At 45.9% G+C, this 62,082-nt stretch overlaps 1 protein-coding gene across 1 annotated transcript; it reads left to right on the plus strand.

The window, feature by feature from the left end:
* The first annotated feature begins 15,235 nt into the window (after positions 1-15,235).
* On the plus strand, positions 15,236-52,680 carry Ttc9 (tetratricopeptide repeat domain 9). The gene is made up of 3 exons (XM_059279363.1): positions 15,236-15,638; positions 45,912-46,094; positions 48,871-52,680. Exons 1-3 carry the CDS (start codon positions 15,236-15,238, stop codon positions 48,948-48,950), a joined length of 666 nt encoding a protein of 221 aa, XP_059135346.1. The 3' UTR covers positions 48,951-52,680.
* Positions 52,681-62,082: the final 9,402 nt, after the last annotated feature.

Below are 62,082 nucleotides of genomic sequence, written 5' to 3' on the forward strand. Positions count from 1 at the left end.
TGTATTGAGTATTTACTATGCCCCAGAAATTCAATAAATAAAATTCACTAGCTTTTTCTTTTTCTTTTCTTTTCTTTTTTTTTTTTTTTTTTGAGACAGGGTTTCTCTTGTGTAGCTTTGGAGCCTTTCCTGGAACTCACTCTGTAGCCCAGGCTGGCCTCGAATTCACAGAGATCCACCTGCTTCTGCCTCCCGAGTGCTGGGTTTAAAGGCGTGTGCCACTGCCCAGCTTACCAGGGTTTTTCTTTGGGCCACCAGCCAGCTCCCAAATCATGACACAGAAACTTCTTATTAGTTATGAGTTCTCTGCCTTAGCTTAGGCTCATTTCTTGCTAGCTCTTATAACTTAATCTGTTTCTCTTCGTCTACATTTGGCCTAGGGGCTGTTTATCTTTTCTTTCTGCATGGCCTGCTTTCCCTGCTTCTTTTGTGTCTGGCTGCCTGGCTGCTATCCCCGGGCATGTCCCTCTCCTCCTCCCTCATTCTCTTCTTCTTCTTCTTTTTCTCTCTCAAGCCTAGATTTCTCCTCCTATTTATTCTCTCTCCCTGCCAGTCTCAGCTATCCCTCTTCTGCCTAACTATTGGCCGTTCAGCTCTTTATTAGACCAATCAGGTGCCTTAGGCAGGCAAGGTGAAACAGCAACACGTAAAGAAAAGCAGCAGAAACAAATGTAACAATCTTTACATAGTTAATATAATATTCCATAACATAACAGTTTTATGGATTAATTACTATTGGCTTGTGTGTGTACATGTGTGTGAGTGTGTGTGTGTGCGTGTGTGTGTATGCATGCAGGTGGGTGTGATGTGTACATGTATGGGTTTGGGAGTGGAGGTGAGAAGTTGGCACTGGGTACCTTAGTCACTCTCTACCTTATTTTTTGAGACAGGGTCCCTCACTGAACCTGAGGCTGACTGGTTTGGTAGTGAGCTGGCCAGTGAGTTCCCATGATTCACCTGTCTCCATGCCATACGCCCTTGAATACTGGGTTACACCTAGGCTTTTGTGAATCCTGAGGGTCCTGCCTCAGGGTCATCACGTTTGCACAGCAAGCACTGTACCTACTTGAGCCATCTCATCACCCCCTGCTCCCCCCTCCCCGCCTCCCCCGCTCACTTTTAGCACGGGAAACTGAATCATAGAGATAGGTGCGCACAGGTGATTAGTGGTGCGCCCGGCATTGAACATGAGAAACTCCACTTGTAGAGACCTCAGCATTCATCTCTAAGCTTCACTTGATGACCTCTGGAGGACTTCTTCCAACCCTGTGACTCATTCAAAGATTCATCCATTGTACCTGTTCCATGGACTTACCACATTTCACTACTTATAAACTATTAAAATTGTGGGGCTGGGAGATAGTTGGGGAAGTGTAGAGTGCTTGCCATGTACCAGACAAGTATGAGGACCATTGTTCAGATCCCTAGACCCCATGCAAATGCTGTTGTGTGTGTGGTGACCCCTGTGTAATCCCAGTCATCTGGAGATGGAGACAGGATCCTGGTTGGTGAAACTAGTAGAATCATTGAGTCCCAGAATCAGTGAGAGACCCTTCCTCAATAAGCAAGGTGGAGGAGGGTGATTGAACAAGACACCTGGCATCAACCTCTGACCTCCATAAGCATGCACACATGCACATACATCTTTACACACACACAGACACACACACCCACACCATATATATATGTATATAGTTTCAAATGCTTATGCTGCATATTTGTCATTAGGATATTTAATCTTGGAAACTTCTATTATCTACCAAGTTTCTTGTCTAGGTGCAACATTGTAAGCAGGTGGAAAGAGGAGACAAACACAAGCAGCTGCAAGCTGGGGCCAAGCTCCCACTGCATAAGCTAGAGACTCCCTGAGTAGCAGAAGATGCTTTTCTCAGGGGCTTTGGATGCATCAGGCAATATCTTATTTGTTCCTTTTTTGGGCTCTCAGAAACATGATGATAACTGGACCTTCATCTTAGGGCTCAGGAGGTGTTGTAGAATATTATTTTAAGATGTGTTACTTTTGTTTATGCTGTGGAACATTTGCTTTAATGATGCAAAGATGTGTTGCATTCTTTTATGTTGCATTTGTTTAACCCTGTGAAGCTGTGTTACTGTGCTTGTCTAAAACACCAGATGGTCTAATATAGAGCTGAAAGGCCAATAGTGAGGCAGGAGAAAAGACAGACTGGGCTGGCAGACAGAGAGAATAAATAGAAAGAGAAATCTGAGAGAAAGAAGAAAGAGAAAGAGAACAAGGAGAGGAGAGATCAATTAATGAGAGAAGAAGGAGGATGGTATCAGGGGCCAGCCACACAGCCACACAGCCACACAGCCAGCCATGGAGTAAGAGTGAAAGTAAGACATACAGAAGCAAGAAAAGGAAAAAGTCCAGAGGCAAAAGGTAGACGAGATAATTCAAGTTAAGAAAAGCTGGCTAGAAACAAGCCAAGCTAAGGCCGGGCATTTATAATTTTTAAAAAAGCCTCTGTGATTTATTTAGGAGCTGGATGGTGCCCACCCCCCAAAAAAGAGTAAAAAAACAAACAACAACAAAAAGGAACTTAAGATTTAGCAGGACAAAACTCAAAATGGTTCACCCTCCCTTGGTTGGATCACAAAGGAGACAACCATGGTAAAATAATAAGATGAAGACACTTCAATAAATCCTAAACACACTGCCTACCCAGTGAGTCTCCTCACTAGCAGGCAAGAGACTCAGAGAATAACACACTTGCTTTTCTTTTTTAATTTGTCCCTTTCTCGTAGGCCACAATAACTTTGAGCTTAGGACCTATCCATTCATTCAGAGTCTGAACTCTACTCTGGGCCTCCCCGCTGTTCTCCACACTAAGCTGGGCCTATTAATGTGGTACTTTAAATAACAGCCAGCTCAAAACAAGGCAGGACCTTGACTTCCCAGCATAGATGGTATTTGGTGAAGACAGAGCAAATCTATCAACTCCAGTGTGAATTACTTACTGGGAAATGGAAAGCAAAGAAAGATCGGAAGGAAAGAGCAAGGACAGATGTGAAGAAAGAAGGGAAATCACTGGTAAATTCTTCTTAGGGCTCCAGGTTATGAAAACGTGTGGCAAGAGACCGTGTGGTAGAATGCACACTTCCATGCATTTCTTTTTTAATATTAGCCATAGGAGCCTGATCAGAGAGCCTTGAAGGCTGCTTTATTGGAGAAGTTTAGAGAACCCTAGAGTTCGGTCTTGACAAGTCAAGTATTTTACATCCCCAATGTAAAGTTGTCTGGTCCATGTGCATTCATTCCCAAGTCCTTGTCCCTGTCCTTTTACCCTCAGACCCCACCATCTCTCTCTCAGATGTACTCTGCAGTGCTGGGTTTATAGACAGAACCTCAGCAGCCTAGATAGGGGTGGGCCCTGGTTGAATATAAGGGAAGGAAATGAATAATGGATGATGGACTTGGCCAGGGGCTGTGCAGCAGCAGCAGCAGCAGCAGCAGCAGCATCTGCAGTAGTCCAGATGTGCCCTTGCAACTCTGAAGAGATATTTGATTCAAGAGGCAAATAAAATCTGCCCTTCTCCGGGAGCACCAGGATTAGGAGCTCACACACTGTTGTCATCTCAGGACAACCAAAATGATCCACGTGATCCAAACATTTGTGGTCAGAGCATGATTTGAGGCAGAGTCTCTCTCACCGAGGCCAAAATGCTGCATTGGGGCCTTGGCTTGCCAGTTCCAATTTCATGCCACCAAAGGAAGCATGCTGTACCTGCCAGGCACTCAAATCCAAAGGGATTGACTATTAAAACTTAGAAACTACTAGGATTTAGGATTGACTGTTGGTGATATCAGCAATGATACATTGGTAAACTGTCTTCCTTTCTTCACAGATGCACTGAGGTGACAGTCCATGAGGCAGAATAATACCACAGTGAGAATATTAGAGGCAGACTGAGAAGCTACACACACACACACACACACACACACACACACACACACACACACACCACACCACATCACACACACACACACACACACACCCTAGTCATCATAAAACCAAGAAGAGATTCCAGCAAAAACTGTGGCAGTTTGGCACATTCATCCTGCCTGCCCTTCCCTCTCTATGGTACAGTGCTAAGCAGATGGGAAGAAACCCGCACTCCAAGGCTCTTCACCATGGAAACAAGAAGACAACCCATGCATTCAGTGTCCTACTTTATCTGGAGGCTATCCACGAGCCTGGTCGCTGTCACATCTGCCTCCAAGTGCTGCAATGACCACCAGGGAACCTAGTCAGTGAACCGAAGGTGAGTCGCAGATCAAAGCTGCAGTTCTCCTAATCGACACCAGGGGGAGCAAAAGAACAGAAAAGGTTTAAGAAGTCCTTGAACCTCCAGGGCTATCTGAAGGTCTTCTGGTGCATAAAACCAAAGACTGGAACACATTGCTGCTCTTCAAATGTCCAAATATAGACCCAAAACTTATAAGGCATACAAAGATATATGGAAATAAGGCTCAGTCAAAAGATAAAAAGAAAACTCCAGAAACCAATTCCACAAAAATATTTGAGTTGACTGGTAAAGTAAAATATCTGACATAAAGATGTCCAATGAACTAAAAGAGTGTAATCTCAGTGCTCTGATGGTGATGCAGGCAGACTTCAAGTTCAAGGACATCTTGGACTTTGTGATGAATTAAAGACCTATCTGAGCTACATGGCAAGACCCTATCTAAAAAACAAACAAACAACAACAACAACCAAAAAAACCTGCCACACGTACCCTCCCACCACACTCCCACTGCCACATGTGCCCTCTCATCACAGACTCACGGTCAGTGCAGTGAAGGACCATGGACCGAAAGCTCAGAAACCGTGAGCCAAATAAATCCTGTGTTATATCGTTTGTATCAGTGTGACACACATGCCGCAGATGTGAAAAAGCTTTTAATGCTGTCAAAAATTATATGTTGACAAATTACATGACCAGAGAAACTGGTAAGTCCCTGGAAACAAGCACTGTACTAACCCTAAATCTCCAATCAATAAAAACAGAAAGACCAATAACGAAAAAGAAAGGATCAAGACCAGATGATGTCCCTAAAGACCCCCAATGTACATGTAAAGAATGACCGGTCTTCTGAAAGTTAGGGAAGACTCAAGATCACTCTATGAGGTTAGCATTACCCTGTCACTTACTAGAAGACTACAGCCTGATATCAAGGGCAAAGAGACATGCCAAATTTCTCAATGAAATGGTAGCAATGTGAATCCCACAGCACATTTAAAAGATCATATACCACAACCAAGTAGGATTTAATCCTGGAACAGGACAGCTCAACCTATCAGAAATAAAGCCAGTATAGAGCCCAGTGTGATAGCTCATGGTTGTAATCCTAGCACTGGAGGAGCAGAGCTGGAGCCATGTGAGTTCCAGGCTAGCCTAGGTCACAGTGACATAATGGACTACAAACTGGAATTGTGAGACAACATATATATATGTACTTTTAAGTTATTTTTGTTGGGACACTGTGGTGATTTGAAAATGGTCCCCAGGGCTGGAGAGATGGCTCAGAGGTTAAGAGCACTGACTGCTCTCCCAGAGGTCCTAAGTTCAATTCCCAGCAACCACATGGTGGCTCACAACCATCTGTAATGAGATCTGGTGCCCTCTTCTGGCCTGCAGTCATATATGCTGTATATATAATAAATAAATAAATCTTTAAAAAATAAAATAAATAAATTAAAAAAAAAAAAGAAAATGGTCCCCATAGGCTCAGAGAAAGTGAAAATATTAGGAGGTATAGCCTTGTTGGAATAGGTGTAGCCTTGTTGGAGGGTGTGTATCATTGGGGGTGGGCTTTGAAGTTTCAAATGCTCAAGCCATACCCAGTGTCTCACTCTCTTCCTGCTGCTTGCCAATCCAGATGTAGAACTTTCATCTCCTCTCCAACACCATGTCTGCATGCACACCTCCATGCTTCCTGCCATGATGATAATGGACTACACCTCTGAACCTGTAAGCCATCCCAATTAAATCTTTTCCTTCGTAAGAGTTGCCACGGTCCTAGTGTCTCTTCATAGCAATAGAAATCCTAACTAAGACACTTCGTCATAGAACAGGAAAAGAAACCAAGACACCCAAGAACCCATGGTGAGGCACCAATATGTTAAATCAACAGCCAGTAGGAAACAGAGATCTGCTGCTAATGATGGAGTGGTGGGGGGATTAGGCCAGAATCTCTTCCATCAGAGCCTTGAGATAACTTCAGTCCCAGACAGAAGGTCCCTTGTAGCTCCTTACAAGCACCTTAGGGCTGGGGATGCAGTTCAGTGGAAGAACACTTGTCTAGCATGTGTGAGACCTCAGATTCACTCTCTTACACGGCAAAACACAAAACAGAAAAAAAAAAAGTTTAACCAGAATTATCTAAATAAAAATCTCCTACAGAAACTGTGGGGTTGCTTCAAAATAATAAATGATAATTTTAAGCCTAATTTGGGGGCAATGTGTTATATGGCTACAAACAACGGCTCTAGCCTTCTGTAGGGAAATGAAGTGTGTGTGTGTGTGTGTGTGTGTGTGTGTGTGTGTGTGTGTGTGTGTGTGTTGTATATTTGTGCTGTGCATGTGGTTCAGAAAAGGCTATAAAATGTTAAATGTCTACTAGTGGGACATTTCACTAAAATGTTTTACATAATTTTGTGAAAAATGAGTTTCACATAAAATTGTGAAAAATGAAACGACAAAGACATCTATGCATGAGCTGATGTGCAAACAGCACAGAAGGCCACATGAGGTGCTGCCAGGTATAGGATTTGAGACTTAAAAAGTCCCAATTAGCAATACTTTAGTCTGACATCTACCTTTACAGACTAATTCCATCTGACCATGTAGCATCAAGTCATCAAAAATCTCCTGGAAGGCACAATATCTTAAAATAGTTTTCTTTTTTTGTTTTGTTTTGTTTTTGTTTTTGTTTTTTCAAGACAGGGTTTCTCCATGTAGTTTTGCTGCCTGTCCTAGATCTCGCTCTGTAGACCAGGCTGGCTCTGAACTCATAGAGATCCGCCTGTCTCTGCCTCCCGAGTGCTGGGATTCAAGGTGTGCGCCACCACCGCCCGGCATTGAAAATGGTTTTCATAGCAGGGTCATCATTGAGGAAAATCTAACTGTAGGAGTCCAGTTGAGCAGGTGTGTAGTCAAGAGACTGACTATAGGCGTGTGGCCACAGAAGAGCCCAGGAAGAAGCACCCAGAGACTAGTGAGAGGAAGAAGATGCTGGGGAGAACGAATAATTTCTGAGCCCCTGAGACATACATCCAAAGATTGGGGGGGGGGCTCCCGATCTTAACTATAATAGAGATGAAGCATTGCACAAATAATTGGGCCAAAGCAGGAAGGGCATGGGAGAATTTGTCAATCCCTCTCATCCCTACCCTCCAAGCTCATATTAATGCCTCCTCTTTGCTAAAGTCCACCATCAGCCAAGAGGGAAAGGGGTCCTGTGGAGCAGGGGTCAGGGCAGACACTGGAGGATGGAGGGTACCATGGTGCTTTGTGATGGCCAGTACTGACTGTCAGCTTGATGGGGCAAACCCCTGGGCATGCCTGGGAGGGAGTTTCGATATTGGGTTAACTGAGATGAGAAGGTCTACCGTTCCACGGGCTAGCGTCCTAGATTAAAAAACAAGAAAGGCAGCTGAGGGCCAGCCTTCATCACTGTTGGCTCCCTGATTGAGGCTGCAATGTGAGCAGCTATCTTAATCTCTGGCCTCCCTACCTTCCCTGCCACATCGGCTGGTACCCTCCCCCAAACTGTGAAACAAGATAAGGTCTTTCTTTCTTCCTCCGCCAAGTCGCTTTCTTCACATATTCGTCACAGCAGCAGGACAAGTGTCTGATCCAGGGCTGGAGTATGTTCAAAGCGGAAGAGATCTTGCTTGACCCACATCCAGGACAGTCCACCAAGCAGCATTTCGGTGTTGGAAGTGACGACTCAAACTAGCTTAAGTATAAATTCACTGGTTTGCTTACCTGAGAAGCCCATGCTTACACAGCACTTCAAACAGTGGGATTTTAGCACTCAACTGGTATCCCATGAGCTCTGCCTCTCGCCCACCTCTCCTTTGCCTCTTCGTTTTTCAGGCCACGAGGCAAGATGAGAGTGAGTAGTCCTCAGCCCCATACAATATTCCAAGTGGAAAATGAACTTCCTCTCAGCACCTAAGGCTTGGGAACTAACTTATCTCTGCTCGGTCGGTCTGTGTGCCCTCCCTGAACTACAGGAAGATGAAGTCACCAGTTACTCGCTCTACCTAGAGTAGGTGCCAGCAATGAGGAGGAGGCAGGTGCAGGGAGTGAGAAGGTACCAGTGATTGACAGTTCTCCCAGACGTACAGCAGAGGGGAAGGAAGAGTCCTCTAAAGACAGTTGTTAGCAGGTCTAAATAATGAATATCATGGCCCCTAGGCGGGGGTATAATTGACACTGGAGACAAGGAGGCTGGAGAGTGGGTTGTGCGGTAAGAGAGACACAGGACAGAGGGCAGAGAGAGCTTACTTGTCAAAATATAGCTTGGTGAAGGAACTATGAAGTTATAGAGAGATATGTTACTAGTTTGGGAAGGGGAGAAGATAACATGAGTTAAAATATGAAACACACAGTAACTCCATGTAGACACGAAATAATGTTAAATATTCACATTTTCTATGGAAGAATATTTGAAGAGTATTGGGAGAAACAATGACCCTCGCTTCAGAATAAGAGTCCTGGGAACTCAGAGCAGTGAAAAGGAGACAGATTTATTTTCAGTTCTTCAGATGCTGGGCATCAGCCTGGATAAAAGGCAAAAATATCTGGTGCGTCCATTTGGCTTAAAGTGTTGTTTTTCCATTCCTAATCGCATTTCTCTGCCCCTCCCCCCCGAATTCCTCATTGATGAAGCTCTTCATAGAGGTACAGTCTTCTTTGCATGGCTCCCTCTCCAAACTCCCCATCCTATTGGTTCAGGAGGCAAGGCCTTATCTAATGTATAACATCCTGGGGCTCGAGATTTCCTCCTTTTCTAATACATGGGCTGAGTCACATGGCAGACTGTCTGTCACTTTTCAACCCCGGGATGAACTGACAGTACAGGTGCCAACTGGGGAAGACAGGGGCCCAGTGCCCCCTGCTTCTCTGTGATTCTCTGATGATCTCTAAATGTACCTCATATGGAAAATGGAACATAATGGTTTATTTCTTACATATGGATGAAAACAGATGATGGAAACGCTATAATTCTTCTCAGGTAAATTGTGAAGTTCAGTGCAATTAGCAAAACATCCTCAAATAGCTTTGGTTTGGTTAGCATGTGACCAAACCCTGAAAAGATTTGATTTGAGTGAACGAGATTCAAATATATGTCTCGTGTCTGCTCAAGAGGCAGAGCTAAAGGAAGGGGCCACAGGGCAGTAGCCATCTCCTTAGGAGGTATGCAAGCTCCAGAATGAGTCTGCAGAAAGAGGGGGCTTTGAAGATCAGTGGACAGCAAAAGCATCAGAGACCCCAAGGAGCAGAATCAATTTTGAGGCCCGGAGAAGATACAGGGCTGAAACTCATATGGAGCAGGAGCACCACGCTACCACAGTTCTTTGCTTCCAAGTACTTTACCTCCCATGCCTGCCTCGGCAGTAATGAGTTATGTCCCGAGCGGTATGGCCACCCGTAGGATTCTGAGGGGTGTGCTCACGGCCAAACCGTCATGGATGAAAGGTGAAGTTCTGATACTGGTGGATCAAAGGTCCATGATCACTGGAAACCTATTATGCCTCAGCCATCCTTCTCTGTAAGGTTCCTGAAGAAGCAGTATACTCAAGGACCACTGGTGGAGGAGAAAACAAAATGCCACTTTACATGCATCTGAGTAAATGCCGAATTTGTTAGTTCAGGATTCTCTTTCTAGGGCCAGCCGCCTATACCAATGGCTTCCAAGGGACTTTCCCTCTTGAACGAGGCACCAAAATCACCTCATGTTTGGTGAGAAATGCAAGCAATAAAAAGTATGTGTGGATTGTGTACTTGAGGAGGTACAAGGTAGCCAGATCCCAAAAGGAGGTCCTGACTCAGTTTACCTGTGCCAGCCAAACGAAGTAGAAGAAAGAGCTAAACTAAGTGGGGGCTGGTGCCTCTGCTCTTATTAAATATGGACCAATTCATTTCCTGGAATCTGACCAACTTCTCCCCCACCCCCAGGAAAGGTAAAGCTAGGCTTCTCCCCCACCCCCAGGAAAGGTAAAGCTAGGCTTCCCCTTCCTCCAACACCCACCTTCTCTAGGGTACGCCATGGACAAGCAGAACTAGCACACCTGAGAACTTACCAGAAACGTGGACTTTGACCCCACCCTAAATGAACAGAATCGGAGAGGCTCATTCATGAGCTCATCGGGCAATTCAAACATGTGTCAAAGTCTGAGAAACATTGAATTCCCAGCTCCTAAATTCACTCTCTGCTCATTTCCTAAAATAATGCTCGGCATATGGTCAATAATTAATGAAAGAATATTTGAGAAATTCTCCCTGGCACTTCTTTAATTCCATCTGAGGGGAAGCAAGCGTTTCTGGGAAGCTAGAACACACTACAAATGGGTGGCTTAGCCAGACAGAAGCGTACTGAAAACAAGCAAATAAAATAATTCCAGGCACCCACATTCAGCACTGCCAACTGGGACAGATGGGCATAGTAACTCCTTCCTTACTCCCTCCCTCATGGTCTTCTCCCTCTTCCTCTCTGGTGCTCCCCTTCACTCCTAGGAGTACTAAGGTCCTGTGTTAAGTTCTGCATCAGAGGCAAGGAAATGTCACATGGGTTATCTACTTCTTAAAGCTCTGTCCTTAAGTCCAAAATTAAAGACAAGACATAGTGGGAAAAACCAAAAACAACAACAACAACAAAAAAAAAAAACCCACTTTGTCACGTCGTTATTCTGACCTTTAATTTAATTATTGTATTTTCTGTGTGTGTGTTTATGGGTATACATGTGTAGTGTGTGCAGGCATGTGCACACATATATGTGGAAGACTGACGCCAACATGGATCACTCTCCACCTTATTTCTTGAGACAGGGTCTCTCACTGAACTCGAGTTCACTGATTGGACTAGACTGGCTAGCCAGTGAGCTCCAGGGATCCTCCCGCCTTCCCTCCTCTGCACTGGGGTTATACAGGCTTGCTTGCAAAACCAACACTTTGCTGTCTGAGCCACATCCCCAGCCCTAACTTTACCTTTAAGTGAGTGATGTGACCTAAAGTATGTCTTTTTGTTGAGACATTACCAAATCCAAGGATCTTTATGCAATATTTGTCATCGACCGCTCTTTCTACCTTTTCATAGGGCGAACAGTAGCATCTCAGAGCACCCACTGCCAGCCTCTTCCTTCTGTTCAACCTGACATACCGCTGGAAAATCAAAAGGGCCAGGAGTTGGCAGATAATTATGAATTATTGGAGTTCTGCCACAACATTATTATGGAATCCAGCCACAGTAGGTTTTAAGGCATAATACAGTTGCCATCTGCCAAGCACTTATACTGTGCTTCCCAACAAGCCGATGGGGTCATACCCCCACCCTCACGTAATGAGTGAGGAAATCTGAGGTTGTCCAGAGTTGAATAACTCGCCCAGGAAACAGCCAGGATAGAATTCCAGCCCACAGTGGCCTGAGTTCAAAGCTTCTTAGCCACTGAGCAAACAGAGTCCCTCACTTGAGGGGAAACTGTAGACAAGTTGTGTAAGCAAAGGCTCTTTACCCTCTGTGGTGCTAGTGTTAGGCTCTCGCGGGGTTAAAGATAATAGAGCACTTAGGAAAGGAACATTCTATAAAATACAAGGTATAATTTAGTCTACCCGACTTCAGATTCAGTTAAAAGGCTTCAGTTCTGTACAAATGGTAACTACACATGTGAAAACAACTCATCCTTAGCATGAAATATATCCCAGTTAAGTTAATGTACGTTTTTCATTCACCAAGTTCAAAAATATTTACACAAATTTTACTCTTGTTAGTAAGGATGATGTTTAATGATGATATTTGTGCTGGGAGCACAGGTTTGTCCCATCTTTTAAATTAGAATTTTATATATATATATAAATTAGATTATATATATTATATATAATTAGAATTAGAATTAAATTAGAATTATATATTTTTTTTTAAAGACGAGGTCTCCCTCTGTAGCCCAGGCTGGCCTGAAACGAACTGGGTGCTGGGGAGAGGCTTTAGTGATTAAAGTACTGTAAACACCAGGTTGGCTTGGAGGGGGGCCACCTTTAGTGCCAGCCGCCGCCATTGGAAGGCGGAGACAGGGGATCCCCAGAGCAAGCTGGCTAGTCAGACCAACTGCTTCCTAAGCCCTGGGTGCAACTGAGAAACCTGCCTCAATGAGAAAGGGAGCAAGCAATCAATGAAGACTCCCCACATCAAACTTAGGCCTCCACATGCATGAGCACCTGCATCCCACATCCATGTTCACACACACACACACAAACACACACACACACACACACACACACACACACGGACACTCACGTATACTCATGTATACCCCACGTGTGGGAGGAAAAGCAAATTGACAGTCTGTTTCGAGACTTTCTCGAGCTGGGTGTGTAGTTCAGTGGTAGAATGTTTGCCTAGCACAAAGGGGCCCTGGATTTGACCCCAAGCACTTTAAAATTATCGTAATTTTGTAGATAGGAAAAAAATAAATAAGAACAAAAGAATGAGTGAGTAAATGTAAAGAATGATGCAAGAGATTTTGGATCAGGATTGTATGGGTTCAAATACCAGATTTTTGGCTGAACGTGGTGGCCCACGCCTTTTAATCCCAGCACTCGGGAGGCAGAGGCAGGCGGGTCTCTGTGAGTTCAAGACCAGCTTGGTCCACAAAGTGAGTTCCAGAGAAACCCTGTCTCGACAAACCACACACACACACATACACAACAACAACAACAACAACAACAAACAAATAAAAACAGATTTGCTGCTTACTGGGAGTAGAATTTCTACAAGTCTCTGTGGCATGATGTTCAAAATTTGTAGAACAGCACTTATTTCACTAGATTGGTATAAAGGTTAAGTGATTTATATATAAAGTGCTTAATCCAGTGTCTGGCATAATGTACAGTAAAAAAGCTCTCTGGCTACAAAAACAATTGGTTCCATACCCTATGCTACAGACATACAATAAACTATTATATAGCCATGAATATAAGGCATAGGGGCCCAGCTTAGTGGTAGGGCACTTGTTAGAATGCATGAAGCCCCAGGTTCAACCCCCAGAACTGCAAGAGGGAAGCAGTAAAAGAATATTCAATCACATAAAACAAAGTTGTTTTTTTTAAAGGAAACAAATTGTAAATATTGTCCCATACCACTTATATTTGTTAAACAGAAATACAAGCTTTACCTAGAGTCTCAGGGTAACAGTAGAAGCTTGTGGGGGGGGGGTTGGGGAGTTGTCGACAGTTTTCTGTACATTCCTAAACTTCTAGTGCAGAGTAGCAGGTCAGTCGGGTAGCCATACATATATCACTGCCAATCTTGTTAAAGTGCACCTTTTGGGTCAGTGGGTTGAGAATCGTGCACACCCAGCACTTCCCACAGGCTCGTGAGTGATGCTGATACTGCCGGTCTAAGGCCTGAACTTTTGAGTAGGAAGCGTTCACAGCAGCGCCTTTCACAGCAATGTCTCTGAGCCAGTCTTGGAGCTTCAAAAGCACGGGTTGCTGGACCCAAGGCTGAGGTTCTGTTTTAGAAGGCCTGGACTCGGACCTTAGAATTTGCATATAATAGTTTCCCAGGAGATGCTGATGCTGCAGACCTGGGAAGCACAGACTTTGACAATCACATCAGAGCATCTTTTTTCTCTCTTTGCATCATAAATGGCATGAAGACCCTAAAAACGAAACTATCTTCTTCACTGCCTATAAATCAAACCCAAACGCTTCATCCAGAAACCCCTGGAATTCTTCCTGGATATTTCTTACTCCCACTGCCACAAATCAAATCATTATGCCCCGAATACACCTGAGATGTCAAAAATCACAGCTCTATGAGCTTCCCCAGCTTTGGTTGATATGTTACTATCTCCTCATGCCTCAATCCTGCCCATCCTTCAGGGTCCTCAAATGCTATTATCCCCATAAGGCCTCCTCAGAGCTCCACAGCACTTTCTGTTCCTCCCCAGTGACATTTTCCAATCGATGCCTAGTCCAGTGATTGCTAGTGGGGAGTGTGTCCTCCTGCAGTAAACCGGGCACTTCTTAGGTGCAGGGGGCGGGGAGTAACTTGCCTGTTTTCACCTGCCTGTGGGCCTCAGCCAGTCTCCAGCTGAGTGAAAGAATGAAGGAAAGAAGCCTCCCCGGGAAGGGCGCGGGACTGTCTAGTAATGGAAACTGGAACCCTGTGCCCGCCAAGCCTGATGACCAACAGTAACAGGTGTTTCCATCTCCAGTTCTGTGATTCATTCTGCATAGCTGCGCACGCACATAGCGTAAGCACACACAGGCTCCTGGAATACACAACGCCCGGCACGCCAATGTGCACCCTGGGCGCCGGGGAGACACACCTCAGCGACAACCTGGATCCACAGAGGGAGCCACCTAAGATAGTAATGTCTTGCTGCAAACAAAACAAGCCATGGCTCCTGCCTATTTTTCATTGCTCCGCGTCGCACCTTTCTCTTTAGTTCTAAAGACAGCTATTGGGATGACCCTACCCCCCGTCCCCCCACCCTCGACCGTCCCCCCACCCCGACACACACACGCACCCCTCCCCCACTGCCTCTTTCGGCCGCGGCGCGCCTCGGATGGCTGGATGAATGAGAACCAGGGGGCCCTCTTTGTCGTTAATCCTCCCCTCCGTTGAGCAAGCCCAGCTTCTTCCGGGTCAGCGACAATCACCACCACCCCAGTCAGGCCCGCTGTCCCCTGCACCACGGCCAGGCGCGCACAGGGTCCGGTAGCCAGCGGCGGCAGGTTGCGGGAGCAGAGAAGGGCGGGGACGAGGGCGGGCGCCGCGGGAGCGGGGGAGGGAACTGGGAGGGGGAGCGATCGCAGGAGGAGGGAGCAGCCTCGGGCGGCTGGCGACGAGGATGGGAGTGCGGGGCAAGCGCGCGGCGCCCAGGGTCACCGCCGCGGCGGAGTCTGCGGGGCGCGAAGCCAGCGCCCGGCGCTTTTAAAGCCAGGATCGCGGCGCGCTCCAGGCGCGGGCGGCGGCCGGATGGAGAGGAAGGGCTTGGCGGCCCGAGCCTTGGGGAACCCTAGCCCGCCCGTGCTGGGCGAGGGGCCGCGGGCCGCGCCACCACCGTGCGTCCCGGGCGGCGGAGGGGCCCCGGAGCGGGGCCAAGCTGGGTCAGCGGCCGAGCCCGCGGAGCTCATCCGGCGCGCGCACGAGTTCAAGAGCCAAGGGGCGCAGTGCTACAAGGACAAGAAATTCCGCGAAGCCATCGGAAAATACCACCGGGCGTTGCTGGAGCTGAAGGGGCTGCTGCCGCCTCCAGGGGAGCGGGAGCGGGACGCGCGGCCAGCTTCCCCGGCCGGGGTCCCCAAATCCAACCGTCTCTCCGAGGAACAGAGCAAGACGGTTGAAGCCATCGAGATCGACTGCTACAACAGCCTGGCAGGTGAGCCGCGCCCCGCCGCGCCCCCCGCCCCTCCTTTCCCCGGCCTCTAGGGGCCCCGCCCGACCACGCGTCCCCTGTTCCCCCGACCTAGTCCCTCTGGGTCCCAGAGCGCCGGTGAGGCACACCGCGGCGCTGACTCCCTCCTGTGACAGCGGTGCTCTAGGGAGGAGACCTGGAAGGGAGGCGCTTGAGAAAAAAGTGTGACTTTCAAGATGATGCCTTCCAAAGGCCATAGTCATCTCGAGTCTCTTCCCTTACATAGTAAAGCTTAACTTTAAATGGCTGGACAGACAGGGGGCAACCCAGCGGGTCTGGCAGCGAAAGCTACTGCTCACCGGTGAACCTGGGTTCAAAATATAGAGGCAGCACTCAGGTGTGCCCCACAAGCCATGGGTTCCAAGTGCCCCACTCAGGTATCACAGGCTCCAAACTTGGCCTCTGCCTTCCCTTAGGTATGCATCTCGGTGGGAAGCGGCCTTCCCCTAAGTTCTTTTTGCCCCAGTAGCAAAGGGGATTTTTCCAGGATGCCTTCAACATCCTGAGCAAAATGGATTCCGAAAATGCCACTTTCTTCTCTCTGGGTATTGCTGGTTACTCCAGCGATCTCAAAAGCCCCGGGTTCATGGTAGGTAGGTCTCTAGCCCTGCTGAATTCTTGGTCTTCTACATGAGGCTCTTCCGTTGAGCTAAAGGTACACATTCCCACAGTGCACTTTAGGGATGAGGTTAATTTATATACGGTGCCAAATATTTAAAGTCAGTAAAAAAAAAAAAAAAAGGAAAACTCTGGGTCTTTCAAAGGACTTCCTGTGAAATGTGGGAAACAGTGGTATAAGCCACTGCCTTACAATGGCAAACCCACTCTCCTCTTCCCTCTTCTCCAAGCCAGTGTGCTGGGACTTGGGCATGGTCAAGCCTCTCTGGTAGAATAAAAGGGCACCTCTTCGTTTCCAACCTTGGAAGTTGCCTGAACTAACTGTGGCCTGTTCCAGCAAGGGGGGGAGGCGACGGTGGATGTGTCTGCTAGAGAAATACTACAACTGTGCTCTTTTTCAAACCCTTTGAGCTTTGAGCACCAGCCTTCTGTCTTCCCATTATGCCATGCTTGAGGACATCTTTCGGCAAGCGCTCTACCACTGTGCTACCAGGCAGGCCCCCATCAAGGATCCTCTTTACTAGGGTGAAACCTAGCCCGGGGAGACACTTTATACGTTGTGAAGCAGCTTACAAGCATAACGAATTTTATACTAAGGGGACTAGTAGCTCAGTAGTAGACTAGTAGTAGACTAGTAGTAGAGATGGTGATATCGGCCCCAGGATTGCAAATAATGGCACCAGAGAAAATAACGGTGCCGAAAGATGGAATATGTGAATCCATAAAAGGACACTTGATTCCTCTGATTTCCTGTAAGTATCTGGCATACTGGCCGCTGCCCCGATGAATAGTTAAAGGGCAAAGCAGCTGTGGGTGGAGGCGGAGGCACTCTGGATGGCTAATGCAGTGATTCTGGAGTGGTAATGGAGCCTGCCTCCAGTATTATCCACAGGCCTTCTAGAACCACATTCACCCCACGCTGCTGGCTGCTGGCCAGTGAGGAGCTAACACTGCCTGCCCTCCACCCCACAAGTGGCTACATTTCCATGGTGAAACCCAAGATGTGTGTCCTTGGTCAGGCCAGCCCAGTCAGGGCAGGGCTGAGGTCTGGACAGCCCCTCCACTTCTGTCCCCGACACCCAAACACTTTGGATGGAAGGAGACCCTCGCAGACTTCCCCTGCTGCTGCCTTCTCTGGGGTCCAGCACTTATTAATGATTTATCCTGTATAGTACTAGGTATCTACATGGGTTTTTTTGTTTGTTTGTTTGTTTGTTTGTTTGTTTGTTTTTTGTTTTTTTTTTTTTGAGACAGGGTTCACTATGTACCCCTGGCTGGCCTGGAACTATGTAGATCAGGCTGGCCTAGAATTCAGAGGTCCTCTTGCCTCAGAGGGTTGAGATTACAGGCATGCAGCAACACACACACACACACACACACACACACACACACACACACACACGTGCTACTGAAAGAAATATGGCCGTCCGCCTTGCAGAGGGGTATCCCAAGGCTCCAGAGCCATCCATCCCCAAATACAATGCCCTTACCATCACAGTTTGATGCAGAAAGTCAGCATCTTCCGGACTTCCCCTGCTACTTGGTACCCAGACTCAGGTGGGCTCTCAAAGCACACATTTCAAAGTTCTTTGGGGGAGTCCTCAGTCCTGGTAATCAGGAAAGAAAAATAGACAGTACATTGATTCAAGGCTCTGAGAGGACCACTTGATGTCTTCAGATCTCACATAATGATGTGAGTGATGACAAGATGAACAGTTTTGTCAAAGTCTACGCCCTGTGTGGAAAATTCATCACCTAGCAGGAAGGCTCTGCACAGAAATCACTTTGATGAGAAGCTTGACGTTGCTCTCCTTTGCGATGGTACATTAAATCAGTTCCCAGTCTCTCAGAAGTCCCAACTGAAAGCAAATAATCCTTTGTCACGGGATTATCAAAGTAGTAGATACCTATATAGACGATTTCTTCTAGAAAACAGCAAAACATTTAAAGAAATGAAGAATCACCTCTAACTCTACCACCTAAAAGAAATCAGTGTTTAGTCAGGCAGTGGTGGCGCACACCTTTAATCCCAGCACTTGGGAGGCAGAGGCAGGTGGATCTCTGTGAGTTCGAGGCCAGCCTGGTCTACAGAGTGAGTTCCAGGACAGCCAGGGCTACACAGAGAAACCATATCTCAAACAAACAAACAAACAAACAAAAAACAACAACAAAAAATCTGTGTTGAATGTGTGTGTGTTTCCAAAGCAAGGCCCCTTGTCCTCTTGTGTACACAGTCACACATCCTGCTCTTGACCCCACTTACTACTGCGTCAGAAGCATTTATACACTTCATTAAAAATAGTTTCATGAAGATTATTTTAAACACAAAATAAAAAATTTAAGTGTATTTTCAGTTATCTTTGGATAGAAAGAAAAGAAGAAAGGCTTGTGTTATTTTAGCTACAGCTAGCACAGTGCAGCCTGGCCCAGGAGACAGCCTTTACCCTGAGTCCTGGCTAACAGGAAGGAGGTGGGCAAGAGCAGGTTCATCCCAGCAGAAAAGCAGCTAACCCTTTCCACCCGGGTTTTGGTGGGTAGCCTGGTGATGTGATTCTTAAGGTGCTGCCCTTCACATATGTAGAGATAGAGGGTTGGCATTGGGAAGGAGCTTAGAATAGCCTAGAAATACCCAGAGAATTAGGCTGTGTTGCTAAGGGCTGCTCTCTCCAAACAAGAGGCTGGGGTGAGGCTTCTGGAGCAAACTTAAGCTCACGAAGCCCTTGTGCTCTGTCTATAGAACCCTCAAGAATAGCAAGAGAGGGCTGGAGAGATGGCTCAGTGGTTAAGAGCACCGACTGCTCTTCCAGAGGACCCAGGTTCAATTCCCAGCACCCACATGGCAGCTCACACCTGTCTGTAACTCTAGTTCCAGGGCTTTGGACACCTTCACACAGACATACACACAGGCAAAAACACCAATGAACATAAAATAAAAATAAATTAAAAAAAAAGAATAGCAAGAGAGATGCGAGGATGCAATAAGAGGTGTTAGTCTAACACCCACTTGAATGTCCCTGGGGGCTCAAGAAGGGTGTGCAGGCAGTCTGCAAGGCCCCATATTGCCAGTTCTGACTCAGATTTCATTTTTGGTGGGAGGACTCTGGCTAGCTGTGCATGTCTAATAGATGGGGTTTTGCATGCCTTGTTCTCTGGGAAACTCAAGGGTATAGTATTTTCTTCTTTCAGAATTTCAATAGACAAGCTAATCTAACCCGCCCAGGAAGACTGAGGAATCTGAGCCTTACTGAGGCCACAGAGCAAGCATGCATTTGACAGCTGACTGAGTCTTGTTGACCTGAACAAGATACATGATTCTCCTGGGGCCTTGGAAACTCATGAAGGGTAGAGCATTTCCTCCTGGGGCTCTGGAGGCTGTGTCTAGGGTATGGCTACAGAGATGCACCACACATTGCTTTATTGATATTTTCAAGTGAAGCTGTGGAGATAGGTGCCGTTGGATCCAAGCAAAGGCTAGAAATTTGTGCCCTGATATTCCTCACGACCTGTAATAAACACTTACCATTTTGTTCTATTGCCATTTTTCTATCTATTTAGAGCTATGTCTGGGAGATTTGTTTTGTCTTACCAAAGGGTAGACAGTATCATATTAGTCTCACCGGAAGACCACAATATAAAAGTATGACAAGGCCTAGGAGCAAGTTCATACCAAGAGAAATCCTGGGATAGTGTCCTCTGAAACTAATTTTATTGTTGCTAGTAGACATGTCTTGAAATCATGAGGTCAGGGCTGGGCACATAATTTTCAGAGCTGTCTTAGTTTTTTTGTCAACTTGACACAAGCCAAGATCGTTTGGAAAGAGGGAACTTCTATTGAGCAAATGTCCCCATCTGATTGGCCTATAGGCAAATCTGTGAGATATTTTCTTGATTATGGTTGATGTGGGACAGCCTAGCCCATAGTGGGCTGGTGGTCCTGGGTTATATAAGAATGTAGGGTGAGCAAATCACAAAGAGAAAGCCAGTAAGCAGCACCCTTCCATGGCCTCTGCTTCAGCTCCTGCCCTAGCAACTTCCCTGCATGATGAACTATAACTGGGATGAGTAAGTCCAAATGAACCCCCTCCTTCCCAAGCTACTTTTGGTCATGATGTTCTATCACAGCAATAGGAACCTAATTATGACAAGAGCCTAGCACAACATGAAAATATGGAACTTAAGTGATGGTGGCACGTGTCTTTAATCCCAGCACTCAGGAGGCAGAGGCAGGAGAATCTCTGAGTTCAAGGCCAACCTGGTCTACAGAATGAGTTCCAGGACAGCCAGGGCTACACAGAGAAACCCTGTCTTGAAAAAGCAAAAGAAAAGAAAATATGGAACTTGTTCAAAAAGCAGGGAAATCAAATCGCTAACGATCCTAAAATATAAAAATTTTACCTGAGACATGACTGCAACCTAGTACTTGGAAGGTTAAGGCAAGAGGGTCATGAGTTCAAGGCTAGCTTTCCTGGTCTATATAGTAAGTTCAGGGCTAGCCAGCCTGGTCTACATAAGCATTCAGAATTAGCCAGTCTGGTCTACATAGTGAGTTCAGGACTAGTTGGTCTGGTCTACATAGTTAGTCCAAGGCCAGCCAGCCTGGTCTACACAGTGAGTTCATGACTAACCCATCTGGTCTACATAGTGAATTCAAGCTGGACTGTCTCAAAAACAACCTAACCAAACAAGGCAAAAGATAAAACTTTTCTTTCTTGGTTTCTCTCTCTTGACATGGTGGTTTTTAAATTTGCTATTTAATGTCATTACAAGTAAAGAAAGTTAAATTTTTATATTGGAATGAATTTTACTGTTCATATGTGTCTTGTACAATGTCAGTTTTAAATGAGAATATGACTACTTAACTTGTATGTGGAAACAAAAATTACACAATTCATATTTTGTAGTTCCTACATGCATGCATAATTCATTCCTACTGGAACAGTAGAAATGCTACACAAATGAACTGTTTTTATTTAACTTCCTTATATGCATATTTTATATGCAGATGCCATATGCACACTTCCCACAGGGTTTTCTGATAAGTAAGGAAAGAGGAAGGAACCATGGGTTACTCTGTCCTTTTGTTTCTGCCATTTCCAGCATAAGTGGTTGGCAAAGCCAGAGATTCAAAAGAAATAAGAAAGGATATGATCGGGTTCTATAGGACATTTGTGTTATTTAGAACATCTCCCCCCTCCACCCTGCCCCCTTAATTTGAAGAAGTTTCTGGTTTAAGGAAGAGTATGGTCTCTTGGGTTTGCCAACATGTCTGCTTAATTAAAGACACGACACCTTTACCCACCCACATTGAACTCTGTGTCATGGATCTGCCAGAAGTCTGTGCTTGTGGGGTATTATGAATTCATATGTGAATGAGGCTTCCAAGAACAGTACTGCACGTTATATGGTGTCATCAGACCTCCTCTACAAAACACAAGCTCAAAATTGTTAAGAATTTGAAGAAGGCATCAAAAGAATATAAAACCAAGCACTGGATACTGGGATGCTTCTGAACAAGGGCCCTAGGCAGCTTCATAAGTGGTTTGCTTTTGAAGTCAACCCTCAATGAGACTGTAGGAGATGATACACTAACACATGCAAAACTGGGTGTAGATTCTGAGATGAAGTCTAAAAAGAAAAGAGTATTCGGCAAAAACAGATGTGGAACCAGATAGCCTAGCGTAGGGGTGGATGAATTACAAATACGATTGAAAGATGAGGAGGGCTTCAGAGACTAGTAACAAACGATTACCTGGTGGCCCAAAGATGAGATCTGGGGTAAGAACTAGGAGGGAGGGAAGAGAGACTCAAAGCTGCTGTTATCTGGAACTGTCACATAGGTAGCATTTGGACAATATGTCTTCAGGACCCTTCTCTAAAGTGAACTCTGAAGCTCCTTACTTGGCCTCCAAGGGACATCCATCATGCAGCCTCTAGCCAGAAACTCTTGAAGGGATCTTAAAACCAGGTTCCCCACAACCCAGATATTCAAGAATGTCTGTGCAAGATGCAAAGATCTGGCTGCTGTCCAGACAGGAAGAGACATCAAGGTGCGGAAAAGCCAAAAGCTGCTCCCGGGATGTTAAAGGTTGGGCACCAGCTGCAGAGGGGAAGGTCTCTCCTTCCACTGTACTCATTCGCCACCTGGCTGTACCTGTTCCAAACGGTGAGGATGGGAACTGGATGTCGCAACCAACCAACCCAAGACTTCCTGATTCCTTTGGAGTCAGATGTATGTTTGAAATGGTTTTATATTTCTGCCCAGATAATGGGTGTGGCTGAGTCTCAATCACAGCACAGTAATGTGCCCTAACTCAGACATGAGACATAAAAAAAACAAAGATGGCGGAGAGATGGCTCTACTGTCAAGAGTGTGTCCTAGGATCTGAGTGTGGTTCTCAGCACCCACTTTGGGTGGCTCACAACTGCCTGTAACTTCAGCTCTGCTGGGATTTAACATGTTTTACCTCTTCGGGCACTGACACCCTGTGCCATACCCACACAGAGACACATAATTAGAAACATAAATAAACAAAATTAAATTTTTTTAAGGCCAAAGACAATCTGATATCTCTAACCTCTGCAGGCATTGGCTTGGGTACTAAAAGGCGCTTTCTTGAATTTTCTGTTGGTTCATCAGCTTTCTTCTTTTGCAACAATGTCTCATCCCTGTTAGAAGGATGCACTTTGACATTTCTAGGGCGACTCCCTTGTTCATCTTTCTGTCGTTTCTTCTGGAACTTATGCATCCCTTTCTGTGCTTGCGCCTCATGGGACTAGGTTTCTCATTTTGTGGTGGTCCTGAGAGATTGACTTCTGTGACTTCTGTCCTGGCTTCTGTGACCAGGCAAAGCTGGCGTGTTAGTGACTTTTCATGCTGTGACAGAGTCTATGACAGAAACAAATGAAGAAAGGAAGGATTGGTTGGGACTCACATTCTGTCATGCTGGGAAGGCGCAACTATGGGAGTGATCTGTGGCTGTGGCAGGGAGAGCCTGCCTGAGGTGACTGGTTACATGAGCTGCAATCAGGAAGAATGCTCAGGCAGAAAGCAGGGCTATATCCCACAAGCTTGCTGCCCTATGTCTGCCAGTTACCTCCCAACCCTCCTCCTCAAAACAGAGCCACCAAATAGAGACAAACTGTTCCAACAGTTGAGCCTGTGGAGACATTTCACATTCAAACCATAAGCCTAAACACCCTCCCATGTCAGTGGAAAGATGACCTGAGTTTGTGTGGTCAGAGAATAAGCCTGTAGTTGGTTTTTTTTAACTCTTTGCTCTTTGGGGGCCCTCCACACACAGAGACTTATTATTACTTATAAATGCCCAGCCTTAGCTTGGCTTGTTTCTAGCCAGCTTTTCTTAAATTATCCTATCTATCTTTTACCTCTGGACTTTTACCTTTCTATATACTTTTACTTCTTACTCCATGGCTTGCTGTGTAGCTGGGTGGCTGTCCCCTCAAGTCCTCCTCCTCTCCTTCTCCTTCTCTTGCTCCTCTATCTCCTCTTCCCAGATTTTTCCTCCTATTTATCCTCTCTGCCTGCCAGCCCCAACTATCCTTTCTCTTGCCTACCTATTGGCCATTCAGCTCTTTATTAGACCAATCAGGTGTTTTAGACAGGCAAAGTAACACAGCTTCACAGAGTTAAACAAATGCAGCATAAAAGAATGCAATATAGCCGGGCACTCAGGAGGCTGAGGCAGGTGGATCTCTGTGAGTTCGAAGCCAGCCTGGTCTACAGAGCAAGTTCCAGGACAGGCTCTAAAGCTACACAGAGAAACCCTGTCTTGAAAAAAAAAAAAAAAAAAAAAAAAAAGAATGCAGTACATCTTTGCATCACTAGAACAAATGTCCCACAGTGTAAATAAATGTAACACATCATAAAATAATATTCCACAACATAATCCAATATGTGAAACTATTCAATGAGCATAGAGACTCAGAAGCCCACCCGCTGCCTCCTTTTTGTGTCCTGCCTGCTCCAGAGTTTGTGGCTCCAGCTACAAGGTTTGAGAAGTTTAAGTGGGAATGCTAAGAGTAGGTGTTGACTTCAAACACAGAAGAAATCACCTGCTAGGGAAGGTGCAGTGGGTGTGTTCTCTGGAAGCTGACCTGTGGCTGCTCTCTTTACACAAGCCCATCTTTAGGAACATAGCAGAAGCTTGGCCTGATGTGAAGGGTCCTGGACTACAATTCTGTCTCCTGTTGGCTGTGTGCCTCGAGCCAAGGAATTTTACCTCTTGAGTTACGGGTTTCTAGTTTATAAAAATGAAGGGTTGGATTCTGGTACCTCTAAAGTCCTCTCCCGTCTCTTAAAGATAAATTCCCCATGTCCTTCTCTTCTGAACCACAAGCCATCACACAGAACAGCATGCTTCTGTGTGTCCTTATGGAGACCAGTCTCCAAAATTTATTATGCAAAAAAGGCAGAATGCAGAAGAGCATTTAATATAACTTCCCTTATTGGATATTTAAGAGCATTTGAGATTATGTGAAACCACAGTGAAGCAGTCCTTTGTCACCTTTGAAAACAGAGGTTAGTTGAGGAACTTTAGACAGAAGAAAGACAGACAGACAAAGGAGCTGAGCTCTTTATTTGAAATCTTTCTGTAATATTTGCTTGTATGTATGTTATATACAATATATAATGTATATTAACTGTATGCTTCATAACGTTTTTTAAAAGAAAAATGATGACATTAGTTTTCTGTGCAGAGAAATTATGAGCTCTCTTGCTTTCCTTACATTTACCCCAAGGTAACCCAACACACAAACACATTTTTCAGTATCACTCTGGGAATCAACTGTCTTGTCTGTCTTTGTCAGACAGTAACATCAAAGATGTCAAACAAATTATCCCAGACTCCGTGTTTTCTCTTTATGTCCCCTGATAGGATCCAGTCCACATACAGAGCTCAATCCCGGCAGCATGGTAGCTCACAGAGTAGGGAGAATGTCGCACATTAGCATAAACTGAATCTGGTAGTGAGACGGGGAAGAATAGGGTCATCGCTTGTGACCCAGGTTGGTCCTGAACGTTACTGATGTGTCTCTAGCATTTGGGAAGGGGTAGGATGAGTGTTCAGGATTCTTGTCTAGGGAATCCTGCCTGCTGCTGGCTCCGACAGAGTACCAGAAGGAAGCCTACTCATTCATCTGATCTTTACTGGACACCTGCCATGGCTCTTCACCACCCAAACTTGAACCACTCTGTTCTCAGAATGCCAAGTGGGGGCCAGACTTTAAGACCAGGCTCTGCTGAAACCCTGCTCTGCGACTTCAGGCAGATCCCATCTTTCAGAGGCTCGGTTTCCCTGTGTATAAACAGCGGGGCAGCTTCTCTCCAAATCCCCTTTCAGGAGCACCAAACCACTAGGGTTTTGAAGGGCTTGTAGCCATCCTCCCGTCTTATCCTTTGTCTCTGAGAACTGCCAGATCTGGGGAGGGAAGTGGGAGACAAGCCCTCTTTTATTCCAATTGACTCATCTGTGCCGACAGCTACACATGCAAAGGACTTGGCTGAGATTGCCAGGCAACCCCTGCAACTCGGAGAAGTGGCCAAGGGATTCCATTGTCTCCCAGGACGTTAGGGATATGGGGTGTCTGAGAGGTTGGTGGGTTGAGGAAGGGTTAAAGTCGATATAAATTTCTATATGGACCCTGGCATCCATTGTTGACCGGAAATAGCACCTATTGATGCTGTATCTGCCCTGATTCGTCAAAAATTCCGACTTTGACTCCAGCCATGCAGTCAGTCATCCACACCAGAAATGACCCCAGGGAGGCAAGGAAAGAAACAAAAAAGCTTTTGAGACACAGCTGGCAAGGGCAAGATTTTCGGGGAATAGATGCCCACCAAATTGTAGCATCTCACCAAAAAAAAAAAAAAAAAAAAAAAAGCCACCATGGCCTAACGCTGAATAGCCTTGGGGAGTCTGGCCAGATCTGAAAGTTTTAGTCATCCTAAGTCAAAACTGAGCACTTTTCTCTGACAGGCCCGTCACCTCCAGATTGTAGAGACCACAGAACTATTAGAAATTTGAGTGATCTCTTCTCTGATACCTCTATAGGGAGGGCTATATGTCTGTGTTCAGGGGTAGGGGTGGGGCACAAAACACAGAGGAAAGCCTGAGCCGCACAGCAGGGCCCCAGCAGTGGTCAAAGCTGAGTAATGGAGAACGATCCCCGTTTACCATATGGATCTGGATTTGAATCTTGGCTTTTCCGTTAACTCCAGACAGAACTTAACCCCTGGGAGCTACTTTGCTCGTTACTGCATGGGAATAAGCTATGTACCACATGGGGATGCCATGTGGCTAAACGATGCAGGCACCTGCACCCTGTACTGTGCCTGACGTGGAGAAGCTGGTTAAGAGAAGGGCTCTGTGCAGAGGTGGCTGTATTAATGTCAGCAGAGGGAAGTACACGGGAGGAGGCGAGGAGGATGTGGTAAAGGAGGCTCTAGGGGCGTGAGGAGGAGATGAGAAAACTCTAAGGAAAAGGGAGGGGTCATGGAAGTTTCACCCACCAAGCAGCCACAGGGTAGGAAAGGTGAGCAAGACGTATCCAACACCTTTGGTGTCCGTGTGGGGAGTGTGAGTGAAGGAAAAGCTGACCAGATGTTCTCTGAGAGTTGGGTGGATCCCATCAGGACCCCCTTTCCTGGGCCCAGAGAGTCAAAAACATGTACCCCCTTCCGGCTTCTCAGGAGTGAGGGATCCATTCAGGAAACACACAGAAACTGCTTGGTGGGCATCGGAGAGACGGGTAATGGGTAAAGTACTTGCTAACAACTCGAATACCAGCGTTCAGATCCCCAGCACCCACGTAAGCTCTGGGCAGGAGTGGTGGTCCTCCTGTAAGCCCAGCGCTTGGGAAGAGAAGACAAGAGTATCCCCAGAGCAAGACTCCTACCTAGACTAGCTGAATCACGAGCTCTAGGTTCAAATCAGAGATGTCGTCTCAATATATATATGGTGGAAAGTGACTGAGGGGGACACCCAAGTTAACCTCTGGCCTCCATGTACACCACACACACACACACACACACACACACACACACACACACACACACAGAGTATAAAAGGAAAGAACCTGCTGGCTTCTAGGCTGTCATGGGCTCCAGGCTGACACCTTGTAAGTGAATGAGGCCCAGTTAGATGTGTCTGTTCTCCACATTTTATCCTCAGCCCCAGGGTCCCCCCAGCTTCTTTCTTTGAACTGAACCAGCAGGGCAAGAGCTACAGGCAGGCGGGTGCTCTCCCAAATCAACCCTGTCTCCAGCTGTCTGACTGACAGCAGGCCTTGATGAGATGAGAAGATACATTCTGCAATCATTCAGGTCCCTGTAGGTCACCGTGGAGCTTAACAAGAAAGCAAGTGGGATGATGGAGTGGGATGACGGGGTGGGATGTGGCAGGTGCCCATGGGAGAAGTCACAGACAGATGCTGCCCAGCTTCTTCGTGTCATGCATGCCAGAGCTGCCTCCTAGGCTGGGGATGGAGACAGCTGTAGCCTGGCTCGGTATCCTGGGAGTGAGAGAGTAGTGGATGTGTGTCCCTTGGATCTCCTTTCAGGTGTTTGAAGACCAAGATGTCCCCAGTCCTCTCAACCCCAGACAACCCTAAGGCACTGTCTGTGTGGAAACCCTTCTCTCTTTAACAGAATAGAAACCCACATTTGGTTTTTCTTCATATTTTGATTTAATAGTTTCTGATTAAAAAAATAAAACATCGTAGTAATTGAAGTTGTTGAAAGTATAAGAAATTATGACAACAAATAAATTATAGTCACCAGCCACCTCACTTCAAGATTTACCTTTCTCCAGTTTGTTTAAGAATGAAGTTGGGGGCTGGAGAGATGGCTCAGAGGTTAAAAGCATTGGTTGTTCTTCCAGAGGTCCTGAGTTCAATTCCCAGCAACCACACAGTGGCTCACAACCATCTGTAATTTGATCTGGTACCCTCTTCTGGCCTGCAGGCATATATGTACGCAGGACACTCTATACATAACAAATAAATAAATCTTTGCCAGGTAGTGGTGGTGCACACCTTTAATTCCAGCACTTGGGAGGCAGAGGCCAGCCTGGGCTATGGAGTGAGTTCCAGGAAAGGCGCAAAGCTACACAGAGAAACCCTGTCTCTAAAAAAACAAACAAACAAACAAAAAAAAGAATGAAGTTGGAAGCCGGGCGGTGGTGGCGCACGCCTTTAATGCCAGCACTCAGGAGGCAGAGCCAGGTGGATCTCTGTGAGTTCAAGGCCAGCCTGGGCTACAGAGCGAGATCCAGGACAGGCACCAAAACTACACGGAGAAACCCTGTCGCAAAAAAAAAAAAAAAAAAAAAAAAAAAAAAAAAAAAAAAAAAAAGAATGAAGTTGGCCTCCTTTGACTCAGTTCCACAAGGTGCTGCTCAGTCCCCCTAGATGTCACCAAGAGCAGCCCAGGCCTCACTGCCATCTCCTTTCATACCACTACACTAGTCTGTTGAGTTACTCCAGGTTTTACTGGAGGTTATGAGATGCACAAAACGTTTGTCTCTTAGAAATTCTTATTATTAAAACTTATCAGCCATCGCACTATCAAGAATTAATTACTAAACCCTTACTTGTTTGGCAGGTTCCTTCTACCTGCTCTGTTTATCACTTTTTCCTCATTCCCATGCTTTCCCAGCTCCTGTCATTACATATGCAGAGCAGTTTGGTTGTATTCTGTCTCCTCGAATTACCCGGTACCTACCTCCAAGATTCCCCACACTTACCTGAGGCAGCTGATAAAGATAATCCTGGGGGGGGGGGGGCGGGGGAGTGGGGAGGTTGTGAATTTTTCTTTTAACAGCATTCAGTGCACAAATTTTTGCATTCTCCATTTTCCACCAGTATTTTCCATTGAGAATATTTTTGGTGCTGTTAAATATTCTTATTCTCTGCAGTGTGCCCAGTTGCATCCATGTGCCATTATTCATTTAGCTAGAGTCCTACTAGTCAATGTCTTGGCTACCTTAACAATCTGCTCTGATACTGCACCACCAGGAAGGCTGTGTGTGGCTCTTCCTGTTTCAGTTGTGCCTGTTATACTCCCAAGCATCTGATAACATGATGTAAAGCCAGTGGGAGAGACAACAGGGGCAGAAGAGACGTCGTTGGAGTCACTCAAGAATGGCAGGAAAGGTTATCAGAACAGAAAGGTTTGGTTTTTTTTTGTTGTTGTTGTTTTGTTTTGATCTGTCTTGGTTACTGTTCTATTGCTGTGAAGAGACACAATGACCAAGGAAACGCTTATAAGGAAAGCATTTAATTGGGGGCTCACTTACAGTTTCAGAGGATTAGTCCATTATCATCATGTGAGGAGTATGGTGGCAGGCAGACATGGTGCTGGAGCAGTAACCGAGAACTTGACATCCTGATCCGAAGGCAGCAGGCAGAGAGCTTTTCTTTGTCTTTTCTGTAGGTTGCCACAGGAAGGTGTGGCCAGACTAAAGGTGGGTGGGTCTTCTGACCTCTGGTGATATGGGTGTGAGGTGCGTGCAAATATCTGAGCCTGTGGGAGCCTTCCTCATTCAAACCACCACACTACCAAAAAAGAACAGGGTGAAAATCTGGCTTCTGATTTCTCCCCATCCCTGACTCAAGGCCAGACCAAGATATGTCCTGAGACAGAGCTGACAAGGGAAAGATAGGACCAGGTGGGTGTCTCCTGAGTATTTCTGATGATTGTACATGTCATCGCATAGTAAATAGCCAAACTCACCCTACCCAAAGGGTTGGCTGTATTTCGTCCACTTGAATTCACCCAGTACCTGCCTCCAGGCTTCCAGAAAGAAGAGTGATATTAATACAGACTCAATACACACTGTCCTATCACCCCTCATCCCTCCACTGCCTTCTCTATCACATCAAGATCAAGAGTGAGTGTTGAGGACCGCGGTTGTGATAACTTGGAAGAGAGAGCTGCCATAGCAACCAGGTAGGGACCTCCATCTTGGAAGTGACCTGAGACAGTCACCGAAGGCTGAACTGACCTTGGGACTCGGTGCTACAGCTCTCCAGTGGATTCCAAAGTCCCGTAAATGACTGTTAATATAAGCCTTGGCTGAGAGGGTCCTAAACTGGCTTTCGACCTTGGCTCCTTCACCAGCCATTCATCGGTTACCCCATCATCTTCCAAATCTACATGGGGGTTGGTTCCAGGAGCCCCACTAGACAGCAAAGATCTACAGATCCTCTTGTTCCTTATACAACACAGCGTCGCATTTGCATGTAACCTCCACACATACTCCTGTGTACTTTAAATCACCTCTGATTACTTACATGACCTAAAAATGCAATTGCCATGTGGACAGCTATAATACTGTCTTAGGAAATAATGACCGTACAGTCTGTACCTAACAGACTTTTTACAAGAAATCTACAATTTTTACAATTTTTCTTGGAAAAAGTCTGTTCAATATGGGTGCATTTTTTTTTCCCTCCAAGTGTGTTTGACTGACAGTTGACTCTACACGTGCAGGACTTGCAGTGTGAAGGGATGCTTGCCAGTAGAGTGACTATGAATTAAAACGTGAAGAAAGCAGTATCTTTTGAGGGCTTTTCCTTATGAAGCCCCGGCAGAGGCCACAGGGACGTGAGTCCTTAATGAATAGCTTTACCAAGGACATCGGACCGGGATCCCCAGTGATAGTGAGAGGAAAATGGGTACCAAAAGCACTGGGCCATCCAGCTGGAGGCTTCAGAGATGGGAAAACGGCAGATTGGTAATGGCAAAGGAGTTCTAAGAGACTGTCCCAGACACGAGAGAAACAGCAGGCGTGTTCGACAGTATTCGTGTTGAATCTAGTGGGAACCCGTGATCGTCTGTAAAAGTAGGAGGTCTGAAACTTGTGGGGATGGAATAAGAATGTACCTCCTCGAGATAAATCTGCCAAGTGGGACCTGGGTGTGGGAGTGGCAGCAGCGTAGTGGGAGACTCCTCTGTCTGGTTGGCAGGAAGGGAACATATTTCTGAGAACAAAGACACAGCTACTTGGAGGGTACTGGTTCCCATCTGGCCATCCTCCTGCTCACAACCGTTTCCCACTCTCTGCTCTTGGAAGAAGCCATTGGAGAATAGCAACACCAAGTTCTGCTTCCGTGGGTGTGGCTTGGGAGTAAGTGACCCTGGTTGTCTCCCTTTACACTCAAGTTGAGTGTAAAGCTTAGAAAGTCACTTAATGCCCCTGGCCCTAGCTTCTGGAAGCAGAGCCAACAATACCTGCTAGGTAATACTACTTACTAATCGTGAGCATCACCATGACGGGTGCTGGGTGAGGATTTAAAAAGCCTTGATGCTTGTCTGGAAAAGCAAAGGAAACTGCAAAGATAGGCATCTCCTGACTTAAGTACGTGATTATGAAAAGTAAAATCTTAATGACTAAAAGAATCCACTTGATGGTCACATCTGTAGGCACAATTTCATTAGGAAGGGATTCCCCCAACGCATTCTATACAAGCCTTACCTGTAGGCAAGAGAGTGTTATAACGGATAGACTTTTTCAAAGCCATACTTTCTCAGTAAGCTACTAATAAAAATGGAAGGGAAGGTGTGATGGTATTGTGTTCCCCAATATATTGTGCACCCTAATAAACTTATCTGGGGATGGAGAGATGGCTCAGCCGTTAAAGGCTAGGCTCACAACCAAAAATATAAACTTATCTGGGTCAGAGAAGAGAACAGCCACTAGATATAGAGGCCAGAAAATGGTGGCACACACACCTTTAATACTATCACTTGGGAGGCAGAGATCCATCCGGATCTCTGTGAGTTTAAAGCCACACTGGAAACAGCCAGGCATGGTGACTCACGCCTTTAATCCCAAGAAGTGAGCCTTTAATCCCAGGAAGTGAGGGCAGAAAGCAGAAAGGTATATAAGGTGTGAAAACCAGGAACCAGAAGCATTTGGCTGGTTAAGCTTTCAGGCTTTTGAGAAGCAGTTCAGCTGAGATCCATTTGGATGAGGACACAGAGGCTTCCAGTCTGAGGAAACAGGATCAGCTGAGGAATTGGCGAGGTGAGGTGGCTGTGGCTTGTTCTGCTTCTCTAATCTACCAGTTCACCCCAATACCTGCCTCCCAGGTTTGTTTTATTAATAAGACCTTTCAAGATTCATGCTACAGGAAGGGGTATCTGATCTTTAAAAAGCCATCTACAAGAAACTAAGACTCGCCGGGCAGTGGTGGCGCATGCCTTTAATCCCAGCACTCAGGAGGCAGAGGCAGGTGGATCTCTGTGAGTTCGAGGCCAGCCTGGGCTACAGAGTGAGTTCCAGGACAGGCTCCAAAACTACACAGAGAAACCCTGTCTCAAAAAAAAAAAAAAAAAAAAAAAAAAGGAGAAAGAAACTAAGACTCACTTTACACTTAGTAGCAAGGGTTGTTCTCCCTTATGACCTAGGAATTGAACTCTTAGTCATTTGTTCAAGAGAAATAAAGGAGAAATAACTGTTCCTATCAGCTTTATCCATAATAACTCACAATTCATAAACCTTATGGTGGCAGGACCATTCTGTAACTTAATTTTAACAGAGGGAAAATATAGCTCAGGTGTGCCTCAGTAGATAAATGATTAACTGTGATTAAATGATTCTATCCACACCATAAAATACTATTCAGGCACGAGAGGGAGCGAATTGTTGATACATGTGACAGCTTAGAGCTCAAGGGAATTATGTTGACTAAAAATAGTTCTAAAAATCTTAATATTATTCCCTTTTCTCCCCTCCCCTTCTCTTTCTTTCTCTCTTTCTGTTGATTAGTTTGTTTATTCGTTTTATAAGGAAGGATTTCTGTATGTAGCCCAGGCTGCCTTTGAACGCACTATGTATCCTAGGTTGGCCTGGAACTCACAGTCCTCCTACCACTGAATCCTGACTCCTAGGACTATGGCATGCACCACCATGCCCAGCCCATATAACAGTTTTGAAATGACCACATTTAAAACATGGAGACCAGATTGACAGCTGCTGGGGAGAGACGGCCGGAGGAAGGTAGATAGATGTCTAAAAGGTGACTGACAGGAAGGCCTAGAGTCTAATCCTGGACTGATAGATGTCCTCAAGTCTAACCCTGGCTCCGACACTTCACTTGATGGCCTTTGGCAAGTGACTCAACTTCCTTGTGCCTCTGATTCCTGAAAAATGGACAAAATACTAGAACATGCCTTGGAGGGGGTTGTCAAGAGTAACTCAGGTCAGTGCTTAGAAAGCAGGTCTAGCCCTTTGCTCACTCCAGATTCCCCACTCTGTGCTGATTGCCCTCCCAGGAGGTGCATGCCTATTGGCCACTGACACATAGCTGGATTCTTCTGCTCTTACCATGCAGCACCTTGCCCTGCTCCTTCTCTATCCCCCTGCCCAGGTTCCTTCTCTCCAGCAAGAAATCTCAAGTCACCAAGAGAAATAACCGGGATGCCATGATTTGACAATCTGTCTGAGAATAATTGTCTACACATGCAGATTTCTCAGCTCTAGAACTTGGCCATCTGATATCTCCGCCCTTTGGCTAGTCTTGGAGTACCTAATGACTGTCTTGGGCTTAACAGCTGGATGTTTCTTAAGAAACACAGATCTGGGTGCTGGGGATATGGCTCAGCATTTCCTGCTCTTCCAAAGAACTCAAGTTTGGTTTCCTGCGCCCGTGTAGGTGGCTCACAACTGCTTGGAGTTCCATGTCCATGTGATCCAATGCCCTTTTCTGACCTCCATAGGTCCCTGCACACATATGGTGTACACACACACACAGACACACACACACAGACACACACACACACACATACACACACACACAAATGAAAATAAATCTTTTATGAAAAAGAAAAGAAATACAGATTTGTGATCTCAGTTATTCAGGAGGCTAAGGTAGATCTTTTTCACAGGTTCAAGGCAAGCCTGGGCAATTTAGTAAGATTCTGTCTCACAATAAAGATTAAAACAATGACAAGAAATGTTGACGTGGATGTAGAGAAAGGGAACACCTATTCACTGCTGTGCAGTGCAAACTGGTGTGCAAACTGGTGCAGCCACTATGGAAATCTGTATTGGAGGTTCCTCAAAAAGCTAGAAAGAGATCTACCGTATGCTCTAGCTATACCACTCTTGATTATATACCTAAAGGATACTATGTCCTACTATAGAAATACCTGCACATCCATGATCATTGCTGCTGTAGTCACAATAGCCAGGAAATGGAAACAGCCTAGAATGTCTAGTTACAGATTAATGGATAATGAAAATATGGTACATTTACACAGTGGGATTTTTTCAGCTATTAAGAAAAACAAAATTATGAAATCCATAGGTACGTGGATGGAGCTGGAAACAATCATTCTGCGTGAGGGAACCGACCCAGAAAGACAAATGTTACACATTTTCTCTCCTTGTGAATGTTAGCTTTGGACTCCAGATACATGTATTTCATTTGGAATACCTATAGCGGTCAGGAAATATGGAGACCTGGGGAGGGTAGTTCAAGGGAAAGAAGATAGAACATCGTGCTATAAAGGGTTAAAGAGGAAGAGCAGAACAGGAAGGATTAAACTGGAGTGGAGGGTGGGAGGGCATAGTAAAGGAGGGAATGTGGGGAGGAGTAAGTAACACCAAAGACCTTAAGAAAAAGTCATTTGGAAACCTACTACTGTAAATGCTTCTTAAAATATATACATACATCAAATGTTTAAGTGGAGTTGCCCTACAGCAGGGCAACAATTACCCTACTAGATACGACAGGCTAACAGCTAAAAAGCTCAGTGCCAGGAATAGAGTTACCTCTTTTGAAGTTGTTGGCCAATGGGGTCCCATATAACCCCCAAACATAGGCTACTGTCATCGCTCTTGGTCACGGTCCTCCTGAACTTGCCATTAAGACCTTGTTGTTACTGAAGACACCACATGCTTGAGTCACAGAACATGGAGAAACCAAGATGATACTCACCTGCAAAATTCATACCCACTGGCTAGTTTTTATAGTTCTGGAAGGTGTTATGCACATTACCAGAGGAATAATCATCAATCTCACCCAGATGTGAACCCTGGAAGCTACAATAACAACCAGCCTGGCAAGACAGGCTCACTGGTTCAATAGTGGCAGGAATACGATGGGAGTAACCAACTATTTTCTGATTTGACTAAAAGCTTACTCCACAAGATGAAACCCATACCTGGCACTTTATCTGGGCCAAGAACCTTGGGTAAACATGTCATAGGCCCTAAGGGAGAATCTACTACAATTATTCTGCAAAACTGACATAGTATTAAGCCAACTCCTAATGATTTATCATTAGGCCCATAGATGGGTGCATTTCTCAACTCTCATCAGAGGAGTTTCTTTATGTAGCAGACGGTGATGAACAAAGAGAGACTCACAGCTGGATTAGGTGCAGAGAATGAAATACTGAGGAATATTCAGCCCTAAATGGGACAGCAATACCCCCTCCTCCCAGGATTCATTGTCATTGGGGGGTGTGGGGGGACAGAGCCGGAGGTGGTGAATGACTCCAAGGCAACCGTGTTTTCCAGACACATCGGGGCAGCTGCACCTATGAACTCACTGTGGTTATGAGAGCATGCACATGACCTATGCAAATTCAAGCCAGACAAAACCCCGGCATGGGGAGGGGAGGTGTGTCTAAGCCCCACCCTTAGCTGACAAACTATTGGAAAATGATAGCTGCTGGTGGGGGGGGTGTCCAGTTTTCTTTAAGGGTATGGCCCCTAGTAGATTGACTACATGAGAGTGGAAGGCCACATATCCTAGAGTAGATGGGCAACACAAATTGTACTTGATGAATTAGAAAAAAAAAAAAAGACACAAAGATGGGTGAGTAGGGAAGGGGGTGTAGATATGGGATGAGTTTGGGGGATAGGAGTGAATATTACCAAAATACACTGTGTGAACTTCTCAAAAAAAAAAAAAACTAATAAAAAAAAAAAAAGAAAAAGAAAAGGGGGTAGGCATATGGCTCAGTAGTAAAATACTTTCTTAGCACATCTGAGGTTCTGTTCCCAGTACTGCAAAAAAATAAGCATCAAAAGGGAAGTACAATTCTAAAGTGCTAAAATTTTGGGAAGGGGACACACATGCGGTCCCTATAGTCCTTGGAGTCCTGAGTCTGTGGACATATGGTACAGGGATCCCCACATCAAATAAACCTGTTTTTAGGAGATACACTCTCAAGACTGTAGGTTTCTCTGGATTTCAGAGCTTGCACTTGAGTGCCGTTTCTCACCCTGTTAAGAAGCCTACAAGGGAAACAGCTTAGTGACTGTAACTACCTCCTTATTTACCGTTTTTCAGCACTGACATGAGGTGTTTTAACCAAGTACACAGAATGAATCATGCTGGGGACATTGTAGTCACTGACTCAGAGGCTACCAAACTGACCTGGCAGCTGAATGGAAAAAGAAAAAAAAAGAAGGAAGGAAGGAAGGAAGGAAGGAAGGAAGGAAGGAAGGAAGGAAGGAAGGAAGGAAAGAAGGAAGGAAGAAAAGAAAACATGACTGCTCCTAGGTATGGTGGAGGAGAAAATTTTATTATAGATATTATAGATATGTGAGAGAGCACAGTCAGAGGTGTGTACATCTGGGAGAGTCCTGAGTGGACAGGACCCTGAGCCACATGAGGAGGGGAAGAGGAGAGGAGAGGGAAGGGAGCCAGGTGCAGCAGCCAGGAGGCCCAAAAGAGGTTTAGGGTAGGGGGCAAGATATGCCAGCTAGGAGGGCCTTGTCACAGGGAGGGATGAGGAACCTGGCTGCCAGTGTCTGCTTTGATATGCTAACAGCAATTTACCTCCTGCTAAGATTGTCCTCGGCCTTCCTAGGCTCTCTTGTGTCTTATAGAGTTGGGGACCAACCTATTCAAACTCATTCTTGTAGCCACAGCGTTTTAGGCTCCAAGCTCTTGTGTTGTTGGGACTCCAGGGAAGTCCAGTAATTTGTGGTCCTTTGCTTACTCCAGCCATAAAGGTGTCAGCCAGCTGGGACTGTCAGCCAGACTGGGACAAGGAAAGGGACTGAGGGCTGGCTGTAGAGTCTGAGGTTGCCCCAGGCTGATCCATAAGAGAGAAAGTAGGCCCAGAACTCTCTAGCCCACTCCCTAGCCCTACCTTCTCTTCCTGGCTTCACGGCTTCTTTTTAAAATATGTTCTGTATTTATCAAACCCGATGTGGAAAATACACCTATAGAAAGAAAACTGGTAAATAAACCAAGCATCCAGCCTAGATTTGGGGAGCAGCTGGAGCAAGGGGGTCCCTGTACACACTAGACCTTGAAACAAAAACAAGAAATCAAAACTGAGCAGAACGTTTGTATATGCAGAAGATCAGCACTTTTGTGGATAGGTGAAACTGCGCTTTCTGGCCTATTCTCAAGAATGCACAGCTGTAACCTTGCAGGGTTGTGGGGGGAGGCAGTGTGTCGACACTCAAGATGGAAATTTTCTGCAATCCATGTGTGCAATTGCTGGGTAGACCATGTTCATGAGTGGCTCCCTTAAGAAACAGCATTAGGGGTTGGGGATTTAGCTCAGTGGTAGAGCGCTTGCCTAGCAAGCACAAGGCCCTGGGTTCGGTCCTCAGCTCTGAAAAAAAAAAAGAAAAAAAAGAAAAAGAAACAGCATTAATGAGAATCAGTGTTTATCCCAGCACTATGAAATACATACATACATACCAGTGATGTCACTTTATCACAAGAGTGCTCACAGGCATCATGATCCTGTTGAACACAGGTGATACTCAGCCAGTGTGCCCCAGAGTGGCTGTCATCTTATGTCATCATCCTGAGATAATACTCCGAAGGTCACCTGTCTGGATCCTTCACTCCCTCCACTTTACTACTGTGCCAATATTCCTTGAAATAACTTTAAAAGCAAATCACATGTGTTTGGCAAAGTGGGTAAAAATTTCCTCCCCGAGTATGTAAAGGGCGCTCCTGGGCTATCTTCAGAAGAGAAGCAAGGAAAGGTCCATTGGTTTCCTAGGGCCGTAATAAATTACCTTGACTTGGAGGCCTTAAAGTCAAGGGAACAGATTACCACACTACTCTGGAGCCTGGGGGTCCCAGGTCGGGGGTCAGTAGGTATAGCTCCTTCTGAAGGTTGAGAAAGGATGTTTATCCAAATACGATCACCTCAGGCAGCACTGGTCTCTTCCTATTTTTTACGACTCAGCGTCTGTCCATGTTTCTTTTTATAAAGGCACTTGCATTGAGGCCTGTTCCAACACCTCCTCTTTAAAAAAAATATTAATATTACATTATTTCCCCTCCCCCTCTTCCCTCTAACCCCTCTCATGCCTTCTCCCAAATGTATGGCCTCTTTGTCTTTAATTAGTATTGTTATATGTGTGTGTGTGTGAATAAATATATAGACACAGCCTGCTGAGTCTGCTTAGTGTTACTTGTATGTCTATGTTTTTTAGGGGTCACTACTTAATACTGGATAACCAATTAGAGGGCTCATCCCCGGGGATGACTAATGCTTCCTGTCTCAGCAGTCCTTAGCTGCTTGTCTCTCTTCACTGAGGGGTGGACCCTTGAGGTTCCCCCCACCATGTTAGGATGTTAGTTAGCGTTGGAATTGGTCAGATCCTGTTTAGGCAACCATACTGTTGAGATTTCATGAATGTAGCTTCCCAGTTATATCAAGACACACTCTTCCAGCAGACTTCCTGGTCCTGTAGCTCTTAGACTCTCTCTGTCCTTTCTTCCTTGATGGCTCCCTGAGCCTTAGAGATGGGGTAGTATTGTGGATGTATCAGCTGGGGCTGGGTACCACATGATCAGTTGTTTTCTACATTTTGACCAGTTGTGGCTTTCTGTAATGGTCTCCAATGACCTTCTCTCAATTAAATTGACACTTTTTTTTTAAACCTCTAAATAAGATCACATTTGCAGGTATTGAGGACAACTCAGAGTCATGGAGCAGCTTTGTAGAATGGGTTCCTTTTCCCTCCCAACCCCGGGAGCGCTCTTTCCTTTCCATCCGGTTCCTGCTTCCCTTCAGTTCTTCAGGTGAGAGCACGCTAGTGAGTCAGCCGTCCGAAACATGTCAGTGTGTGCATGAACTTGTTCTTCCTCTCATTTGATTTCCCTTCATCTCAAGCCAGTCAGTGGCATCCTGCCCAGGCAGTCACCATGCCCCGAATGCCCCGGGAAGAACAACAGAGGACAGGTGCCACAGTGAGAAGATCCTCCGAGGCTGTAGCCTGCGGTCACAGTGCGGTTGCTTTGGGGAAGGTCCAACTTAAGGTTTTCTCTGTTCGTGGGCATGCTTAAAGCGCCTTAAGTCACCAGTTCTCTCATTTTTATCAGCATAGATGTCTTCGTGGAGCCGAAATAGCCTGCCAGCTCTTTCCATAAAACCATACCCCAGCCACCCAAGTAGGCAGAACAGGAGGAATCTGTGATTGGAGTGGTTGGAAGTTCGCAGCCTTCAAATTCACTCTGTCAATCATACCGGCGGCTACTGCCAGCATCACCACTTAGACGCGATGGAGTGTCCCTTCTCGTTCTTCTGAGAGATGGGTGAAACATATCTTAATTTCTTATTTTCTGTTGCCTAACCAACTCCAGACGTGTCCATTCAGACTTCTCAGAGGACTTAGAAATCAGAAAGCTAGTGATGTGTTTTCAAGGAGGCTCTTAGAGATGGTTGTTGCAGAGCTTGGCCCATCATGTGTCCCATGCACACATATCTCCCATCATGTGTCCCGTGCACACATATCTCCCATCATGTGTCCAGTGCACACATATCTCCCATCATGCAACTCTATTTTTTTAAAAAAGATTTATTTATTTATTTATTATGTATACGACATTCTGCCTCCATGTATGCCTGCAGGTCAGAAGAGGGTACCAGATCTCATTATAGATGGCTGTGAGCCACCATGTGGTTGCTGGGAATTGAACTCAGGACCTCTGGAAGAGCAGCCAGTGCTCTTAACCTCTGAGCCATCCCTCCAGCCCCCTCATGCAACTCTTTTACCACCAAGTAACTACCTCTTCAGAGTCTACACGTGCCTTCCCGGGCCGAGGATATAGCTCAGTCGTAGAGTGCTTGCCTAGTATGTTCAAGACTCTGGTTTGATTCCTAGTACTTTAAGAATAAAAAAGATAGATAAATAGGTAGGTAGGTAGACAGACTGGTGGATGGGTGTGTGGACTGACAGACAGACAGACAGCTCGTCTTCTCGATTTAATGCTTGATTTAACAGCTTTGCTTCAAGAAAGAGCCTTCCCTGAAGCCTTGCCTTGGAAGATCACCTCAAACTCTCCTCCAGTTTACACGCCCCCCCCCCAGACACACACAGAGAATATCCACTCAGGGGTAAGATAAGTCATCTTACCTCTTGATCATTGCCTTCTTATTCTGACCATAGTCCCCTAAAGAAGATACCTCACTCAACAGGAAAGATGGAGTTCCTTTTGACAAGGATCCAGACAAACAATTCTGTTCTTCCAGGAAGAGACCAATGTTCCCCCCCACCACCACCACAGGCTGCTAGATCTAAAAGGCTGCTAGATGGTAGAGACTGTTCAGTAGAGTGTAGGCCCCTTGTTTAGCAGATAGGAAGTCAAAGCCCACAAAGAGAAAATGATTTTTGTCCTACTGGCTAGAGGCAAAGGCGGGCCAGCCCAGGGAATATTCCACCTTTAATTCAAACAGAGAGATTGCAGCAGAGTGAGAAGACACTTCTTCCTCAGCAGAAATTTCCCTGTAGCCCAGACTTGCCAAGGAACAGCAGGGGAAATAACAGGGGTTTCCCAGTGCCAGCTAGTTCCACCCACTGGATGTCACGCATTGACCCAGGCCTCCTGCCTGTCCGTTTCCATTTTAATTGAATATCCTGAAAATCCACACTTACCCCAAAATGGAAAAGAAGGTCTGGGTGTCCTGGTTTCTCCCTTTTCTGGCTTCATTTTTCCCTCAGGTTTCCCACTGGGCTCTCTGCTCCAGCCTGATGTGGCTTCCTGGAATCCCTCAGACAGTCCCTGCCAGTGTGCCTGTGTGTCCCCTCTCAATGCGCGTCTGTCTCCCCCCACCCCAATATCTCTATCTCTCTCTCTCTCTCTCTCTCTCTCTCTCTCTCTCTCTCTCTCTCTCTCTCTCTCTCTCTCTGTCTTCCCTCTTGACTAGAAAAGTTCTCTTAGTTTGGTTAGACCAGTCATCCTCAAACAAGAGTATTTTACCTCTCCAGGGGACATTTATCAATGTCTGGGGGTATTTGCCAATTGTCACAATTAGTGCCTGGTGAAGAGAAGCCAGAGATGCTTAACCATCCCAGAATGCCCAAGACTTTATCCTAAATCAAAAAGTTATCTGGCCAGGCGGTGGTGGTGCACGCCTTTAATCCCAGCACTTGGGAAGCAGAGGCAGGCAGATCTCTGTGAGTTCGAGGCCAGCCTGGGCTACAGAATGAGTTCCAGGAAAGGCGCAAAACTACACAGAGAAATCCTGTCTCAAAAAAAAAAAAAAGTTATCATAATGGTGAGATTAGAAACTCCCAATATTTCACTTTCAATTTAAAGGTCCCTCTTCCAGGAAGGCCTCCCCTGGTGCTTTAGGTTAGGTGGAGGCCCCGCCCATCATCCATCTGCCCTTGCCCTTATAAGGTAACACCTGCCTTCTTAGCAGTCTCTCAACCCCCCAGGGGTGCCCAAAACGTGACACTGTCATATGACACTGTTATCTACAGATGTGTTGGGGCACAGCCATAGCCAGCCAGGGACATAGATGGCCTGCCAGCCACAGGTTAAAAACACCTGGAGTGGAGAGTGCATTGGCCCATCCCCCCACCCACCCGTGCTGTCCGTGTTCCACAAAACACGCTTTCACCTGTTGCCCTTGGTCACAGTAGCTTGTAAAGGGTTCTTTCTTCCCAGGAGCGGTATAGGTTTCTGAGGGCCTCGAGTGCAGGGACTCCGGTATGCTGGCACACTCTTGGGAGGCTGGCAGAAACGGGTCTGGTATCCCATTTCTACCCCGCTTCTAGCTGAGGGACCAAGTTCAGCAAGTTGCTTAATTTCTCTGAACTCAATTTCATCATTTATGAAAGAGCATGAAAATAGAACCCGTTCCGTAGAGTTGTGGCAGTTTAAAGGCATGCGCACAGTACGTGTGAAGGACTGAGCCCAGCTCTGACAGCGAGCCGAGGGATGCATTACTGTAAGGAGAGGAAGACGGCTCAGTGTGCAAGAGTGTTTGCTGTGCAAGTGTGAGGACCTCAGTTCGGATCCCAGAGTGTGCTCATACACATGTCTGCAACCAGAGCACACAGGAAAATGTGACAGAGACAAGCAGAGTGCTGGTCACCAGCCCAGCTCCAGGTGCAGTGAGAAACCCTGTATCAAGGGAATAAGATGGAAAGTGCTAGACCACGACACCCTACATCCTCTTCTGCCCTCTGCGCGCGCGCGCGCACACACACACACATACACACACACACACACACACACACACACACACGTGCTTATATCTATACACATGTGTGTCCATGTGCCACACTTTCTTACACACACACACACACACACACACACACACACACACACACACACACACCTTTGCTGTGAAGTGGGCCCCCTTGCAAACTCCCAGCCTACAGAAAAGGAAGAATGGTTGGAAGCAGGCTGTCACTTCGTTCTTAAGTTCCTCAACACTCAAAGCTGCCCTACAAACGTCTTGTCTTAGTATAGATTTACTACATGTGCCTGGAGAATTCCCCGGCCCAAGCAGAGGGGTGCCTCTATATCACCAGCAGGTAGGGCTCAGGTCACCTCCAGCCTCTCACCCTCTCCACCTGCATCCTCTTTCAAACCCTGGCCTGGCACCCTGGCTCCTTATCTGGATTCCACTTCTCAGGTTCCACTTCTGCTTTCAGCCTTTCTCTGGAAGGCTGCCCACTTCTCGGTCTCCCTGGGCGCTGCCTCCAGGGGTTCCACGCCCTGCAACCAGCTTAGTCCTGTCTCCTATCAAGTCTGAACCCTGTCCACAGTCAGGCGCCCCAGTTCCCATAGGATTCCCTACAAGGGAATTAGGAACACTTTCATGAGTTCAGGGCCAAAACGGAGTACTGTACTTGGTTTTGCCCTTTCAGGGGCTGGGAGAGGGTGAGGCTTTCCTATTTCCAGCCTCCCGTTCCCTTTCTCTGCTGCTTTAGATATCCAAAAAGACTATTTTTAAAGAAGCAGAGGTCCTTCCTAGACTTCCCAGGTCAGTAAACAGAAGCGTGTGTTTAGAGATGGAGGGTGAGACCACAAGAAGGCACTGTGCCTGGTCAGAGAAGATGCCGGACACAGCACAGGGAAGCTACCCAGGAGAAATCCTTCTGCTCTGAGAGCGGGTGTAGGAGCCACATCCCACACAGGTAGCTGTCAGTGGGATCAGCCCCTCCCTGTCAGCATATCCTGGGACAGGGGAAAGGACAGAGGAGTCCAGGACCTACTGCTGAAGGTAGAGGGGAGGTTGTGGCATTAGCTCATGGCGAAGGAGCCTCCGGTGCACCAAGAGCTTGTGACTCTGGGTGAACAGCCACCCGGAGGGTGAGCAGCCCTGCTGGCCCTGCTGACTGGCTCTTGGCTGTCTGCCCAGCAGCTAGGAAAACCTGGTGGGTTGGTTTCTAGATCTCGTTCACTTCCTGGTTCTCATACCCTCGGGTTGAGAGTTTGGATGGTTCACCTGTGAGTCTGCAAAAGGATGGGGTTCGGGTTCAGAACGTGTGATGGAAGATTACTGAAAGGGTGGAAACAAGGGGGGATTAGAACTCTTAAGATTAAAGCTGGGTGTGGCGGCACATGGCTCTAATACACTCAGGAGGCAAAGGCGGATAGACCTCTGTGCGTTTGAGGCCAGCCTAGTCTGCATAGAGAGTTCCAGGCCACGCGGGACTACACAGTGAGATCCTGTCTCAAAAAAAAAAAAAAAAAAAAAAAAGCCTGTGTTGTGAAGATACCAGGAGACAGGCACACATTGGCCAGCAGCCCTTCCTGCTCCCTGCCCAGGCTGGCCATGGGCCATGGGTGGTCCAGTGTCTCTCTTTTGCTTTGGTTTGTTGAAACAGACAGGCACCTTCCCACCCTCCCCATCTGCAGTCCTTTCAATGTGCACAATAAACCTCTTTGCTTAGTCAGTGCTTACTAAATATGGTGGAAGTGTCTCAGCAGGCTCCCAGTGAAGTGCCCAGGGCCGGAAGATGGTTCAGCCTCCCTCCAGGAACATTCTCACTCTGTCCCAGCCCTGTAACTCAGGCCAATGAGAAAATTCTTCAAGGCAAGATGCTTTATTCAAATATGGCTAATTATGGAATGAGCACCTGCCACCCTTAGCTACCTCTTGCCGGGAACACCTAGGGCTCCATGTCCAGAATGGGTGCTGTATGAGCTGGTCACTAGCCCATCAGATAGCTCCCCCTCTCGGGAATTGTAGAGACAAGCAAACAAAAAAGAGAGAGACAAAGACCTATCTTGACAGAGGATGGGGCCCATGTCCCTGGTACAAGTGAACAGAGTTATAGCAAAGTTAACAAACATCATTTGAATGCTCCTTCCATGCCAAGCCATGTATTAAGTACTTTATGGTCCTAATTTTGTACCCCACACCCATTGACCTGATAACGAAGATCTAGGCCGTGGAGCCAGCCATTAGTTTAAACCTACCCTTGCCTCTTACACATTGTGTACTCTCAAGAACATTCTTATCTTCTTAAAGGCTCAATTTGCTTATCTGTAAAATGGAGTAATAATAGTACCTACACCATAATATTCTGAGGATTACATCAGAGAAATGCATATAAAATGGTGATACGCGCCTCCGGTCCAAGCCAGGCAGTCGACAAGCATTAGCTAGCCTTACTGCTATTGCCTTTGATAGCTTCTGTCTTGGGCTTCTGTAACAAAGCCCCACACACTAGATGGCTTCAGGTCACACAGATGTGTTGTCGTATGGTTCTAGAGGGTAGGAGTCCAAAATCAAGGTGTTGGTGGGTTGGTTTCTTTGGAAGACGGGGAGGGATAGTCTGTTCCATTTTCTGGAGTTCCCCTCCTGACCTGGCCAGATGCTCTTTGCTGCCTTCTGGGAGCCTCAGGCATTCCTTGTGACCCTCACAGCTGGCTGTCTTCTGTCTGTGTCCCTTCCTACTGTTCTTCCCTGTGTCCATATTCCCCTTTTATAAGGAAACCAGGCACATCATTGGGGCCCACTCTAATGACCTGCTTTTAACTTGATTGCCTCTATAGAGATCCTGTCTCTAAATCAGGTCACATTCTCAGGTACTGACTGTTGATAGTACCCACGTATCTTTTAGGGGAGACATGATTTGATCTATGATACAAGGCTACATAACATGTTCAGTGATGTGATTTGTTGGTGATGAAACTGGTCCTGTAGCCATTGATTTTTAGATCACAGAAAGACTGAGGCAGCGGTGACTAGCACTGAAACATGACGGTGTTGTCATCTACACATGGGTTGGGCCGCACTCAAAGCTAGCCTGGGACCCATGTGGGCTGTGGGCCACAAGCTAGACTAGCAGGAGGTGGTCAGAGCCTGCCGGTTTTGGTGATGGCGTTTTCTCTGTATTTTTCCTTCTTCCACAGCTTGCCTGCTCCAGGCTGAGCTGGTAAATTATGAGCGAGTCAAGGAGTATTGCCTCAAGGTCCTGAAGAAGGAAGGAGAGAACTTCAAGGCCCTTTACAGGTCTGGTGTGGCCTTCTATCATCTTGGGGACTATGACAAAGCTCTCTACTACCTAAAAGAAGCAAGGACCCGACAACCAACAGGTGAGACAGCTCTCCCTGCTTTCTCATCACAGACACCCCTGACAATTCATAGGGCCTGCTCATTGCAGAAGATGGCGTCTGTAGCTGGCTGGGCAAGGTGGGCCCAGTAACGGCTCAGGCATAGGTAAGACCTGGAATAAGGAGAGCGAGCACACGGTCCATGCCTTCACTTGGGGTCTGGTTTCTAGGGACCCTGGGCACCTCTTCTCTTCAGATATACTTGGGTTTTGCCTTTTATGATTGGGTTTTGCCTTTTCCCAATTCAAAGCTAGGTCTCTTCACTCATTCAATAAATAGATAATTTGTACCAGGTACCAGGGATGTAGATGAGAAGGTGTCGCCCCTTTCCCATGAGTCCACAGTTGGCTGACAAGACAGATGTGAACAGAAACTTTTGATGCTAATAAGCTCGGCATCTTTCAGGAACCATACACCGACTACTCCAACCAGACTGCATCCTTTACATTGTGTGTTTTAGCTTTCCCATCATCCAATCATTCCCTGGGTATTTGTTGAGGTAGTGCAATGGGCCAGGAACTATTCGAGGTGGTGAGTCCATTAGCAGTGAGCAAAGAAGGCTGCTGCTGTGCCCTGTGCTTTTTAGTCCTAGAGTTCAGGAAGCAGTGGCAAGAGGCTTGCTTAAGCCTGGGAGTTCAAGACCAGCCTGGACAAGACAGGGAAAGTTATTTGTTTTATTTGGGTTTGTGTTTTGGTTTGGGGTTTGTTGTTGTTGTTGTTGTTTGTTTGTTTTGAGACAAGGTCTTGTTGTATCAACCAGACTGTACTCAAACTCCCCATCCTCCTGCTCAGCCTCTCAGGTACTGGGATTACAAGTGTGCGAGACCACACCCAGCAAGGAACGTTCATTACAAGGGAAGAAGTATACAGACAAGTAGTTGGTGCATTCTTTAGCAGTAGTAAATGCTACGAAATAAAGCAGAGTAAAGGGAACGCTGTTTTAGAGCAGGTGGTCAGAAAGCCTCTCTGACGAGGTGAACCGTAGGTGATGACTTTGGCCCATCGTTATTGTTAATGTAGTTGATTCCCTAAGACAGCAAGATTTCCTCCAATCCATATCTTTAAGAACTTCTCAAGTTGCAAACATCCAAGCATATTCTTCCCTTGTCTTTTTAAAGAATACCCCTCTATTTTTACGTATGGCTTGCTCGTTTTCTGTATATGAAGTGTGGTCAGCCAACCATACTATAAGCAACTTTGGAACTAAAAGCAGACTCCTCCAACTGAGTTTTCTTGAGCACCTGCTATATGCCGGTACAAGATGTTATGCCTGGAGCTTTTAAGCATGATGCTACGTCATTTTTACTCCCACAAGCAGGTATCCCAGGCAGCAGTGTGGTCCATGCATCGTCGTAAGTGCAGAACTCAATGATTCTAGCATGCCGTGCACCACTCAAGTTTAAGGACTGGAGTTAGGAGAAAATGCTTCGGTTGAGAAGTGGTTATCTGGCTGTACTTACAAAGACAAAAATAAGCATGGCGCAAAGTCATTTTAAGCCCCTAAGTTAAGTAAAACGACACATTCGACTAATGTTCATTGATCGCTATGTTATGCCCTTTTAGATTTCCCTCTTCTGGCCCTCACAGCACTCTATGAGAAGGGTATTGTGATACCCAAGAGAATCAGGCTTGGGCAGACATGCCAATCACTATATGTCTCCTTGAGCATTTTTCTTTTTTCTTTTTTTCAAGACAGGGTTTCTCTGTGTAGCCTTGGCTGTCCTAGAACTCACTCTGTAGAACAGGCTGGCCTTGAATTCACAGAGATCCGCCTACCTCTGCCTCCTGATTGCTAGGATTAAAGGCATGTGCCAACACTGCCTGGCTTCCTTGAGCATTTTTTTAAAACAATTTTTTTTGCCACAGAGTCTCCACATAACCCTGGCTGTCCTGAAACTCACTATGTAAACCAGACTGGCTTCAAACTCACAGAGATCTTCCTGTCTCTGCCTCCCAAGTGATGGGATTAAAAGGGTGTGCCACAATGCCTGACTCCCTGAGCATCTTAATTTTTCCAGGTCCCAATCTTCCTTTTGCCATAGTGAGGGCTCGGGATATATACCTTGCAGGTTGCAATAAGAACTAAATGAGATAATGAAGGCTAAAAAACCCTATGCAACCAGGCACAGTGATGTACAACTGTAGTCCCAAGTGCCTGGGAATCTGAGGCAAGAATATCACTTGATTCCAGGAGTTCGCCTGGGCAACCCCCTCCATTAAAAATGTTTTGTTTGCTTAGGTTTTTGAGATAGGGTTTCGTGTAGCCCAGGCTAACCTCAAAGTGGATATGTAATCAAGGATGACCTTGAACTGTTCCTCATGTTTCTACCTCCCAGGTGCTGGGATTTACAGGTACATGCCACTACATCCAGCTGTAAGCAACATTTTTTTTTAACTCAAAAGAAAATCACAAGTAGATATGAAAAATGAATATTGTTTCTTGCAAATGAGACCCAAAGGTAGAGAAGTTGGTGGCTTACCTGAGGGTTAATGCCAAGCAGACTCTCAGCTAACTGCTGACACAGGGACCCCTGAGATTACTTCCTGCCCACCCGGTCACAGTAGGCTGGTCACATTTGCTCGAGAGAAGCAGTGAGGAACTGGCATCTGGCTACCACTTAGGGCAAGGCAGAAGGGACCTTGGGTGAACGAGTCTAGTCTGTCCCCAAGTTTCAGGTGCAGCTCTTGCCCACTTCTTTGGAGACACCACCATAGTCCGGGCTGGGTAGTCCCTGAGTTGTGTTTTCTGTCCCCATAGACACCAATGTGATTCGGTACATCCAGCTGACGGAGATGAAGCTCAGCAGATGTTCCCAAAGGGAGAAAGAAGCCATGTAATGAAGAGGCCTCTCTCGAGCCACACCCGTACCTGACTAGGGACTTCCAGGCACCCTTGGCGGAGAGTCCCAGTGTGGGTTCTCTCCCCGATTCTTCCTGTACCTCTTCTTCCTGTTGCTCCCCAACTGCGTCTACTCCCAGTGTGAGAAGGTGAGAGGCACTCCTGGACCTCGGTGGGTGGCCCAAACATGGACTTGTCCCCTTCCCTAGCAGGCCAGCAAATGGCACGGCTGGGGAAGAGTCCCATGGACTGGGGACGGTACTGTGGCTTCGACTTGGGCCAACGTTTCTGAGCCTGGCAAAGTGTGCGGGGCCGACAGTCTGGACCCTTCTACACCTTCTTGATGAACCAGAGCATCCTGAAGAAACTGGAAGAAAATCTGGGGCTGACGAACGGGGGGGAGGAGCATTGTTTGAAGCAATGCTGAGATTGTGAATTTTCGCCCCCTCTGTCACCTGAGCCCCTGCCACACCCCCTTCCTTGTCTAGGCTTGTACTTTCTTCTCTCCCATCGGGAGGTCAGGTCTTTGCCAGGATTCACATGCCATTAAGGCCCACTCTCAGTGCCCTCTGGTGACCACACATACCATTCCCCCGCCTCTCAGCCAGCAGGCAGCTGTGATAGCAGAAGGGCAGGGTGACATGGGCCAAAAGCAGACTGTGTAGGTGACAGAGGAGGGTAAGATGACGCCAAGGGAAAGAAAGAGCCTGGGGTGGGTTGAGGGACTGGTCTAATTAATGGGAATAAAAGCTAATTGACAGGCATCAGTTCCTGTCATTTCTATTGAAAGCGGTCCACTCCCCCACTTCCTGTCCCTCAGGCAGAGTAGCCTACAGCATCCCCTAAAACCAACGACCATCAGTCCAGGACTAAACATGCTGGCCTCAGCCTTTGTGCTTCTAGGGGTAGGCTGGGATTATGGAGACTGCTCCAGGACTTGGCTTGGTGGGAATTTGTACAGTCCCCTTTTTTGACAAAATTACCCGAACTCAGTGTCTAGCACATAGCAAATTCTTGTTGAATGGATACCTTTCAACTGCAGACTGACTCTCCTGCCTTAAACTAATGGGATCCCAGCCTGGTCTCCTGACGCCCATGCTTCTCATGCGATGCCACATTGAAACATTTCCCGAGGGCTTACTGTTCCCCCACCACAGTACAATCTAGGATGTAGTCCCAGTCTTCACAGAGATAGGAAAGCTGAGAAATCCATATGAGATTATTACCAATGACACCATTAATATATATGATGCTTAAACATTTTCAAGGCACTTTCATGTATTTTTCGTGTGACTTAGTGAGACACCATTGTATAAAATTAAAATATATACAGATGCAATAATGTTAATAGTTAGGATTTATTAAATGCTCTATCTTCAGATCTTTACATGGACAATCTCATTTCTTTCATATAATCACTCTGTGAGATATTATTCCCAGGTGATGGAGAAGAAAACAGAAAGCCAGAAAAACTAACTTTCTTGAGATTGCATGGCCTTAAGGGACATGGCTAGGATGGAACCAGATCTGTCTGACTCCAGAGCTCTGGCTACTAACTGCCTTGTGCTTAGTTGCCTCTTTGTTGGACAGTAACAACGATTTGAGCAGAAAACTTTGCATTAAGTTGGAAAATGCTCAACATGTCTGCCCTGCCCGCCTTATATTTACATACGCAAGACAGAAAGAGACCAGAAGCCAGAAGCCTGAGCAGTGACCAGCCAGAAGACAAGTAGGGCCCAGCAGTAATGTCTGTTTGCTGGTCGTTCTATTTGCTGATGGGGCAGCCTGAATCTGAACAGCCCACCTGGCGTTCCTCACTGTATGGCCAGCAGTGGGAAAGGATCACAATTACAGGCAAAGACTGAAGAGAAACATGAAGTTAATGATGGGTTATTTGTTTTAGTAGTGGCTTTGACACTACAAGACCCAATCACTGCTGAGGGGCCCAGAAGCCAACAGCACAGGTTTTATCCACACAGCTCCCCAAATACTTTCAATGGGGGCTGCAGGAAGGTGCTAGAAATATCCAGAGGTCCACGGTGACGCTGGAGAAAAAAGAAAAGGAAAAAGCCATCCCAGGTACCACATTCCCTGCTTCCGGCCCCACCATATCCTGTCTTCTTCCCTCAAATTGACTTCACATGACCCCAACCCAAAACTGCTCTCAGCCCTGGCATATGCCTGTGGCCATCCCCTCCACCCCCAATGCCATCCCCAAGCTCAGAGTTTATAAGTTGACAAACTATTAGGATCTGAAGGATGAAAATGAGATCCGAGGTGGTCTACAGAATGAGTTCCAACTGGCAGGCTCCCCCTTTGTTCTTCAATGCATTAGGAATGATTGACGCACTTAACTCCCAACAAAGGGGCCAGAGAGAAGGCTTGCTTGAATGAATGCATTGGGTCAGGGCTATACTCAGAGGGATAAAATCATTGTCACCCCAAAGAGAATGCCTGGAAAGCACAGTAAGGTGAGGACAAGTGTATAGCCGTTGTCTTATCCAGTGACTCAGATACATATGCTTGTGGGAACTCCATTCACTGCCCCAGACTTAAGTGATGCCCCCCCCACCCCTACAAAAAGGAAGCTGCCTGGGGTATTAGTTAACACTAAGGGGTGGCAGGGCTGAATTTTCTGTGCATTTGTCTTCAGAGGGCCGTTTAATCTTCCTTCTTCCACATTTCCCCAAATCACAGACTGTACTCGAATTCCAGACTTGGTGGGTGTCATTGTTGAACTGCGTAGACGACAGCACTCCCCATGGTCATCTGCCTGGACTTTGTGAGAGACCCTTTGACATAAAACTCACACTTCTGTTATGTTACAAAACCCTCCCATATGTACTGTAGAACATTTAAGGAAAGTTAAGGATGAAACCCAGCCCATCAAACAACCACACTTTTATCCTTTTAGCCCATTTTTCATTCTCCTTGGTATAAATGTGGACACACGCTCTCACCGGTTTTTGTTTGTTTTTTTTAATGAAGAAAACTGGATCGTGCTGTATATACTCTTTAATAACTTACTTTTCAAATGTGTATTTATATTTTAGAATATGCAATATATGCACAGATAGACAAAATTCAAATAGTACGCAAAGTCTGTAGTTGAAAGTAACTCTTTTTCCCTTGTCTGCTCACAGCTAGTTTCCCTCTGGTTTCTTGTGTACCCTCCTAAAGATACGCTTTTTTTTCAAAGCTATGTATATATATTCTTTTATTACTCACGTGCAGTAGCACATCAGATACTTTTCCCTCTGTTGCCTTGTGTAATAATACATCATGGGCATTTCGGCATGTCTTTTGGGTTTTTCTGCTAGCATCTTCATGATATGGGTGGATCTTTATTCTGTAACCTGTCCACAAATACAGATGATTTCACTTGGTCCCAATCTGTATTGTAAATAATGTTGTAACTGACATTATTGTTGCTAAATTTTGCACATGTCTATGACGAGTTCCTTAGGATATAATCCAAGAAGGAAATTGCTTGGCTATTTTCAAGGATTTTGATACATGTTGCCAATGCCCTGTAGAGAGTTTGTACCAAAACACTGTCCTGTTTGCGGCCCCCAGAGTGCCGTGCTCTCTGGGCCCTAACAAGTACTAGGTATTATCACTTACCACATCTTTGCCAATTTGATAGGCAAATGACAGTATGTCAATGCTATTTCAACTTATTGCTTTAACTTTCTTTGATGATTGGTGAAGAACATTTTCATATGCTTATTGGCCATTTGTATTTCCTTCCTTGTGAATTTTCTATTTATTTGATATTGGTATGTTTATCTTTATCTATGTTTATCTTTATTATCTGTTTGTAACTTTAAGAACATTATTTTCATCAAGAAATGCTGCGGATATGCTTTCCAAGTGCTTTGCTTTCATTTATGGTGCTTTTTGACATACATAAATTCCTAATTCTGCAATTAATCTGTTCTATATTGCTAGCTTTTCCTGCCTGCATCTTAGACCCTCGTGTCTAAAAGACAATCCGAGCAGATGTTCCCACAGCTTCAAAGTGCTTCGTCATGTCTCATCGCTCCTAAGATAAAAATCAAACCTCTTAACATAACACTACCGTCCAGCTCTAACTTTAGCAGGTTCACCTCTGGCCCTCTCAAGGTATCCTCCACTCCATAGCCATGTAGTCCTGAGCCACTGAGCTGGGTCTGTGGGACTTTCCATCCTGGCCCCTGTGCCTTGTTGGACATTTCCTCACACTTCACGCCATCTTTGCCTTGTCACTCTTGTAAGCGCTAACCCAGGGTCGCTCTCCAGACCTTAGTCTGTGTTCCTAAAGCAAGGCCTCCCTACCTCTGCCCAGTGTCTGCCACAACTAGTCAGAATGTCCTCTTTACATTCACCTCTCCCCTGCCTGAGTGTTCATTCCCCAAAGCAGGCACTCAGGTTTCTTTGCAGCTAGAATATCTGACAATTGTAGATGTTGGGAAGCTGTTGAGCACAGGACCTGCAATGGACAGTGGATTCGGCCGTAGATATTGCTTGTGGTAGAATGCAGGGCTGGGCTAGATTTGTGCTTCTGAGAAATGAGAACTTCCTGTAAGACTTGAGTTGGCAAGGAAGCCGCGTACTCCAGCTCATGCTTTCCAAAACACCATAATCACTTAAGCTTTTTAAAAGTACATGCTCTCGGGTTCAGCCTCAGACCTGATGAATCAGACTTACAGGGATAATGCCCAAGACATTAGAGTGCTTAGAAAGTTCTGATGACCAGGCATGTTAAGGGGCCAGCCCTGATAAAGACCAGCAGACTCATTCCATTGGCTCCATCACTTCAAACCACGTGACGTCGTACAGTGGACAGGTGAAGTTTTATCAGAGGTAGTTGCTTCACTTTCTGACTCTCGTTTTCCTAACCTACGTAGAAGGGTGTTGTGAGGATTAAGAAATAACTGACGCCCAGCTAGTGTCTGCAACAGAGCGCAGAATAAACAATCATTTCTTCCCCTACCCTATTCTGCCTCAATTTTCCTCATTTACGGTGTGACGGTACCTCTATGCCCACCCTCCCGATTCTTACACTCCGCTCTCTAAAAGCCCCTGTGTAATTCTGGGCAAAGAGGTGGTAGGAAACAGAGCGAGCCCCATATGGAGTCTTCACGCCCTCTCCACAGCAACCGATGGGAAACATTCCAATGACTTTCAGAACCCGCTGCCCTCAGGTCATATCCAAAGAGCAAAAACCGTTTTCTTCCTGACAATCCACCCAAGAGAACAAGCAGTCTCTGCACTACAAGAAGAAAGCAACTATTAGGAAATAGAAGGGAAATTGCCCACTCTCCTTCCAGTGCCCTTGGTATCCCCATCACGTGACCACTGTGCCGTCAAACCACTGATGGGCCAGCTGCTTTGGGTAAGATGTTCCCCCCTCTGCATCCAGCACCAGGCAGCCCGAGGCAGGTGGTGGAGGCAGAGAAAATGCACTCTGTCCATCAGGCATGGCATAGTTCAAATTACAGAGTCAGCATGAAAAGTCCCACTCTAAATGGACTGAAATTGGATTCTATTAAAAACCGCATGAAGCAATGCCTTTGGCTATTAATATTTGCTAAGACACAGAAGAGGGAGAGGAGGGTGGAGGCCTCTGAAGAAGGTTGGGACTCAGCTGCTGTTGAATAGCTTCTCTGGAAGGAGACCTACACTGGTCTGTTTTTAAAGTCTCAAAGAAGGTTAGGCATGGAAGGAAGCGGGAAGTGAAATCGCTGTACCCTCATATATATGCGACTGGTCAAATCCAGTCTGATGACCTATCCAAGGTCACACAGCTTGTAAGTAGTTCAGTCAGAACTGGGCCGGTTTCCTGATGACAAACAGTACTCTTTCCCCTAAACCAAAATATACTCACACAGCCCTTAACTTAAAAACCGTGTATTTTAATGTTGTGAATTGTTTTGCTCGAAAGGAAGTAGAGACAGTGTACTCACTGGTTTATCCCTCTGCTCGGCACTTGTCCCCGCCTGCTCTTCAGAAGGTCCGGTGGTTAGCAAGGAGCTACCTCTGCCTGCAAGACTCACAGGACACTGGCAAGAGGGGAAGTAAGCAGTGCCAGTTCATGGGGGAAGTGTCACCAAAGACAACGGGGCACACATAGACAGGGACATCTATACCAATCCTGAGGGAGCAGGGAGGTTTTCCTGGGACAGCTGGGATCGTAAAGGAGAGAGTTTGCATGCTAGTTCTTTGCTACCTTTTTAGGTCCAAAGACTAAGAAATCACAGAAGACTGCAGTTTTAGCTCGTCAGGTCCCTCAGGCAGCTGTTTGTGTTCTGTTTGAATATAGTTAAAAATTTTAAGACTAGTGCTTCCCACAGCTGGGAAGATGGATCAACCAATAAGTAAATAAATAAATAGATAGATGCATAAATAAATAAATAAATAAATAAATAAATAAATAAATAAATATAAATAAATAATAAAATAAATAAATAAATAAATATGAATAAATAATAAAAATAAGTAAATAAATAAATAAATAAATAAATAAATAAATAAATAAATAAATAAATGCAGACTGAGTTCGAGGACCTGAATTCAAATCCTCAGGTGCATATCTGTAATCCCAGCACTCAGGAGGTGGAGACAAGAGGATCCCTGGGGCTTACTGGCCAGTCAGTCTAGCTAAATCAGTGACTGTGGTCCTTTGAATGAAAAGGCCCCCATAAGCTCATAGGGAGTGGCACTATTAGGAGGTGTGGCTCTGTTGGAGTGGGTGTGGCCTTGTTGGAGAAAGTGTGTCACTGCAGGTGGACTTCCAGGTTTCAAAAGCTCAAGCCAGGCCCAGTGGCTCACTCTTTCTTCCTGCTGCCTGTGGATCCAGATGTAGAACTCTCAGCTACCTCTCCAGCACCATGTCTGCCTGCATGCCGCCTTGCTCACCACCATGACAACAATGGACCAAACCTCTGAACAGTAAGCCAGCTCCTTCGTAAGAGTTGCTGTGATGAGACACCTGGCCGCAGCAACTCTAAAGGCTTCCAGGTAGCCTTTCCAACCCTAACAACCCTCACTCCACACGTCAGAGAACCTATGTGAGAATCGTGGCACCTTCTAAGTCTATCTATCCCAATTATACATTCTGGAACTGGGGAAATCGCCACAGGATGAGTTTGGGGGCCCAATGGACCCACTATGAGTCGGACTTCAGCCAGAACTCCATTAACCACTTGGCCCCCATAAGCCCATATTTTAACTGGAGGGCCACAGTGTTTCTTGGGATCCCCTGGAATCAGTGTCAATTCAGAACCAGTATCCAGCAGACCTGGGAAAGTCTGGCTGTTTCCATTCTCCCAACGTACAGTTAAGTCCTGGTTTAGCGAGAGAGTCTGTCTCCAAAAATAAGGGAGAGCGTGTTAAAAGACACCCAGTGTGGACCTCTGCCCTCCACATGCACATGTACACACATGTGTACACATGAACATGTACACAGACACCACAAACACAGGAGTTTTTAAAGACCTGATTTCCCTGAGGGGAAAATCCTATAACAGGTTTCTTACACTGTAGCTCCCATAAGCACCTTGGATGAATCCTGACATTGTCCGTTCTCACACCTCAGCCTCTTCACTCTATCTAAAGTGGTACTGTGCATTAGATATGTAATGTGACCGTCTTCTTTCTAGTAGTCCCAGATTAAAAGGTAAAAGTGAAAGCAACCTTCAATAATAGAGTCTATTAATAAAAACGAAACTACGAAAACTGCCAAAAGTATTCAGAAACAAATTCCACAAAAGAATTACAGAATTAATATTCCAAATACTGCCAAACATTGCTGGAAGGAGATGGAAGATGCCCAAATAAGTGGAAATATATCTCGTGTTGACGACATGGAAGACTCAAGCTTGTCCGATGCCAATCCTTCCAGCCAGATCTAGAGATTCAACACTGTTCCTATGACTGACAGAATGATCCTAAATTTCCTATAGAGAGTCAAAGAATCTAGAATGAGCAATCTAAAAGCAGAAACAAAAGAGTATCAGGGACTGGAGGGGTGATGCAGTGGTTAAGAGCACTCACTGCTTTTTCTGGGGACCCAAGGGTGGTTCCCAGCACCCACATCAGGTGGTTTACAACCACCTATGACTTCAGTTCCAGAAGATCCAATACTTTCTTCCGGCCTCTGAAGACACCTGCCACAGACACACATCCTCTCTTAAATAAACTCAAAATTATGTCTCCTGCTATCAAAACTTACCATGGCTGTAATAATGAAGACAATGTGATATTAACAGAAAGGGGGACAGTAGACCAATAGAACAACAGAATAGAATGAGAATTCAAAAACAAGCCCTGACATTTACAGTAAATCAATTTTCTACAAGGGTACCAAGACAACTGAGTGAGGGGAAAACTGTCTTCTCAACAAATGGTGCTTAGTTGACAAGATACCCTGTGCCAGGAAATGATGTGAGACCATCACACTACACACAGGAATCCACTCAACATGGACTATTTTCTTGAATGTAAATGCCAGCATTAGAAAATCCTTTGTGACTAGGGCTAGGTAATGTCTCCAAAACACAAGCAACAAACAAACAAACAAAAATGATAAACCAAACTTCACTGAAAACGGAAAATGTACTTCAAAGGACACTTTCCAGAAATGATAGCCCACAGAAGTTTGGGGAGGCTGCAATTAGTGTGTAAAAAAAAAAAAAAAAAAAAAAAAAAAACTATATCCAGAACGTATAAAGAACTATTACAACTTGGCAGTAAGCACAACCTGATTTAAAAAGGGATAAGCAATCTGAATACACGGTACTCCAAAGAAAATAGGCAAATGCCAACACCCACATTAGCAGATGATCAATAACATCAGTGAAGTGCATATGAAAACCACAATGGGTGACCACTTTGTGCCCTTAGGATTGGCCCATCACATGGTTAACAAAAGGTACTGCAGCAAGCAGATTTCCCTTAGCACCAGTTACATCCATTTGCTTTCCTTATCATTGTGACCAAATATCGGTCAGAAGCAACTCGAGGGAAGAAGGGCTTCTTTTGATCTCTGGTTTAGAGGGTACAGTCAGTCCATCATAACAAGAAAGACACGGTGGCAGGGCTGGCTTCTTCTGTCTGTGGTACCAGGAGCTTTTGTAGTGCATGATTACATCTCGGCAGATCGGGAAGCAGAGAGCTAGACCAACCTCTACCCTCAAAGCCCATCCCTATGGCTCTGCACCTGCCAGCTAGGCTCCATATCCAAACCTTTCTGTGATTCTCCTGCCTTATTTACTTAGGGTTTCTATTGCTGTAAAGAGACACCATGACCACAGCAACTCTTAGAAATGAAAATATTTCATTAGAGCTAGCTTATAGTTTCAGAGATTTAGTCCATTATCATCATAGCGGGAGGCAGACTTGGTGCTGGAGAAGCAGCTGAGTGTTCTACATTTGGATCCACAAGCAGCAGGAAGAGAGTGACACTTGGCCTGGCTTGAGCTTCTGAAACCCCAAAGCCCCCTGCCCTGTCAGTGACACTTTCTCCAACAAGGCCACACTTACTTCAACAAAGCCACATCTACTTCAACAAGGCCACACCTACTTCAACAAGGCCACACCTACTTCAATAAGGCCACACCTCCCACTAGTGCCACTCCCTATGAGTTTATGGGAGCCATTTTCTCTCAGACCACCACCCCTCCCCAAAAGATGTGAGACAGTTACAAGCGGTCTTCAAATCTTCCCCCTAGTTTTTCAAGCCTGGGCTCAAATAAAGCCATGTCTGTTACCTCTGTAGGCCCAATGGTTGAGCAATTACAGTGGACACTGAAGTTGGGTCTGGTTAAGTCCCTCAGGCGACTGACTACTGGTGTGTTCTCTGAATGTAGTCAGAGGATCAGCCTGACCTGTGATCCTGGATCCTTCAAGCACAACTCACTGGTGACCAAATGTTCAAAACATAAGCCTGTGGGGGACATTTCCCATGTATCTTAGTCACTGTTCTATTACTGTGAGGAGACACCATGACCAAGACAACTTATAAAATAAAGCACTTAATGTGGGGCTTGCTTATAGTTTCAGAGGGTTAGTCCATGACCATCATGGCAGGGAGTGTGGAAACAGGCAGGCAGGCATGGTGCTGGAGCAGTAGCTGAGGGCTCACATATGATCTGGAAGTTGCAGGCACAGAGAGAATGGGCCTGGTTTAGGATTTTGAAATCTCAAAGTGCATCCCCAGTGACATAGCTCCTCCAACAAGGCCACACCTCCTAATCCTTCTTAAAGAGTCTCATGGAGAACCAAACATTTTAACATATGAGACCATTCTTGTTCAAACCACCACAGCATGGAAACTATTGTTAGGGTCTGAGAGAAGCCCCCAAGAAAGACCAACAGTCATGTATGCAATTTAGCAAGAACCTTTATTTCCAGCATGATGGGATGGTGAATAGCGACCCCGAAGTAGGGCCGCAATCTCCTTTTAAGCAGAGTTAGGGGAATTCCAGGGAAGAAAGATTAATCTGGTGTTGATTGGTGGAGGAAAGATTAGTCTGGAAACTGATTGGTGTGATGCTGTAGTGGTTAGGGGTCCATTGGTGGTGGTGGTGGGGTCTAGTGTCTAGGGGCTTGTTGATGAAAGGGTAGGGAAAGCTATCTTTAGCTAGCAGAAGTCTGGGAGTCATCTGCTGAGCCAGCAGAAGGGGCTTTGGGGTGCCTGTTGAGTGAGCAGAAGGGGCTGGCAGAAGGCTGGGGGGCACCTGTTGATTGGTTGCCCCTAAGTTGTGGTTTTCCTGAGAATTGCTTGCTCAGCTCCAGCTCGTTCTAGTGAACTGAAACTAAGGCCTGGTCCATGTCAGGGCTGCTAGGGGAGCCTGTTATGGCCCTGGCTTGGCTATCCAGTCCTTTCAACTATAATACCCAGCAGTTCCTCCGGAAGTTCATATCCAAGATACCTGAATGCTTATGTCCACATAAAAGTCTATACACAAATGACCATAGCAATGTCATTTATAGGGGCCAAAAAGTGAAAACAACCCAGATTCCCATAAACGTGCCAATGATCAATAAAATGTGGTCAAGTCACACATGACTCAGAGAGTAAAAAGTAATGAAGTACTGACATGCCTCAGAATGAACCTGACAAGACACCGAATGAAAGGCATTGTGAGATAATCTTTGTGTACAATGTGAAGATGTATCTCTGCCATGTTGCGGTAACGCCCGCGCTTCCACCACCCGTTCACCATGTCCAAGCGAGGGGCTGTGGATTAAAAAATAGAGACAAAAGACAGCGGGCCATTTGCCCCAGCAGAATGCCGAATGCTGTTTATTGAAGGAGGGAGGAGGCCTTAAATACAGGCTTACAGCACAATGGGAGAACCCCAGAGGGCAGAAGTTTGCTACCAATGTTCTACATTCTTGCATCTAAGCTGTTTACACCAAATGCAGGATACACAAACAAGGAACTTTTGGTGAGCGTTCAGGAGGAAGGAAACCGGCAGGGAATCAGCATAGGGAGGACATCTGGTCAAGGTCAGCAAGCAAGGCAACAGCTATTCAAAAATGGGGGGCCAGGGCCCTACACTGCCAAGGTACCTTCTGATTGGTTTAATAAAGAACTGAATAGCCAATAGCTAGGCCAGAGAGGACAGGCAGGACTTCGGGGCAGAGATAGGAACTCTGGAAAGAAGAGAGGCAGGATTCATTCGCCAGACACAGAGGAAGTGAGATGCATGGTACTGAGCAGAGGTAACAAGCCACGTGGCAGAATGTTGATTAATATAAACAGGTTAATTTAAGTTTTAAGAGTTAGTTTGGAACAAGCCAAAGCTAAGGCCAATCTTCCATAATTAATTCTTATTAATTATAATAATTATTAATAATTGTAGTGGTTATTAATAATTAACATTCATTATTAATAATGAGTCTCCATGTTATTATTTGGGAGCTGGTGGTCCAAAGAAAGTCCAACTACAGAAAGGACCTGGTCACAATATACCCCATATTACATGATTTCCAACTTACATGAAATTTCCAGAATAGGCAAATGACAAAGACAAAAAAAAAAAAAATGTAGCTGGGTGATGGTGGCACACGCCTTTAATCCCAGCACTTGGGAGGCAGAGCCAGGCAGATCTCTGTGAGTTCAAGGCCAGCCTGGTCTACAGAGTGAGATCCAGGACAGGCACCAAAACTACACAGAGAAACCCTGTCTTGAAACCCACCCCCCCACCCCCCAAAAAAGTCAAAACTTCTTAGGGGACAGAGTTAAGGGGTTGGAAGGAACAGGATTTATATCTGAAGGTTGTGGGGCTTTTTATCGAGGTAATCAAAATGTCATAGAACTGATTGTGTTGATGGATACATAACACAATTAGCCATTGAAATGTGTACTTTAAATAGGCACATTCTATTTTTGTGGTTGTCATTGTTTTTGACACAGAGTTTCAAAATGCAGTTCCCATGGGCCTGGAATTTGCTATGTGGACCAGCCTGGCTCTTGAACTCACTGAGATCTGCTTTCTTCTGCCTTCCAAGTACTAGGACTAAAGGTGTGCACCACCACGCCCAACAGTACATTTTATCTTGATAAGACTCCTAAGATCATTTATCTAGCCCAACAGATCTAAAATGTTACCATTTCATCAAAAATACTTGGAAGATGAAGCAGTCACCAGACTGCAGGGACCTTCCTGGTGGCTTTAATCCTGATCCTTCATGGAGTTCCCAATGCCATCATTCCCAGACTCTTCTGCAAGCCAAGATTGCTTGCTGCAGGTGAGAAGAGGCCCTGTTCCATGAGCCTCCCTCTGCTGGCCTCACATTGACCCACACAGCCTTTATAAGGTGCCATTTCAGATGCCCAAACTTACCAGGTGCATGTCTCTTTTAAGAAGATGGGGTTTATCATAACCCCATCCTCACAGAATCTCCTTGAGGATTGCATGTGATAACACACAGAAAATGCCGTGTAGAGAGTACAAAGTCAGTACGCTTAGAATTAGTTAATTAAAAACAACAACGCAGTCATTATTCTGTCTCCCAGTTTTAACAGAGAGCCTGGCCCACAGCCGATTCTTGGGAAATATCCTTCTCCAGAAGCGACCCTTACGCCCCTGAGCTGATTCTGGAATCCTGACTCCAACATGGTCAGTTCACTTCCACTGG

Source organism: Peromyscus eremicus, chromosome 14 (assembly GCF_949786415.1).
Source record: "Peromyscus eremicus chromosome 14, PerEre_H2_v1, whole genome shotgun sequence".
Taxonomy (NCBI): Eukaryota; Metazoa; Chordata; class Mammalia; order Rodentia; family Cricetidae; genus Peromyscus; species Peromyscus eremicus.

Bases quoted from the DNA above. Each gene is read 5' to 3' on its own strand.
- Ttc9 (XM_059279363.1), top strand. From the start codon at position 15,236: ATGGAGAGGAAGGGCTTGGCGGCCCGAGCCTTGGGGAACCCTAGCCCG. The intron at 15,639-45,911 runs GTGAGCCGCGCC...CTTCTTCCACAG, and splicing joins CTGCTACAACAGCCTGGCAG to CTTGCCTGCTCCAGGCTGAG. The intron at 46,095-48,870 runs GTGAGACAGCTC...CTGTCCCCATAG, and splicing joins AAGGACCCGACAACCAACAG to ACACCAATGTGATTCGGTAC.